At 38.5% G+C, this 60,948-nt stretch overlaps 1 protein-coding gene and 1 long non-coding RNA gene across 2 annotated transcripts; both read right to left on the bottom strand.

The window, feature by feature from the left end:
• Positions 1–1,637: 1,637 nt before the first annotated feature.
• Positions 1,638–47,557, bottom strand: TMX4 (thioredoxin related transmembrane protein 4). Its single transcript, XM_025931835.2, has 8 exons — positions 47,199–47,557; positions 34,865–34,980; positions 25,814–25,859; positions 24,102–24,230; positions 21,488–21,533; positions 12,318–12,419; positions 7,159–7,222; positions 1,638–5,765 (listed from the first exon to the last, which is right to left on the bottom strand). Exons 1-8 carry the CDS (start codon positions 47,369–47,371, stop codon positions 5,407–5,409), a joined length of 1,035 nt encoding a protein of 344 aa, XP_025787620.1. The 5' UTR covers positions 47,372–47,557; the 3' UTR covers positions 1,638–5,406.
• LOC147582643 (uncharacterized) lies at positions 37,518–43,970 on the bottom strand. The gene is made up of 2 exons (XR_015249376.1): positions 41,009–43,970; positions 37,518–40,750 (listed from the first exon to the last, which is right to left on the bottom strand). It is a non-coding gene; the product is annotated as an uncharacterized LOC147582643 (long non-coding RNA).
• Positions 47,558–60,948: the final 13,391 nt, after the last annotated feature.

The raw sequence follows: 60,948 nt of genomic DNA, 5'->3' as shown, positions 1-60,948 counted from the left end.
TAGCCTCCCTTTCGATTAGGCGTGACCCCGTGACTAAGTCTTCTCACAGGAATGAGAAAAGTAATGCGTATGTGCCTCCTGGCAGCCTGGCTTTAAGATCTCCCAGAAACACTCCTCTGTGCTCTTTCCCCTTTAGACTGGTTGGATGAAAATGACCATAACCACCTTAGAAGCCACATGTTAGACAGCAAAGCCTCTCCTGACCTCTCTTGGGTCCCAGAAAAACCTACATGAAGCGGAGCAACTATTATCTGGGTTGGCCAATCTAACCTAAGTGAAGCAGAAATAAAATTCTTGTTCTTAAAGCCTCTGAGATTTGGGAGTCTGTAAACACAGTCTAGACTGACCTAATACAGTCACCAATCTTGAGAAATTCACATGTTCTAAGATAGAATTCCAAATACTGTGGAATATGTTCCAGATTTGGTGTTTTTGCCTTCAGAAGCTGCAGGCTTTTCTCCCACCAAGGATGTATGACCAAGTTCATGTAGGCTGCGACACTGTATAATGGGTATTTTTCTCTACATAGACAAAAGAGCCTTCTGAGGCAGTTTCTCTGAAAGAATGACTTGGCAGTATGGAAGTTTAATCATTTTCTTCTAGCTGCACATCCGTTACCATCTTTCAAAAGTGAAAAATCCAGGGGAGCATGGGTGGCTCAGTCGGTAAGTCTCCAACTTCAGCTCAGGTCATTATCTCACGGTTTGTGGGTTCAAGCCCCACTTCGGTCTCTGTGCTGATGGCTTGGAGCCTGGAGCCTGCTTCAGATTCTGTGTCTCCCTCTGTCTCTGCCCCTCCCCTACTCGCTCTCTCTCTCAAAAATAAATAAACATTAAAAATTTTTTTCAAAAATGAAAAATCCAATATCCATAGTTCAGTCCCTAAGGGCATTTAAAAGTCACCTCATCTCCTTTGTGCTTTTCCAATGCTACCATGATAAGAAGGATTAGGTGTAGACCAGAGCTTTCTGAATGCCCCAGGAGACCAGGTCAGTCCACAGTGTCTTGAAGGACTAGCAGCATCCTTTGCCATATTCACCAGCCCTGGCCACCTCCACACCTCAGGGCTGGGCCAAGGGAGACCTGACAAATGAGTAAAATGAGTTTCTATAGGCAACACAATGGCTACAACAAAGAGGAAGTCTTGGATCTTTGCACTTGTCCTTGGTTTGTGCACTTTCCAAAGTAGCTAAAAGGCACATGGTTTGCATTTCACCAAGTCAAAAAGAGGACAGAAAGAAAGGGGCAGGGGGCGGAAACAGATTGGATGCAGAATGGACAGATGAAAATTATTTTTTAACAAAGCAGTATTTTTCACTCCCTAGGTGAATGACTTTTGTGAAAATAGTTCTATGAAAAGCCATACACTATTTTGATTTTACTTATCACTATCATTAGGTTTGGCTGCAAATAGAAGTTTACAATAAAATAAAAAGGAATATGATCAAAGATTCTATACAATTTTGTGATAAGGTGATTTGTAATTCAAGCAATATAATGCTTGAGGCTTATATCTTGATTTCCTATTACTGTTTCCAGTTACTGCAGATGCTATCTGAGGAAGCAAAGAACACATGGATGAAGAGAAAAATAATTAAATATCTCTGAGCTAAATAATTACAACTATTACAAAAAATATAAATAACAAATTTAGAATGTATTACAATACAAATAAATAGTATTTTTAGTGTAAAAACTGCATTTGCACAAAGAAACTAATTAGGAACAAATACAATCACACTACATCGGAAACATGTTAAAATGGTCTGAGGCACACAGAAACAATGGCACAGTTCACGTGAAACTTGACCGAGAAGAGGCCATCTGAAGGCCATGTCCTGGTCTGAAACTACCAAAGGCCTTTCAACCAAATCTCCTGGTTCAGAAAAGCTACTCAAAAAGCTGCCCCATCAAGGTTCATCAGACTTGATGACTCCGTGTTTGGTTTTTCAAGACAAACTAATCTGAAGAGGATCAAAATGTAGGACTGAGGTAAAGATACTGAACAAGGAGGAAGTTTTCTGTTGGCACAAAAGATTTACATGAATACTTTTCAAAATGTTGTTATATTTGATGGGATGGGTCAATTATACGTTTATAATACTGGCAGATAACACTTCAACACTGAGTTGGACAGAGATAAGTTGATACACATTAGCGAAAGCACCAATCTTTCCCTTCTTTCTCTCACTTCATGCCAATTTAACATTTTATACTGAAATCTTAGGTGTACCCTATTGTTTCTACTTTTTTTTTTTTTTTTTTTGGACTCTTTAATGCTTGCCATCCTGTAAAGCAGCATACAGGCTCCAGTCTTAAATACTTGGTCATAAAAAGTCGTATGCTAAGTGCTCACTTCAGAAGACATTTTTTATCATCCTTCCCCAAAGGTGTTATGCACTGTGGACTCTGCAGGCTTATATAAACTCAAATCATGTAGCAATGCCATAGCTATCAGCAAGGATTGGGGCCATAAAAAAGTCAAAATTTGGCATTCTCTAAAGCTTGTTTACTTTTTATTACAGTCATTATTTTGGATTTCTTTTTGTAGTTAAGGAGTCCTGTGGCTAACAGGGCTCATATGCATCAGTTCAGGTGGTAAGTATGCACCCATGCAGTGCAGGGACCTGTGAAGTAGAGGAGTCCTGCCTGTCACCCCATTCAGTGCTTACACTTCAAAGGGAAGGAAAGAAGTGGGATTGTCTACTCATTGCTTCAATGAGAGAGCTCTAAGCAAGTTGGGGTGCTTTAGCAGATCTAGCAAGAGATGAATGATAAAAGAAACTAAGAAAAAGGTAGAAGTTTCAAATTTTCCTTCTGATCAGCGAAAAGACACCCTGCTCCAACTGCTCCCATGTAAAGTATTTCACTTCTATTCCAAAATCTAGAGTCACTTTTATTTAATTTTCCTGATTTGAGTTACATAAAAAACTATTCTGTAAGTAACTGATATTGCAACATAAGGAAGCATGATTATTTTTTAATTTTTAAAATCAAAATTGTGTTTCCATGATTTGGCTCCTGGATTAAATATATTATCCACACGAAAAATCCACAAAATCCTATTGAGGTGTTAATCTAATCATAAATTATTTTAGGTTGACTTTTTCCCTTTAGTTTTATATCCAGTAAGTACTGAAAACAAACCTAAAGGCCTCAAGTGGGAAGAGATTAAATTAGATGTGTACTTATCAGTCCATTGAGTAAAAACCCCATCTTTTGCTGGGATGTTTAAAAAAAAAAAATGGTACCTGTAGCCACAGATGCTCCAACTTTTAATGGACCTTCTTCGCCAAACTGTTTTCTCCTCTTCCTCCAATTTTTTACAAGTATTGTTGAGAAAGAACATATATTTTTCTTATTATAATTAGATACTATTTGGGGTCCAATTGGAAATTGGCCTTACATTTATAAAAAGCCAAAGTGGATTTTATTTCTTCATTCCTTCCCTTCTGGTCAAACACTACACTTAAAAAAAAAAAGTTTTAATATAGGGGAATGGGCAAAGGGGGGAGGTTTAAACAAAAAAGTCAAATAATGAAACCTTTTTTATTCCACACCTCTGAACTTGAACTTAGTGATCTTTAAAAACTTTGTTTCAGAGAAAGAAATCCAGTGACAGAAGAGAAGAGAAGAGAATGATCTAGAAAAGCTTCCCAATATTAGGGAGACATAACTGCCACCATCAGAACCATGGTGCTTGGGGTGAGGATGTATCAGAGACTTACATGGCAGGAGGGGCAGGAAATGAGCCAAAGTCAAGGTTTCCCCAGTCCCTCAGTTCTGTGATGGCTTCAAACTCAAGATTCTGTAGCTGTCTGAAGCAAAAAACTATTGGCGACTGTTAATGAACCTCACCGTACTAGGGGATGAGCCTGTCAGGTAACTGAGTTGGAAAGATGAAAAATAACCATCTCTAAAAACTAGCTTCTGTCAGAATAAAAACTCCCTTTGTGTGAGGCTTGCAACAGACCCATTCATCCGCCCGAGGGTAGAGAGTTTCAGAACTCCCCCTCCTCCAATGAGCCCCTGTTCAAAGTTAATATGAGGTAAGGGTTATCTAAACAGCCAGACAGGAGTATACTGCATATTTCTTTATAAAGATGACAGAAACTTTTCGAATTTCATAAACCTGTACTACTTGTTTTTCTGTCTGGACCCAAGGGGTGTAGGATCAACTTTAGACATCTTTCATAAGCTTGGAATCTAATTTTACGAATTTATTCTAAGACATAAATCAGGTAAGACAGAAGTAGATGGATGGATTCTTTAAAAGAAATCAGGCCCCCTGGGTACTTTTAGTGGACTGAGTATTGAGAGATTTACAGGAATAAAATTCTCTACAAGATTAAGGAAGAAGGAAACGAAACCAAATCTTTCATTTCCAGATATTCACTTTCATTAATTCTTTCACCAAAAGCACATCACTGAACGAAAACCAGAAATGGTTTTGCAGTTAATAATAAAGTGGTTCAAGAGCCAAGGAACCCCTTGAGATGGAAACAAAACAACAAAGTATTCAAGTTCTCTTCACAAGACTACCTTGTACTGGCAACACTTAGGGCACTTCTGGCTTCAAAAGAATATTGCTAAAGGAACTTTTTGAAAAAAAGTAATTACTACATTTTGGCAAAAAACAAAAACAAAAATCACTCCTATAAAACCCCTACTTCCTTTTGAATCTCCAAAGGTTACAACATTTCATTCAAGATGCTTGGCAGTCACGGGCTTTGGTTCCGGATTATGTAAACCCTTAAGTCAAGAAGGAAAGCGGCTGATGTCAACCAGCCGCTGTCTGTGGCCTATCACTGAGGAAGTATTGTGAAGCATGTGGGGCGCCTGCAGGCCCGTGGTGGGAAGGTTGGAGATACTAAAGGTAAAAAATAAATCACAGCAAAAGAGATTCGGAGAGTTGGGATGATGTCCAAGCTCTTTTCTACCATAATAATCCAGGGCCCTCTCAATTTCTACCTCTAAAAAAGTGTCTCTCCACCGCGGTGGCTGATGTTTCTTACATTTGACAAAAATGAATACTTCACACAAAAGACTTCCACAAGACGTCTGCTGCTTATGAGGAGGCTCATGTTGCTTTGCTTTCATTTTATGGCGCCTGCGGGGTGCTTTCTCAGGTCAAAACTCTCTAGCCCCAAGCAAATGAATTTGTGCCCATACTAAGTGCTCAAACAGATCTAACACCGTGTTTGTCTTTCTGTTTCCTGATTGTCATGCCTGAAAGACTCTCATTAATATACATGAGGCTTAATGCCATAAGACTACATGACTAGAGATCATTTTTTAAGAGAAGCTTGCTCATTCAGGAAAAAGTATGGATTTGATTTACACTGCAGACCAGAGGGAAGCTGACACAGTCCTTTGGTCTGAATTCTTGGAAACACCGTCACTAGACCTATGGGCCCTTATCGGCATGCTGACTTTTGCGCTGCCTCAGTGTGTCTTCCACCACCTCTGTGTCGGCTGGGCTGGGCTGCACAGGCGTGTCTTCTTCAGGCTCAGGTTCTCCATCCTCCTGGACCTCTCTCAGGGGCCCCTGGTCCTGGGCATCGTTCCTCTCCTCATCCACGCGAGCGGCAGCACTGTCCTCCTCCTCGTCCTCCTCCGCTTCGTCCTCATCACCAAGGTCTTCTTTCTCTTCTTCATCATCTACAAGGCTGTCCTTGTTTTCTTCCTCATTTGAATCATCTTTTTCCTCCTCTGCATCCTGCAACTGTTCAGCTTTGTGAGCCTCCTCTGACCTCCGAGTCTGCTCTGTGGAGGGAAAAGAGGGGAACATCCTCTGAATAAACTGGTCATTCAGCAGTCAATTGAGTGTGTTTAGCTGTGAAATGAAAGGGTGGGGCCCGTGACCATTTTCTCCAATCTGAAGCTATGTTATCACACTGCACAGATCTCTGGCTGGCGGTGTCCTACCTCCATCCAGGGCTTCTCCATTCCTCTCTGGAAAGTTCACTAACTGTGTTGACTGATAGAGCACAGAGCCAGGGAGGGTAAAGGTTCCTTCTGGCTTACTCAGTGACCCACTCACTAGTCATGGTGATTAGTTAAGAAATGTGACTTAAGCCAAGCCAATCACAGGACTTCCCAGGAGTTTTTTGGCCAGAGTCAAGAAGAAAAGCCTTCTCTCTTTCTACAGGAATTGATAAACTGATAAAATGTGAGTTAGGGCTGTTGACAGCCACTGAATCAGCCACATAGAAACAGAAACCTAACATCCCTTGGGCTGAGCTTGCAACCAGAACATCCCTAGATTTTTCAGTTATGTGAGTTAATAAAATTTCCTTTTTTTCCTAAGTTACTTTAAACTGGGTTTATGGTATTTTTTTTTTTTTTTCAACGTTTATTTTTTTGGGACAGAGAGAGACAGAGCATGAGTGGGGGAGGGGCAGAGAGAGAGGGAGACACAGAATCAGAAACAGGCTCCAGGCTCTGAGCCATCAGCCCAGAGCCCGACGCGGGGCTCGAACCCACGGACCGCGAGATCGTGACCTGGCTGAAGTCGGACGCTTAACCGACTGCGCCACCCAGGCGCCCCGGTTTATGGTATTTTTAACAATTCTAAGGAACATAATATATTTTCTAATAATCTACGGAAATCTCCAAGTCTTGAGAACTTCAAGAACTGAAAAGAAATATAAGCTTATTTAGTTAAACTTCCACATAAAATTAAACAATTATAAAGTCTCAAAGAAGACTTCAAGCAAAGTCTCAAAACTAGGAATAAAAACGTGAAAACCCAGGGCTGTTTAGTCCCACAAACAGTGTGGAGCAGTGCAAGGATTTGGGAAGACTGTTTTTATAGGATTTAGAATAGTTACTGATACACGGTTGAGACTCAATAAATGTGAGTTCTCTTCCCTCATTCCAGTTTGAATGAAGGAAAAGGTGTCAACTAATTAATGAAGGGCATATACTCAAGGGGAAAAACAATGACCAAAATGAAGTATTACCTAATTTAAGGGAAGAAAAAAAAAATCATTTTTGTTCAAATCTGACCTAGAAAACTTATTTCAAAGAATTTGGTAGTAGTGATGGTTTGGTCACCTCGCGAGTCAGGGGGGAAAACTCCAGTATCTATCTGAGCACAAAAGGGCATGCCACAGAATTCCAAAACTACTCTATCACATGAGTTTATCATACTTACCAGTGCGCTCAGATAAATGCCTTGGAAGTGGTACATAGAAACATTCTGATATTATCACCAAGACCTGAAGGGAAAAAGTGATTTTACAGTGAATAGATATGACATTTATTACCAAAGAGCCTCAAATTTAGGTCTTGGATCTATAATCAGATATTTACAGACAAATAATTAGCGGTTGGTCAAAAGTCCTCAAAAAGGACAAGGGCATAATTAAGACTTTCCAATTTTTCAAATGTAACAATTTAGGAAAATATTGATTTATAACAGGGGTCACAAAGTCAAATGTCTATAGAGATCCCACCAAAAACTGGTAAATCAAACGGGTATAAGAAAATGGATACTATCAGTCAAGTCTAAAGCGGCCTTTTTAAAAACACCCCTCTGGACAAACAAAACTAGTCTGTATATGGCTGCCTCTCACCAATGCCTGAGTAAAAGGCTATTTATTTCAGGGTCTAGAATTCTTAAGAGTACCATAAGAAATTTCTACAGAAATAAATTGCAAGAAAAGTTATCAGTGATATGAACTAAACCCTATTTTAGACAGTGACTGACTTGGCTTCATCTCCGACCTTAATGAAATATGAATGAATCATTTTCTACTTGCTAGAAACATCCCTCTCCCTTGATAAACTACAAGCTCTTTAGGGGCAGGTTCATCCCAGTCCCTGTTCCATGCCTAGTCCGGCATGGGCCACGGTGATGAAGCTATGGGTGTGGGGTGCAGTTACCTGGACCCAGAATAAGCTGCAGCCATTCTTCACACCTTCCCATGCAGCATCACACAACATAAAGATACAACCAGGAAGAAGCTGCCCATTTAGAAGGACAGTGTCCTTCTTGTACCTAGCTGACTCCCAGACTTGGCCTTTAAGATAGTAATACTACTTCATACATTAGTGTTTTAAAGATGCTCTAAAATTTTAAAGAACCTGATATCATAGTTCTTTTGATTCAGTTTCATAAACATCAAATGAGTACTCTACTTTGTGTTCAGGAGTATCACCATCTGTATATTCATTTACCACTTTACTCAAAATTTGGTTCATTAGGTTCAAGGTATCGTGTTAACTTCTGTGGGGACAAGTTCAAAAAAGGAGAAAAAATGGCAGTTTAAACATAAAGCAATATGGAACATGAATTTCATAAGAAAAATGAATAAAACACTTTGACAGATATTTCAAAGATTCAGATATTACAACCAGTTATGGGTTTGGGAAGGATCAAGAATGACCACTTGAAGGAGGCATCACTTAAGGCCCTGGGCATAGTCCAGAGCGGATGGGTAGTACCAGCTGCCTGGTTCGTCTAAGCTACACCAAACTGGACCATGGGGGCTCCTATATCCAGAGGAAGCCCTGAATGCAAGGCTGGGGAGACCAGTGTGGTAGGACAGTGGGATGCATAAAGCTCTGTGGGTTGGTGAGGAACAAGCTCCCTGGGCCAGCTAGAGGGCTAGGTATAGAGGGCCTAGAAAAAGACTTAAGGCATACTAACCTCAACCTTGTCTCTCATTAACTGTGTGACCCTGAACAAGTCATTTAACTGCTTTCTCACTGGAACTCTCTCAAAAGGATGGATTTGGGTTAACCTATCATGAAAGTCTATTTTATATCTAATAGTACACAATTCCATCATATAGCCTTAATTCAGAAACTGGAAGGAAAACCCTCTTATTCTCCCAGATTCTCTCAGTTCAAGATCTATTTTCTCATCTAGAGAACTATTCCCTTGGAATGGTCCACTTCCTAAGCCACTAAGAATGGCACTGCTTAAAAGCAGGGTCTAGGGGCACCTGGGTGGCTCAGTCGGTTAAGTGTCCAACTTCAGCTCAGGTCACGATCTCACGGTCCGTGAGTTCAAGCCCCGCGTCGGGCTCTGGGCTGATGGCTCGGAGCCTGGAGCCTGTTTCCGATTCTGTGTCTCCCTCTCTCTCTGCCCCTCCCCCGTTCATGCTCTGTCTCTCTCTGCCTCAAAAATAAATAAACGTTAAAAAAAAAAATAAATCAAAAAAATAAATAAATAAAAGCAGGGTCTATAGGGGAGTAGTGCCCTTTTCTTCCTCTTCCCTTCCAGGGTTATATTTTCACGTTCCAGCTGTGACCCAGGTAGATACAGATAGCCATGCAACTAAATGAGGAGGCGAGACAGATTTGCCACCTTTCACAGAGAGTGAAATCTAGGCCTCTTGATATTAGAGACCCTCCTCTGAGGGAGGCTCTGTGCTAGACACTGGGGAGCAACACACAGAAAAATAATCTACCCAAGTACCAAAATTTAGACAGTGACCACATATACCAAGTGAAATGGAGACGGGAGAGTAGAGGCATATGATCGCTGCCTGTGTTTTCCACTGCTCTTCTGTTTGCCTAGAGCTTTGCTGTCTTTTATCCTTCAGAGCAGAGTCACTGATCAAAGAAAATGACACTGCCAGAGTGATTTCATATACAGATGATACACTTAAGGGTCTTTCCCATATTGATTTAAAATGCAAAATATATACTTGATTTCTAAAACTAGGCCCTTTGCTGACATGTGCAAAATAACATTTAGTATTAACATTTCAGCCATCGTGAGGCTCAATCACGAAAACAAACAAAAATCTAAACCAGCAGCCTTGTTTTGACTTCTCATCTTCTAAAATTAGGAAAAAGTAGAAAACATAATAGGCTTGTGGGAAACAATGACTTGATCAGGAAATGACTTCTCTATGGAAAACATCCTGCCCTCCTGGCCACTGTAGAAGTTAAACTCCATAAGAATTCATACAGGGAAGAAATTCCAGGGTCACCAGGACCAAGCCTCAGGTGACTGCATGCCTGGGCTCTGCTTTCAGCCCTCAGTTAATGGCAAAGGTAACATACAAGACAGAACTGCACACCTGCAGACCTCCCTGAAGGCAACAATTCTGGTTGTTGTGTGCTTCTTTTGGTATGTATTACAGTTGTAGAAGAGGAATCAGAGATATGTGTTTGGTATTTTATGGAAATGTATTACCGGAAAATTTCTGAGTTTATTACTGCTTTGAAATTATTACTATTTTGTTAAATAGTTACTCTCCCAATTTCTTATAAAGGAATGATATTCTGTATCATGTAATCACTTGAATAGTCTAGAATCAACTCTCTTGTTTCTTCAGGCCAAATCTTAATAACCCTCCTGTACTGATTATTTGAATCTAAGTTCCCAAATGAAGTTAGGGCATAGACAGGCCTGACTTGATTTCTTGAATTTAAAGTTGACCTCAAAGATAAATTTCAAAAAGCCTTTATGCTGAGAAGAGTTTCCAATGGTCTTCCAAAAGGCTCACGCTCAACCTACATTCTCCATAACTCCACTTGAGAACCACCCAGTATCTCATGGTGCTCCCCCTACAAAAGTCTCACACTCATGTGGCCCTAAAAGACACCACCAGAACAATCCAGAACTAGACCATAGATAGGAGAAGCATATTTATATCCAGTCAGCTTTATACAAAGTCAAATACTTTAAGGCCAGTCAGTCAGGGACATGTTAGTTAGCACTAGGATTAATGCAAGCTAATGAATGACACATCTGAGTTCCATCCCCACCTGTGAAGCTAACACCAGCAGTCACAAATCAAATATACCATAATTTGAAATAAGCATGTTTGTAGCAAAGCCAAATCGAATCAAATAAAAGCCTCCTTGGCTTCTTGGGAGTTTGACTTTGTCATCCCAAGTTATATATCAATATGGATAAAAGCAACTGCTAACACTTTAAGCTAATTTTTAAAAAAATTTTTTTTTTCAACGTTTTTTATTTATTTTTGGGACAGAGAGAAACAGAGCATGAACGGGGGAGGGGCAGAGAGAGAGGGAGACACAGTATCGGAAACAGGCTCCGAGCCATCAGCCCAGAGCCTGACGCGGGGCTCGAACTCACGGACCGCGAGATCGTGACCTGGCTGAAGTCGGACGCTTAACCGACTGCGCCACCCAGGCGCCCCTTTAAGCTAATTTTTTAAAAAGAACTTGCTAATTTAAAAAAGGTAAACAAATAAAATAAAAAGAACTTGCTAAAGAGCTGAAATGCATTATACAGTGTAAGGACAGACCTACCTAAATGTTTGTCCTTTTTACATAAATTCTTAATAATCATCAATTATTCCTATCATATAGTGTTTAGGAGCTGTGCGATAAATATATAGCACAATGGTTTTAAAGACTTATCTTGGGGCACCTGGGAGACTCAGTAAGCATCTGACTCTGGATTTTGGCTCAGGTCATGATCTCACAGTTCATGAGTTCAAGCCCTGTGTCAGGCTCTGTGCTGACACTGGGGATTGCTTGAGATTCTCTCTCCCTTCCCTGGCTTGCGCACATGTGCACTCTCTCCAAAATAAATACACTTAAAAAAAAAAAAAAAGAACTTATCTTAGAGCTTAAAGCTCAAATTGATCAAGTGTGGGTAAAAAGAAAGATTAAAAAATTATATAAAGAGTAAAACATGCCAAAACCCTTACAGTTGTCTATACAGCTAAATAAATAAATTTATTATTTCAATTCTTACCTAAAACATCTAGGAAGAAAATGCACAGATACCTATTAGATACCACTTTTTACACCGAAAGAAGACATAGTAATGTGCTTTGCATCTTATTTTTTCCCATAATAATGACTGTGTTTTTTGTCTACCTTATCTTACAAAATCCACCTTGGGATAACTGGAGTCTATGTATAAGTAGCTGGTCAGGATTAGAGATTCAATTGGAGGATATGAACAAGAAAAAAGTCATCTTGTTCACTCAAGGAACAAATTCACAGGTTTGGCCTTATCACCACAGTGTTCCAATCAAGTAGGCAATGTGTGAAATCACAGCTGACTTGGTTGTCTTGGAAACTGACTATGAATTCACATAAGGTCTCCAATTCTTTCATTACCGCCTATATTCTAGGCAGCACACATCTTCAGGATATTTCAGGATAGGATTAGGAGATAACAATTAAATGAATTTTCCATTATATCTCAAATTACCACTGACAGTAATATCAAACAAGTAAATGCTACTTAACTTCTTAGATTATACACAAAATGATATTTGTTTTTATGCATCTTTTCTTTCTTGGCTGCTTTCTAGTTTTGCATAAAATCCATGTGGCTTTACAGAAAGCGGGGGAAATGGCATTATTTCTTACCAGACCCATGAGAAGGCCAAAAATCAAGGTGGCCATGATGAAAAAGACATAAGAACACCAAGCAGGAATTCCAAGGGTCACTGTGAAATAGTTGTGAAGATGCTGTAATCAGAAGAAAAATATAAAATAAAATCTTTACTTATTACCAAATATGTTTGAATCTCCCTCCCTAGCTATAACTCAAGTCTGCAAATTATTTCTACATGTATGAGCTCCCACAAAGGTCATCCAGTCTGCATCTATATGATTCTTCAAGAACAAGTCAGATTTTACAACATTGAAAATCTGAGAGTAATAATCAAGGTCATATCTTGACCTTTGTTCTCAAGTTATACTTCTTTGAGTTCTATTTCTTTGTTCATGATCTGGTAGAACTCTGGCAGAATTGTTTTTCTAGCCCCTCCTTTCATCATTTCATAGATTCTTTTTGGTCATTCTCCCCTAATAATTCTGTATCTCAATTTTTACTCATCATATGGCATCCATAAAAAATTAAACTTCTTGGGCCTTTGTCAATTTTTAAGTGAAACTAAATTACTACTTACAGAGTATCAACCATTTAAAATGTCTCCATACTTCCTTTTTTCTAATCAGACCATTACTCTACCCCACCCATCCTCAACAACTTTCGTAATTCACCATAAAACTGAAAATATAATATTACACAGAAAAAAAATTTTCCAGTTAATTCATTATGAACAAATGAGATTCCATCAGTCTTTTGAGTAGAGCTCACATCCCTTCATTCTTACTGTTCCCTCAGACCCTATTTGATGTCAGATACTTTAAAAAATCAGTGAAGAGATACCATTTTTGCTAGAAATTATTTACATGCTAAGTCATACAAATATGAACCTACTAGTTTGGTGCCAAGGCCCTTTTAAATGTGGGCTTGTAGGAGCCATGCTTCACCATGATGGCTTAGTGATCACCTGTGTTAGGCCCTTCCAGCTCCAAAGCAGTCATTCACTACAATCCAAGCACTTACCGGACACAAGATGAAATGGCCCCGAGCTAAATGCCACAAGCAAGCAGAGGTAACAACTGAATGACTTGCCTAGAGCTGATGAGGTGGGTGACAATGAGTCCTAGTTTCTATTTTAATATTTCTCAAAATCCAAATTACTCAAGTATCTCCTGTTGGCTTTTCCATTTATAAATGCCAATACAATTAAATAATATATTTTATTCTGGCTTAATTCTGAATAAACCAACAAACAAAAAAGCTAGTTAATTGGTCTAGAATAATCTGAGATCTCCTCTCTCCCAATTTCTCATTCATTAGAAGAGATAGAGCTAAAGACCCAGCGAGTAATTTACATACTGATACGTGCAAAGTGTTCAATAAATACTTATTGAACAAAAAAAAGATACTAGCAAATCCTTCAATTATTCATAGGAAATGCAAACAACTTGTGATTTGTAAAACTATCATCTGTGCTCTGTTGATGGAACTGGTCACCATTTTATCTTCAGCCGAGGCAATTGTTTATTAAAAATAATCTGGGGTGTCTGGGTGGCTCAGTTGGTTAAGTGTCAGACTTTAGCTCAGGTCATGATTTCACGGTTCATGAGTTCAAGCCCCGCATCGGGCTCTGTGCTGACAGCTCAGAGCCTAGAGTTTGCTTCAGATTCTGTGTCTCCCTCTCTCTCTGCCCCTCCCCTGCTCACGCTCTGTCTCTCTCTCAAAAATAAATAAACAATTAAACAAATTAAAAAAAAAAAAAAGAATAATCGAACATTGCGCTGCCCAGTAGGCAAAAGAGGTATTTGGGATAGCAAAAGCTTGCTTTATTCAAATTCTGTTCAGTGTAAGTTCTAAAATGTATCATACAAATTCTGTGTTTTCATAGTTTATGCTTTTCTTGATGACTCAGTGCCACTATCAGGATTAAACTCTGAAATGTGCCGAAGAATTAAAAGATATGGAAAGTCAGTCTGGCTTTGTGCTGACCCATAGAAATACGCATTCTGGAGCTTGCTTTATAAATAATATCTGTCTATATGGCTGGAATGAATAATGTCCAGTTATTAGTCCTTCTAGACTTTAGGCCCTTAGGCCCTTTCTGCAAAATAAATGATTAAAGTAACCTTCAAGAAATTTTCTAAGTTATTTTCTAGAATTAAGTAAATTGTTTGCCTTTGAATTATTGCATTCCAAGTCAGACATTTCTTAGTGCATTCAAAATATCTTCTTATTGTAGCAAGCTCTGCTTCAATTTTCTTGTATCAACTTACCATTTAAAGGATTTATTTGAGCCTCACTTACTCTTTAAAGGATTTATTTGAGCCTCTTAGAGAAACCCTGCCATCTTGTGGTCTTTTAGTTGATTAATATTAAAGCCTCATTAACCAAGTTGTGTTTTCACAATTGCAGACATAAATCCTTATCTGTTTACTTTGTCTGAGTCCACAAATAGTTTTAGAACACCTTAAGAGTGTTGGGGTTTGTGGTATCGAGTACTTGAAATTTTGATATATATATATTTTCAAGTAATAACTGATTCAAACTGATCTCAGTTTTAGATTCCTATATTTCTGTTTCTTTAATTGCCAAAGTGACAGTTTTCATTTGTGGAAAATATTGATCCTTGTTCAATATTATATCTCATTTTAAGGAAGCATCTTACTGTTTCTTTAAAAAGCACAAAAATAGGGGCGCCTGGGTGGCTCAGTCGGTTAAGCAGCCGACTTCGGCTCAGGTCATGATCTCGCGGTCCGTGAGTTCGAGCCCCACGTCAGGCTCTGTGTTGACAGCTCAGAGCCTGGAGGCTGTTTCAGATTCTGTGTCTCCCTCTCTCTGACCCTCCCCTGTTCATGTGCTGTCTCTCCCTGTCTCAAAAATAAATAAAACGTTAAAAAAAAAAAAGCACAAAAATATCATCTAATGGGCCTGATGACTTATACTGCACTATTGTAATAAATAACTGAATTAGAGCTAATTTTTGGCTAGATACAGATTTGAGAGGACTGATGAAGACACCATTACAGTAGAATAAATGAGAAGAACATTCTACCCTCTGGTCAGATGGATTTAAGGAATGGAGTAAGGCCAAGGCATCCATGGATCAGAGCTAGAGTCTTCCCTCTATAGAGATCTGTAACTGATCTGGGATCAGAACCACTGCAAGTCAGATTAGATACTGCCCAAGGGCACCCATCCAGCCTAGTGTTGCACAGTCTCATTCAGAGCTGGGCTGGCCCTGAATTACATGAGAACCTTTTGGATTTTGATCCCATCAATGTGGATATACTCTGAGGACATCTGGGACAAACCCAATATCCCTTTCAAACACAGATCAGAATCCGCAAAACATCTGCCCTACATGGGAGCAGCTCAGAAAGACTTTCTCTAGTAATGGCCAAGGATTCACTTCACCTGCGATGTTTTACTCTCACACTTGCAACAAGACACAATCTTGCAGCCTCTTGTAGGCATTGAGAGAGGTATTTTGTGGGTGTACACCATCCCACTATAATATGGTTCTAGATAACTTCACAAGGAAAAAAAAAAACCTCAAAACAGTAAGAGATGAGATGCCACTATCTAAAACACAGAGAAATGTTTTGAGAGCTTTAAAATATACTCTTGTTAAGTGTTGGTGTGGATGTGGAGAAAAAGAACCCTCAGGCACTGCTGGTATGAATGCAAACTGGTGCAGCCAACATGGAAAACAGTATGGAGGTTCCTCAAAAAGTTAAAAATAGAACTATCATGTGATCCAGTAATTCCACTACTGGGTATTTACTCAAAGAATATGAAAACACCAACTGGAAAAGATACATGTACCCTATGTTTTTTGCAGCATTATTTATAAGAGCCAAATTATGGAAGCAACCTGAGTTTCATCAACAGATGAGTGGATAAAGATGTGGTACATATGTACAATGGAATATTACTTAGCTATAAAAAATGAAATCTTGCCATTTGCAACAACATGGATGGATCTAGAGTGTAAAATGCTAAGTGAAATAAGTTATCAAAGACAAATTCATATGATTTCACTCATGTGGAATTTAAGAAACAATACAAAGAAAAAAAGACACAAACCAAAAAACATGTTCTTAACCATAAAGAACAAATTGATGGTTACCAGATGGGAGGTGGGTGGGGGATGGGTGAAATAGGTGAAGGGGATTAAGAGTTCACTTATCATGATGAGCACTGAGTAATATATAGAATGGCTGAGTCACTATATTGTACACTTGAAACTAATATAGCACTATTTGTTAATTACACTAGAATTAAAATTTTGGAAAAAGTAGTCCCACTTTGAAAAAAAAAAACACTCTCATTATTTTCCAGTCTAAATACTCATGGCCTTTAATTCTCATTGCGAGGGATTCATAGAGTGTTAAATCTTCTCCATCATAGACTGTCCTCCCAAATACGCAGCATACCTTACTGCCTACATCCTTGCATAACAGCCATAACACTGAAGTAAGTTACATACTACATTAGCTCAGCAAGCAGCAAAAATTCACCAAATCAAATAATTACTGAAATGCATGCAAATGCTAAACCTAGTTCACAAACGTACACGTTGTACAACTGGCATACAATCCTATTTTAATCCTGTTATCAGCCTGGATTAAAACATAAATGAATAAAAAGATAAAGTATTCCTTATTGACTAGTCAGAGGTAAAAAGTAAAATCATGATGACAAATGATTAATGAATACAACTAACAAGAAACAGTTACCAAGTACTGACTACGTGCCAGGTTCTATGCTAAGCACTCAAAGTGTTCTAGTGACAACAGTTTATAGCAGGGGAAACTAATGGGTTCAGAGATACACACACAAGGTGGAGAACAATGAGTTGTTTCTCTGGAAGACAGAAAGCTAATACCTACCTGCACCACTGTCGCTAACTATGAAAAGAGATGAAAAGACAAAAGACTAGAAAGTCTCTTCATACATGTGTCACAGACAACAGCTCCGGGATTCCTAACCCTGACTGTGGCCCCAGACTCAGCGACAGTGCTTCCCAAGTTCAATCTCCTGTACATTGCTTTCATGACATTAGTCTCACCTTGTACTATCTTTTATATTTATTTGTTAATATTTTTCATTAAGTTGAGTGACTTTTTATAAGTTCAATAAAATTTCTTTGAAAATTTCAAAGAAATTTTATATTGCTACCAAAAATATATAATCAGTACCAATTCCATATCTAGAAAATGTCTATCCATTCTTTGAGAAATTCCTTGAGTTGTACATCTTCCAGGCTTCAGTGACTCTAATGAGGTAGGCAAATGTCAAGACTACATGTGAGGATAAGTGTTATAGTTAAAGTGGCGGTGACTTCTAGGAGTTTATATAAAAATTAAAATACATAGGTGGATACCATCATCACTGGATTGGAAAGACAATCTGAATTTTAGTGACTGGACAGAACATTTGAGATTATCAACCACCCCTCCCCCCACTTTTCCCACATTGTTGTACAAGTTACCTACCAAGCATCCCTCAGATTCCAGAGGACAGCAGGAAGCTCACAGGATCTGGCTTATAACACAATTCAAGGAACTTCTTCACTCAAGCGTTTATTCAAGCAAGAACATATGGGAGGTTGGTGTAGAGTTAAGAAAGCCAAATGTAGAGCACAAGAAAACCCTTGAGTTCATAGGAACTCAGCTGTGTGGGGGTCTCCTCACCAAGCAATTCTGACATGCTGAGGACAAGTTCTTATTTCCAAATTGCCAGACCCAGCAGGCTGGCTTCACTACTAAAGCAGAAACTCAAGGACTTTAAGGATTATTAAGTAGGCTCTGATCTTATAGATGCTGCTCTTTTTATTTTATCTTTTCATTACAGAAAAAAAGACAAATACAGAGCAAGATAAGAGATTTTTAAAAACTCAGCCATAATTTCAGTATCAAAGATAGCTACTGTTGATATTTGATTAATCTCCTTCCAAGCATTTTCCTATATACACATAAAAACTCCATATGAATTTAACCTTACACAAACTGTTTTGTTATCTTTTCCCCCACTTAATAACATAAAATCTTCCCTATAGAAGTATTTTTTTAATGCTTATTTAATTTATTTTGAGAGAGAGAGGGAAAGCATGAAAGAGAGTACTTGCACGTGAGTGTGAGCAGGGGAGGGGCACATACAGAGGGAGAGAGAAAATCCCAAGCAGGCTCCACGCTGTCAGCACAGAGACTGATGTGAGTCTCAAACACACTAACTGCGAGATTATGACCTGTGCTGATATCAAGAGTTGGAGCCTTAACCAACTGAGCCATCCAGGCGCTTTGCAACACCCCCATAAAAGTATTATACATAACCAGCCACTCATGCATGGTTAGACTGTTGCTGAAGAAACACTGACTTCTATCTGTCTATGTAGCCACAACATCTCAGTAGGATAAGAGATTGTGGGTGGGCATCAACAATCTTGTCTCACTGGTATTAGCCACTCTGTGTCTTTCCTTCTTCCCTGTTTTGATCTTCTTCCTTAAAGACTTTATACTCATTTAGTTCTTGCCATTCCCTCTCCCTCTCCCTCCCTCTCTCTCTACATGCTGTTTCTTTTGTTCACTGTTAATATGATTGCACTATAGTTTTATATTGTCTAGACATGAGTTATAAACAGATTATGTTCCCCACAATTATACATTCAACTGATGAAAGGTTCTTGGGCAAGGGAGATGTGCTGGCTAAATAAACTGAGTGGGCTGGGTAATCGGCTAGGAGGACTGGCTCAGTAAGTGGTTCTTTAGGTGTAAAAAGGCAAGACTACACCTGAAGGCTGAGGTGGGAACCAGGCTGAAAATCATACCCTCTTTGAATAAGAGGGCCAGGGCTCAATTCTGGAAACAGGTTGTGAGAGCCCTTCCCAGAGATTTCATGCAAGTCTGGAAACTTGTTTCTAAGAAAAGAAGAAACTACAAAAGTTGCCAAGAGACTTGAAAAACCTAGATGCTGATACAGAGGGTGATACATGATTTCTATCACAGATTTTTAAGGTAATGAATACACATACGAAGAAATCAAAATAATCTACAGACTTACCATTTATGTTCTTTTAGTCACGTTAACCCCCAACATGCACGCATGCGCACACACCGCACCCCCCCCCCACACACACACACAAAATCTTTAGTCAGGGCAAATACATTACTGATGCTAATAAAATAAATGGACTAAATTTATCATTTAAAAGAATTACTTGTTGCTGTATGCATTTTACAAAACTCATTCAAAACAGAAAAAGCAATTAAAAAGGTTGAAAGTGGAAAACATTCCAGGCAAATACTGACAAAAAAGAAAAAAAATATGGTATTAATATTAGATAAAAGTGATTCTGTAGAGTGTAAAATGTAACTGTGTGTCAAATTTAACAGTTTATTTTATCAAACTATCTTCTTTTGTCCCCTTTTAAATATTGGGAAATATATTCTAAATATACATGTATATATAAATATCATATATACTCTACATCTCAATCACTAAGAAGAACATCTCAATTGGTTATTCAGAGACAGATATATTCTATTCTCCAAAATGCCCCCCCTCTTTTTTTTTTTTTGCAGTCTGACACATCCACACAGAATCTTTCCATGCTTGCCCATGGCTGGAGCACTGTGTGTATGAAGATAAAATACCCACTCCTGGCCTTGACACAACAATGCCACATATTGTAATTATTTGCATGATAAAATGAAAAACTGTAACTCCTTACCTAAATTCTTGCTTATCAAAGCACAAATGCCAAGTTATATGAGGTCAAAGTAATTGTTTTTCTTCCCAGATACTGTATTTGACAATAAACTTATTTTACATTTTTCTTCCCAGATACTGTATTTGAAAATACATCTCTTTTACAATGTGTGAAATTGATGACCAACTTCCATCCAAGCTCTTCTTAAACAACTAAACAAATTCATCTCTTGACCTGCACTTATTATAGGTTCAATGCCAAGATCCTGCTCTCATGATTCCTGAAATCCATCTATTATGAGTATCCTGTTCAATTAGACATTATGAGGCTACAACGTTCTCAGATGGCTATCAGAATATATGACTCTGACAACCTTCAGTGTCAACATACTGCAAAAGGTAAAATCCTTACTCTCAATTCCCAGTTGGCAATTCATAATTCTCAAATCCTGAATAAACTTCTCACCAGTGTTAAGAAAATAGTAGAAGGAAACCATATAAAACTCATGCTATCTGGTGAGAGGGAAAATCCAAGTTATTATTTAATATCATACACAAATGCCAAAAAATAATTAACAAACATTAACTAAGAAATACTGAATCCAAGTGACAAACTTAATTTCTGTTTTAAAAAAATTCTGAAGTTACTATTCTACCTCACAAGGCAGAAAATAAAATATAACTGAAAAACTAGGATGCAAAAGGTTGTTCTTAAATTTCCTAAACATACACTGATGTGCATGAGAAACAGAAGAGTCTTATGAACTTCTTGAATGTTAAGTTCCAAATATGACATCATGACTTAGAATCATAGTTTGAAAAGACAAATATAAGTACACACTTCTAAAGATTTTTTTTGAAATACTTTAAGGATATATATTTAATTCCACAGCAAGTTTGTTAAATTTGGCAAAATTTAGCCCATCCTACACATAAATGGAAGTAAAAGATTACGTAACACATTCAAGATTATATAATTGTTCAAATTTTAACCTAAATAACAGTTCTAACTCACTGAAATGACTCAGGGAAATGATAAAATCACATATACAAGGGACACTCGAAGTTCTTCTTAAATTGTCACAGAGTAAATATCTTAGGCTTGTGGGACACATGGTCTCTGTCACAACTACTCAACTCTACCATCATAGCATGAAAGTAGTTCTAGACAACAGGCAATGAATGAAAACTAATGTGTTCTAATAAAAGTTATCAAAACAGGTGGCCAGTCCCCAAGTTATAGTTTGCTGATCCCTGACACACAGAATAGGACTTTGACACAGTAGTTACAGGTCCGTGTTCAATTTATGCCCTTCTACACAGAGACACGTTTCTACTGGGGACTCCACATGAGAGCAATTGTGTGCCGTAAGGAGAAAAGTGAATTACAAAAGTACTTATAAGTGTTTACTTTCCTATTGCTTAGAAGCTACATTCTTACTCCTTAAAAACCTCTCTGCCAAGATAGTCACAAAAGGTATATTTAATTACTCACCCATATCTTGCCAGAGATGCTAAATAGACCAGCCATTCCAGACATCCTAAAAAAAAAAATTAATAAATGAAGAGAAGGAGAACCACTGGTGATATATACTATGATGAAACAAACCAAAACAAAGCTTAGGTCATAAGGATCTGCCCCTCCACTTTTTGCAATATGTTGTCCTCTCTCCTGGATTAACTTCCATTCCCATAAAGCTTAGATTTCATAGCCTTCATTTCAATTCCTCTGCTATAAATACATTCAACCCCCCTGACCCTTTCTCCCACCATTATACATACCTGGCAAAAACTCCAACCCTGGGCAGCTGCGTATCTCTGGAGAAAACCACATGACTGACTGACTGCTCCCCCTTCCCAGTCACAAACCTCAGGAAGCACTCAATACTGCATTGTCTTAGGCTCCACTTGAGATGATAGCTCATGTCTTTTCCCTCTCTTCAGACCTTCCACACCCTCCCCTTTCCATGCATGCTTAGCTAACAAATACTCCTTGTATGTCCCTGTGAAATCAGAAGCCATTGTGTGACCTCTCTTATCTTCCCACCATCAAATCTGAGCCTGGTGTACACCTGATCTACCTCCTCCTGTTACAGCAGAGAAAGTTGATCTGCCCTACCACAGTCTAATTCCTCGATTTGCGTCTTGGATCTTTAGTCTTGGACACTTTAGTCTTGTTAATGACTTGGTTCTTTCTGCCACTCCTTTTCCTACATTAGTAATTTCTCCCTTTCTGCTGGATCATTTTCTTTTGCATGAAAACATGTTCTATCCCCTCTTTTCTTTTAAAAAGCACATTCTTAGACTTCACAAACGTCTCCAAAGAGTAGCTATGCTTACTGTTTCTTCTCCTCACCATACCTTTAACCATCACATCTGGCTTCCATCCTCACTACTACATTATCACTACTTGTCAAGACCATGATGACTTTGCACTGCTTTACCAAACATCCATGTCTCGGACTCGATCTTTTACCCTTGGTAACACAGGACACAAGTGACTACTCCCTCTTTTTTGAGCACTCTTTGCTTAGCTTCTAGGAAATCGTACACCCTTAACTGTCTGCTGGCCTCATTGGTACTCATTTGCAGTTTCCTTTTGCTGACTTCTTCTCTACTCATCTTAATTTTGGGGTGTCTCCTGGCTCAGTCCCAAGCACTTTTCTTTTTACCTCTCTCTAGGTGACCCCCTCCCTTCTAAGGTTTAAATACCACCCACACACTTTGTTCCTCAATTCTCTATGGAGACCCATCTCTACACATTCAACCTGAGAGCTCTAGAAGGAAGTCTGCATCTCAAACTTATTTTAAATCCATCCATTCTCTCAATTCCCACTGCTGACACGCTGATAGGCACTACAACCATCCCTTGGCTGGACACTGCAACAGCCTTTAACTGTCTCCCCTCATCCATTTGTGCCCTTTCCAACCTCTCCTCCTAAGAGCCATCTTCTAATTGTATGCACTGATAACATCCAAGGTCCAAAATGAGACCCAGACCCATATGATCTGGCTCCTGCCTCTGTTTCTCGGTGTATACCACTCCTAATCCTTTTCCCTGTGCTCAACCTTGTTTCTGCTCCTCAGCACGATGAGCTCTTTCCAAATTGGGGTCTTTGGCCATGCTATACCCATTGTTGAGAATATTCCTACCCCTGCTCTTTACCCAGCTAGGTCATTCTATCCTTCAGATCTGCCTGCTACTCCACCTCTCATCCAATGGACGCCCATGCCCCCATAGTTCATCCCTGTCTTAGTAAGGGTTTGTTTTTAATAGCTCTTATCCAGACTAAGATTCTTTATATCCCTAGTTGTTTTTCTTAATATGTCTTACTTTAAGTTTCATAAGGAGAGCAGAGGGACCAACTCTGTCTTGCTCCCTGTTAAATATCTAGCACCTAGAATAGCATCTGTCATAAAATCAGTACTCAAATATTTGTAGAATGAAATGCCAAAGATGAACCGCTTTTACAGTAAGCTATGTATTTCTTGGGTATTTTATAAAATACTATTTCATGATTTATTCCTGAAATATTGCATGATTTGATTCTATTTCACCAGGAATATTCCCTATACTTGTGTAAACTAACATAATATTAACTGCAATTATCACAATTCATTCAAATTTAAAACCAACTGTGGAAAAAAGTTAGTATGGTCTGGCATTATGTACTTCACCAAGAATTATACAGTTTGCCATCATGAACAAAAGTTACCCCAGCAGTGTTACGCTAGGCAGCCAAAGACACCATAGGTTTTATTTACACATAGATACGATAGCTTCAGAAGAAAGAATGGTAAATGATATTCAATATCATATTTTGTAAAGACAAAACAGTTGATATGGCTTAGTGCAAAAGCTAGAGGAAAGGCTTTTGTAATCCACCTGAATCTGAATACTTAATTCCTAGTATACTAACAACTGGCTGAAACATATGTGGGTCATAAAACCAGTAACACAACACAGGCCAAGCATGGTCAGTATGTAGTTTGGGTAATCAGAAGTGAATATGAAGAAAAATGTAGACCTTGAATGCCTATGGACTGTTAACTTGATACCTCTGTTTTATAAAAACACCCTGTCATAAAAAAAAATAATAACAAGTTACGTCAGAGAAGCCGGGGATTTCCAACCAGTCAGAGGCTCAACTGATTGCCATTTCTTCTCTAAGATATAATTCTGCAGGTCTTCATAGATTCCTGGGCCACGGTAACGGCGAAATATTCCATCCTTTGCACTATAAATTATAAAAACAAATAGAAAATAAATCTATTAAAGTGATAAGTGTTATAGGTAATAAAAACCAAAACAACAACTAATTTTACATGTGAACTCTACTTTGAATTTTAACTTGGCTCAAATGAAGAAAACAATTATAGGTAAGCATAAATCAGAAGGTGTGCATTATATTAATCTGTTACAGCTGAGAAATTCCAAAACAGCAAGCACAATATATTCTATGGGGAATTTTATCACTGCACAATTTGGGACCACAAGCAAAGTTCTTGGCAGTGTCTAATCTACCAAGTTTCTTATTATTTTTGCTACCAATGATTTCAATTTTTCTCTTAAAACAGCAAAACATTAATTGTTATCAAGCTTTAAAAAACTGCATCCACACTTACAAATTTATGTCTTTCAAATCCCTCCTGTCAAAATTAACAAAACACCTTGTATTCTCCAGGCCCCTCGGCCTTCCTCTCATTTTCTCGCCATAGTCAGCTTCCTTAAGGGAAGAGTCTACACTTGCCATTTTTTCCTCCTGTATTGCTTATTCACTACTCATGTAATTGGTGGTTCTGCTTCCATGACTCCAGAGAAACTGCTCTTATGCTCATTGGCACTGCCCACTTGTGAAAATCCCTTCCTTCCTGTTGGCTTTTATGACATGAGCTCTCTTGGCTTCTTCCTATTATTCTGACCACCCCTGTTCAGTTCCTCACTCCCTGTCTTCCTTTGCAAATGTTCTAATATTGGTCAACACCAGGTTCTATCCTTAACTTATTTCTCCTTCCACAGTATACGTTCTCTCTAGATACATTGCATTTTTATGTACCTCAATGTTGAGGAATCCCAAATACATGTCTTCAGTCTAGATCCTTCTTCTGAGCTTTAGATATGGAAATCAAACCAGCACCTAAACTTCTCCATTTGGAATTAACAGAGGAATTAACAGAGGCACTTCACACTATCTTCTCCATTCTGGCCTCTATCTTCCAAACTTCATCTTATTCTAATGGCTCCTCAATAGCTTTTACAAATTCTACATGGCTTATTGGTACCCATTACAGGATCTTCCTTTGTTATAGCTAATTAGTCACCATGTCCCAATGATCTCACATCCTAAGTATTTCCAGGATCTATCCCCCTTCCTTTCCCTTCCCTGTAACTCTACCTGAGCCTCTCTAACCTCATCACCCAGGATGATCCAAATGCACTCCATAGGCCAGAACCAATTACAGCCCGCAGAAGGTATCTCATTTTCTTCCAGGCTTTTCCATATCTCCTGTACCTGGAAAGGTTTTCTCCACTCTGTCTGCTTAGCCCAATTCCTAACTTATATATCATCAGAGAAATCATCTTTGACCACCCCTGTCCTACTCCCTGCCTGACACTAGGTGCCTTTCCCCTGCTGTACTCTGGGCATCCCTCTCTCCTTCCAGCTATCATTAAATACACACACCAGTATTTCTCTCTTCAAATTTTAAGCTGAATGAGCAATGGTTATGGAAGGCAACTTAGAATTCTTGATACACGTCTACTGCTCTTGAATCTTTTCTAAAGTTTCTAGTGTCTAACCAGAAAATTATTTAAACTTACTGAAAAAATGCTGGGAGAGTAGTGACAAAGAAGCGGCCACTTAAACCTACAAGGGGCACAAACAAAAAAAGTTACAAGTCAAACTCAGACTACCCCAAGCACCTAACTTACATTGTAAGAATAAGCAGCCTTGAGCTTGTTTTCATAGCCATGTAATTAAAATCATTTCAGTTATTTAATCACATTTACTAGTTTTTTTGTTTTTGTTTGTTTTTTGTTTTTTGGGTTTTTTTTTTACTTAAAGATATCTTATTTTTATCCATTTTTATTTACCTACCACTTTCTGATGACTGACAGACAATGTGCTTATCTTTGATGTGTTACACTAAAGTTTTCTGGCTTGTGCATTGCTTGGAACTGTATGGTGGCTGAAAGGATAGATTTTAGAGTCATGCAATCTGGGTTAAATACTAAATTCTCCAGTTACTAGCTTTGTGACCTTAGATAAATTACTTAACCTTTCTGTGAAATGGGTATATGAAAGCCTGACTGAATTGTTCTGAAGTTAAGGTAAGTATATTAAGTGCTTAGCACATATTAAATAGAATAGCACATAATTAAAAATAGTACATATTAAATATAAATTATAGATATCAAATCAATTATAGGTTTAAAAACAACAAAGAATATGAAATTATAAGGTCATTATAATTTTTGCACATTTATAAAATTTGTAATTCCTGTCAAGGAACTCTGTGTACTTTAATGGATTGTTTCAATTTGTCTTAGCAAACCCTTACAAAACGATAACCACATATCAAATGCTTTCCTAGGTACATGTGAAAATAAAGATAAATAAAACCCTTCGTCACTGATCCAATATTTACTAGGCATCTTCTTTGTTTCAGGGACTGTAATAATGGCTCAAGACACATAGATAAGGAAGAACAGAGTTTGACATAGACTGTTCTGCCACAGTCTAGTGGCAGAGGGATAGAATTTAATCAGGTAATCACGACCAGAAACAGAGATGCATGATATGAAGGAAAGGGGCATACAACAAAAACTTGCATGAGACTAGGAGTAAAGAACAGATAGATCCCTGCCCTTTAAATGTTCACCAATAAATAATGTTGATGTGGGCACCACAAGAGAGTAAGCCCAGTTCTGGCAAAGAGAAAGCTAAAGGACCCCGCTGGCCAGCATGGTAAGCTGGCAGAGACAGCATTTCCTCATTTCTCACCACTTCTGCCTTTCCCACTGAAGGACAGTCTGGACAAAATCAAATGCCTATTTAAATAATGTGGCTCAAATGTTACATCTCTGGGATAACTTGCAGTTTGAAACACAGAAGGTTTATTTTTAACAACAAGGGATATTTGTCGATACCTACTTTATAAACTAAATCTATACTCAGCAAAATAATTTATTCATTAATGATGAGTCTTCCCAAAGAAGGGTTCTCTGTTTTTTCTCATACCAAGCCAAGCAATTCTAAAACACTCCCTATGGCACTCAAAAGCAAACACAGTATTCTGAAGGCAGTAAAAGTCAATGTTACAAAAAGAAACATAAACTTCATACATTTATCCCTGTACCTTTTTTTTTTTAAAGGTTGTACTGGCAGTAACAGAACTCTAACAAGCGTCTGTGTCAACAGGGCATTCTCACCTGTAACAAGCTTGGAACTCCCTCTATCAAGGAGAAAAGGCTTTTTTTTAGTAGAGTTCCAAATCTAAATTGCCAAGGAAAAAGTACTGGTAATCCTAAAGACCTGAAGATTATTATATGTTTTGCTTATTACAAAGTTTCATATTTCAATTCTTCCCTAGCTACAGATTGTTTTGACTGCTCCAAACTTTGTACAAGCGGAGTCACAGTGTTAGGGAATTATGCTTTATTAACATGGCCTTTAAAATGGAATGCATAAACAAATTAGTATCCCATCACTACTTCAAGTTTCTATTTAGGTTTCTTTTTTTTTTTTTTTATCAGAAGAAATAGATAGGATTTCTAACAAATGTCAGGCATCACTGAAGGCAATATTTTTTACTTGTTCTTTAAAATCCTTCATACATTCTTGGTCATCATTGGCCATGGCGATAAATTAAAAGTAAACAAATATAAGAAATATTTCATAAAACACATTAACTTACACAGTATTTATAAACAGTATTTCCAGATTCACAGGCCAGCTTGCCTGAAGTCAAATCCCACTTCTGGTTCTTATTAGTTTTAATCTGGGGCAGTAAATTTAAACCATCAGTTTTCACATAAATGGATATCATTATTTCTATCTCAGTATTTTTTAGTATTAAATGATTTCTTATTTATAAAGCAAACAGAATGCAGTGTTTGACATAGAATAAGTACTAAATACATCCGAACTAATATGCTGTATATTTAAATCTCTGATTAAAAGCTAGGATAAAATAGGATGTAAGAAACTAACTTAATGTTAAGTGCTTTGGAAATCAGACACTATTTTGGCTAACGTGTCTTTACAAATAAATGTGCCCATGAAAAAACACAATAGAGAAAATAATGACAGATAGTCTCTGAGAATTTTCTGCATTTTTCTGGTTCAGGCTAGAAGGATGCTCATCCCCAAAATTCCTAGAATAAAGGGTATAAGAACTTTATGGCTCTTGATATGAATTGCTGTGCTGTTTTCCAGAACTACTGTACCAATTTATAAGACCATCAGTTAAGGCTTATTTAAAATAAAGATCCTTTTTGGGACGCCTGGGTGGCTTGGTTGGTTGAGCATCAGACTGCAGCTCAGGTCATGATCAGGTCATGATCTCATGGGCTTTGAGCCCTGTGTCAGGCTCTGTGCTGATATCTCAGAGCTTGAAGCCTGCTTCCAATTCTGGGTCTCCCTCTCTCTCTGCCCTTCCCCCTACGTGCATGTGCGTGCTCTCTCTGTCTCTCCCTCTCTTCCTCTCAAAATTAAATAAACACTTAAAAAATTAAAATAAAGATCATTATTAATAAATTGTCAACCTCAAAACTTTCATTTATGTTTCTCTGTCAGTATTCCTTTAAATTAAAACCCATGCAGGATACTAATAATAAAATCATAGCTCCTAACTGAGATATGAGTTCAGTCTGCTGTCTGGGATAATATACCGTCACTGAGGCTGTATTCAGGACAATCAACAACAAAATCAAGAACAATTAATGTAGCCCTGAGATTATGACACATCACTAACTCCTTGAAGATCTGACACCATAGGATAATCACTTCAAATAAATGACATTTCTGAGAGGTTAACAATGTCAGAAAGCTTTGGGTTTCATGTCAGTGCTCCAAAATGTCTTCTAACCTTTAGTATTGATACCATCAAGTATCAAGGGAACCTTTCATTACCTGAAAAGTTAAAACATGACCACCCTGGAACGGAGAAGTACCATCTGAGGTTGTGAACTTCAAGCTTTAACAACAAGTAAAGTGTGGATCTTAACAAAGGATTACAACAACAGATCAGCAGCTCATTTCAAAGTCTGCATAATGATTCACTGCAACAAACTTCAGAAAGTGTAAAAGAAACAAGTGTACTCTAAACCTTTAACTAAAGGAGATAAAGGTTGGTCACAAGGTCTGCCAACATTTCTGCATGTCTTTTTTACTTTAAGGGAAATTTCCCCTTTAAATGAAGATTTATTGCAACATAAAAGAGGCATTAATCCAAAATTCAGGAAAAATTTTAATTTCTTCTTAGCAAGCTTATCTTAAACGTGAAAGCTTATCTTAAAGAAAAAAAGAATTAAAAGATTATAGAAAGAAAAACTACATCAGGGAACTATATTTTGATATGCAAAAACACAATAGAAATTATTTAAGTTAAATATTTAAAAAATGGAGATAGCTACCAGCTTTTGTTCTACCATTATTAGCTGTGCTACTTTGGGCATGTTATTTAACCTCTCTGAGCCTCAGGTTTCTTAGTAATATAGAGATAAATAGTTCTCTCTAGAGTTGTTATGAACCTAAAATGTATATAAGTGCCTAACAATTATAGGTTGAAGTAAATGCTTAACTAAATGTTAGTTATTATCACCAAAAGAGTAGCAGAAGGAAAGCAATAAAAACAAAACAAACAAAAAAAAAGAACTAGCCTTACCTTTGAGACGGAAATAAAGTTGTCAATATAATAGAATACAAAAGACTAATTTTTATAATTATCAAATTAAAATATGAACATTAACTGAAACACAGTTAACTAACAGCTTTTGCTGTTAGTGACTTAAACATAATGTTTATTCTTGACCGTGGTGGGAGTCTGGTTTACCTCTAGTCTAGTGAAAAACCATCACCCATGGGTGCTCTATGAGCAGCTACTGTTTTCCTGTCCTTGACAACTAAGCTCATCTGCCTGGAACAGAAGTTTCAAGTACATACTCACTACACTGACTTTCCCAAAGAGCATGCAACTGAAATACCTATTGCCTGCCCTATGTAGTATTACACAGACAATGTAATCTGATCTAATCTAAGGCCTTTCCTTTCCTTGACTTCTACATCTCAGCTGTAAAATGCAATGTGTTTATAATCCCCAATCTTGATAATTCTGAAATCTTATTTTCTGTTCAAAATACCTACAAAAAAAATCTCTTGTGAGATATACCCCTGGAAGAGTTACAGGCATGACTAAACGCACGCATAAACACTTCAGAAATTCTTGCTTTCACTTCTTTTTAAATTTTATTTGCAAAGAAAAGAAATGAAATTATGCCTTACTAGCAGTGTTGGCAAGGCAGCCCTGATGAAAGTATATACCAGTGGAGATCTGTGACCAAACACCAATCTGTATACGGAAATATCCAGAGGTGCCTGGGTGGCTCAGCCAGTTAAGCATCTGACTTCAGCTCAAGTCATGATCTCACAGTGGTGAGTTCAAGCCCCACATCAGGTGAGCCTGAGCCCCACTTTTCTCTCTCTCATGGGATTCTCCTTCTCATGGGATTCTCTCTCTCTCCTTCTCTCGCTCTGCCCCTGGCTCACTTGTGCCCTCTCTGTCTCTGGAAAAAAAGAAATCTAGTAAAATGTTCAAATTGGGGAAATGTATTCAGGATGTTAGACTTTGTAAAAATGAAGTAAATAGCCAAAGAACTTTCAAGAATAGGGTCAAGCTGCCCTGGAGGTCTGCCAATGAGTCAGTACAACCTAAGCCATGTCTCTCTTCATTTGGCTTCCAGGACCCCCTACTCCTCCAGCTCCTTCCTACCTCACCTGCTTCTCTTTTTCCTCTGTTGGAACTAGCTCTTTCCTTCTACATGTTAGACTTCCCTGGTTCCCAATCCCCAAAACACTTCTCTGGCACACCCTCCCTAGGCGATCTCAATTCTTCCCCTTCTTTTAAATACCATATACAGTGATGATCCTGAAATGTATATCTCTAGCTCAGCTGTATTTGGTTTTCTATTGAACATCTTAAACTTCAACCCTTTGGTCTTCTCCATCTTCTTTCTTTCCATCAAATGCTACAGCCAATCTATAAAGAAATCCTTTTGGATATTCCAGCCAAATGTAGTATCTCAACTCCAATCACTCATCACTGCTGCTGCTTGTCCGAGCCACCATCATCTCCACTTGGGACTACTACATTAACCTCTTAACTTGTTTCCGCTTCTGACTTCCTACAGACAAGTTTTCATGTAGCAGCCAAAGCAATTCTTTCAAAACATAAACCATATCATGTCACTCCCCTACACAAAACCTTCCAGTAGCTTCCTTCCTATCATACTAATATCTAAATTCCTTGTCATGGCCAAGAACACCCTGCATGGTCTGGTCCCTAGCTACCCCTCCAGTTCTGTTTATCTTGAGTATCTCACTGGCTATCATATGGTTCCTCAAATAAGCCAAATACACCCCTGCCTGCACATGCCATTTGCTCTGCCTGGAATGCTCCTCCTCTATGGCTTGTTGAAATTCACTTTCTCAATTTGTCAAGACATCTAGTCAAACAGTCCTTCCCTGCACATCCTATATAAAAGAGTGGCTCTCACAATTTTTTACATTTTTATCCTGCTTTCTTTTTCTTCAAGTCCTTACTGCCACCAGACATTAGTTTCCATTTTACTCTCATTACTATTTATCTCCTTCACTAAAATGTAAATTCCATGGGCAGCCAGGTCTTTATATTCCTTATTTACTTGTATCATTTATCTATATCACTGTCATCTAATTTTTATAATGTTTATTTATTGTTGAGAGAGAAAGAGAGTGAGCACACAAGTGGTGGAAGGGCAGGGAGAAAGAAGGAGACACAGAATGTGAAGAGCTCTGAGCTGTCAGCACAGAGCCCAATATGGGGCTCAAACTCATGAACCGTGAGATCATGACCAAAGTCAGATGCTTAACTGACTGAGCCATCTAGGCACCCCTGTATCACTGCCATCTAGAACAAGACCTGGTACATGGTAGAAACTCAAATATTTCTTGAATAAGTACATTATTCTGAAACCCTTTTAAAAGATTAATTGATAGCATTAGATTAAAAAAAAATTTAGAGAGAGAGTGTGCACACAAGCAGGGGAGGGGGTGGAGGGACAGAGAGAGGGAGAGAGGGAAAGAGAGAGAGAGAATCTTAAGCAGGCTCCATGCTCATTGCAGAGACTGAAGCGAGGCTCAATTCCACGACGCTGGGGTCATGACCTGAGCCGAAATCAAGAGCTGGCCACTCAACCAACTGAGCCACCCAGGGGCCCTAACAGCATTAGATTTAATAAAGTATAAAATAAAATAGTATAATCTGAAGTGAAATATTCTTTAGGCCACTCAATCATGTGTGTGGAATTTTGTCTCATAATTTTTATTTATGAGTTACAGTTTTTAAATTTTTACTATTTAAAATAATTCTAGAACTTATACTTTAAAACTTGTTTTAATACATAAAACAATCATTTTTTCCTTTTTTTTGGACTTTGTTTCTTCGCTATTCCTAAAGAATACTGGACCAAAGACTTTTTTCCTTCTTCTTTGATAAATATTTCAAATATATATAATTTACATTTACATAAATAGTATGAGTCAATGATAAATTTGTTTTTAAAATATTTCATTATAATAGATTTCTCTCTACCTTATCAAAAAAGCACTCAATCCATTCACACTGGAAATAGTAGCTGTAAATCTACATTTTAGATGGAAAGACTATATTCAGTTAACCTTTAGATTTGTGAATCCATCACAAAGTTAATTGTTTAATTCTTTTAACTCAAATCATGCTGTGAATTCACGGCAGGTACACCAAACGACTGAAATGTGAATAGGCCAGCTGCATTTCCAAGAAACACATCATCAAATGTATCTCCTGCCCACTAATTAGCAAGGCTTACACCTGATTTCACTGGACTCAAACTACTAAAAGACAAAAACAAGTTTACAGCAAAAATGTAATTGTAATGACATGACTTCCAAATGGAATAACTCATTCTAATAGCCCAAACCATGAACAGTAAGTATAATTGTCCAGCTCTAAATAGCAGATGGGCAGAAATGGATTTGATTCAAATGATTAAAAAGGTGGAGGCTTGAGAAGTAATGACTTTAACAGAAATCTCTCTCCAGGGGTTTGTCAACACATTCATCTTAACAGACACCATCAGTTTTCCTGTCCAAGTAATTGGTAATTCATTACTTTGTGTTTTTGCACTCACAGTTGTTTCAGAAAAGTAATTGCTACACCTCCATGCCTACCTTCTTTTTTCCCTTGTAAAGGGAAGAGAGAGACAGAGTATGCACAAGCATTGGGGGAGGGGCAGAGACAGAGAGAGAGAATCTCAAGCAGGCTCTGTTCACAGTGCAGAGTCCGACTTGGGGCTCGATCTCATGACGCTGGAATGATGACCTGAGCCAAAATCAAGAATCGGCAGCTCAACCGACTGAGCCACTCAGGAAACCCTTACACAGTTATTTTTAAACTACAAATACTACTTGTGTGTATCTTTTCAGAATTTAAAAGTTTCCTCTATTTCTCTCTTTCTTTTGAAAAATTATATCATTAACAGCTAATAAATGTAGATGAAACAACAGAATTAGAAATTCACCATTCTGGAACACACTGAAATATTTGGTTAGGGTAAGATCATCATTTGGTTCAGGTAAGATCATCAACGCCATGTATCACCCCATAGATTATATGCTAATCACAAAATGGGGTCTTTTCTTTACAATGGAGATGTTTAATGTCATCACCTTAAACAAGTGCTCAAACTCAACATCACTAACGTGTCTTAATATGTGTGATATTTGTCACACATATTTGTCTTTTGGTAGAATACAATTTAAGTCACAGGATCACCTATGAAGTACTCTTGGCCATAAATGTCTAACCTGAATCATGTCTCTAGACCAAAATTCAAGTTGCAGAAAATATAAGAATAAATTAAATGTTCCTACAGAGAAACACCTAGGCAAATCCCCAGCCTGTTCTCTTCAGAGTATCAATGTCATGAAAAAAAATGGGGGACTATTTTCTAGAATGAGGGAGACTAAAAAGTATAGCTACCAAATTCAATTGGTGAACCTTGATTATACCCTGGTTCAAAATGGGAAATAATGAAAAAGATTTTAATATACTTAAGTACTGAAGGGTAAAGTATCATGATGTCTACAACTGATTTTCAAATGACTCAGCAAATTAATAACAATATAAAATATATATATGTCAACACCAGCATACATAGACAGACCCAGATATGTTAACATGTTATCTGTTGATTCTAGATGGTCAGTTCATGGGTACTCAATATCCTAGCCTTTCATCTTTTCTATATGTTTGAAAAAATTCAAAATAAAGGGGCGGCACCTTGGTGGCTCAGTTGGTTAAGCGTCCGACTTCAGTTCAGGTCATGATTTTGTGGCTCCTGAGTTTGAGCCCTGCGTCGGGCTCTGTGCTGACAGCTCCAAGCCCAGAATCTGCTTCAGATTCTGTGTCTCCCTCTCTCTCTGCCCTTCCCCGGCTCATGCTCTGTCTCTCTGTTTCTCTCTCTCTCTCTCTCTCTCAAAACTACATTTTAAAATAAATAAATACATTTAAATAAAAAATTCAAAATTAAAAGTAATAAGCTTTTGCATTTCATGTCCCACATGTACAGCACCTGGCTCTTGAATGACGTCCACTTTGCCCACACTGATTTGAAGTGTTTCACCGTTCCTTGCAAATGTCTCCCATTCTGAGTCAGTCTGCTGGCAGGACGGACACCAAGGGGCATAACTATAAAAGAAGAATAGCTCATCAATATCATCAACATATGAAAAAAATCTGTAAAACAAAATAGAGAAATAAGTTTTTAACTAAAGGGAAGCACAAGAGCAAGCTTTTCCAAAGACACTTGACATAGATAAACAGAAGCATATTTCCCTGCTAGAATCTAATGTATGAATATCAATTCCCCAGGAAAAACTTAGCCAAAGTTTAAGAATATTTTCACAAATTACTACAATACATAAGATATTTTATTTCAAAGTTATTCTTACAACGAACCCAAATTATACTACTTTCCAGATAGCTTATGATTTTTCAGGGTCAAACTATTTTGAGTGCCCCACTAATGGCAGACAATTTTCACAAGGGCCTCTTTAAACTAGGCAAACCAGTTGCAGACCCATCAATGTGAGATCCGATGGACAGAAGATGTATTGCCAGTGGGTGCCCCCAAATGCAAATCATTTCCAAAGATATGTGGCAGTCAGAAGCATTCTCAGAAAGTAGAAGCTATAGGCTAAGTTGGCTAAATGACACTTTCTTAAATAGAAGAGGAATTAGAAATAAACACTTGGGACTTCAACCAGAACTCTGTTTTTTTACATTATTTTTTTCATTCAACAAACATGATCTAAGCACCATTCTAGAAACTGAGGCCACAACCGTGAACAAGACAAACGTGGTACCTCCTTCCTCCTTGTGGACTGCATCACCCACAGATGAAAAGAGGTAAACATAGGGGTAATGACATTCCAAGTGGCAAATGCCATGACTCAATGTGGATGCTATGGGACACTCAGGAGCTGGGTGATCTCAGTGGACCCACAGAGAAAGGAGCATCCATGCTAAGATCTAAAGTAAGAGTAACGGGCAGAGAGGGCTCAGGGAATGTTCTAATCTAAGCAGAGAGAACAGTTAAGTGTGAAGGATCAGAGTACTGACAGGACAGGACAAAGGCATCATTCACAGCCTTTTAAAATGTTGTATGAGGAGTTAGGACTTTATTCAAAGCTCCATTACCTATACTCTAAAAAAGTGAGAATCATAACCAGATTTACATTTTTGGAAAAGTCACCTGGCAGCTCTTTGGATAATGGATCAGGGAAGGATAAGATGGAAGGAAGCAAACTGGAAGGTTAGGCTGTCATCCTGGCAATATGTTAAGGGCCTCGCTTTGTTCCTATGATCCTAGAAAACATCATAAATAGGTCATAAAGCTGTAACACAGCCAAGATTTTATATGCAGATGTTAAAATAGGAATCCAGAAAAGGTTCCTGTTTAGAAATATAGTGGATTTAACAGTGTCTCTTAAAAAGATATATCCAACTCCTAAGCCCCCATACCTATGCATATGATCTTATTTGGAATAAGGGTCATTATACATATAATTAAATTAAGGATCTTGGGGTGTGACTATCCTGGATTTAGGATAGGTTCTCACAAGAGAAAGAAGAAGGAAGTGTGACACAGAGAAGAAGGAAGGCCCTGTGAAAACATAGTCAGAGATGGGTGTTATGCAGCTACAGGCCAAGGGAAGCCACGCTGGCTACAAGAAGCTAGGAGAGGCATGGAACAGACAGTCTCACAGCGCCTCCAGAGGAAGCCACCTTGCCAACATTTTGATTTTGGAATTTGGGTCTCCAGAATTGTGAGAGAGTAAATTTCCATTGTTTTAAGCCACTAAGTTTGTAGTAATTTACAGTTGTCCAAGGAAACTAATACGGAAAGGAAGATAAAATTTGAAATAAGAAGAGATTGAGATCAAATATGCCTTATGAAGATTTTAAGAGTTGGTCAAGCTATGCTTATTATAAACTATTGGTAACAAACAGTAACATGTGCTGGAAATCCATTTTAAAGTACTAACATAGAACACAAGTAAAAGGAAAATATTTACAGAATAATATCACAAAAATACATTAGTACAAATGGAGAGATATTTTGTTTTGCTGAATAATACCCAGACGGAAAAAGCAGCAAATAAAATTAATCAACGCTCACAATGCTCACAATGCTCACAAAAAAATCACTGGACACTGAATATTTTGGGATGCCACCAACTAGGCATATTTTAAAAATCTGCTTAAATGGGGTGCCTGGGTGGCTCAGTTGGTTAAGCATCCAACTTTGGCTCAGGTCATGATCTCACAGTTTGTGACATTGAGCCCCATGTCAGGCTCTGTGCTGTCAGCTTGAAGCCTGGAGCCCACTTCAAATTCTATGTCTCTCTCTCTCTCTGCCCCTTCCCTGCTCGTTCTCTGTCTCTGTCTCTCTCTCAAAAATAAATAAACATTAAAATTTTTTTAAAAATCTGCTTAGGGGCGCCTGGGTGGCGCAGTTGGTTAAGCGTCCGACTTCAGCCAGGTCACGATCTCGCGCTCCGTGAGTTCGAGCCCCGCGTCGGGCTCTGGGCTGATGGCTCGGAGCCTGGAGCCTGTTTCCGATTCTGTGTCTCCCTCTCTCTCTGCCCCTCCCCCATTCATGCTCTGTCTCTCTCTGTCCCAAAAATAAATAAAAAACGTTGAAAAAAAAATTTAAAAAAAAAAAAAATCTGCTTAAATCTGTTTAAATTATACTTTAAAAATCCTCAACTCAAGTCAAAATACTGAGTGGATAAATGCAATAGGTATTTTTAAAAGACTTGATATCACTGATTGTTTACATACAATGGGTGAATATTAGAGTAGGTAAATTATTCCACCAAGGGGTAGAGGGCAGGAGATATAGACGAACCAAGATTGGCTGTATGTTGATACAACTGATAAATCTGGATGATGGATGATGAGGGTTCATTGTACTACCCCTATTTTTGTGTATTTTTTAAATTTTCCTAATAGTTTTTGTCGTCTTATTGAAGTATAACTGACATATAACATTACATCAGTTTCAGGTACAACATAATGATTAAATATATTTTTTAAAAGACTTGATTAAATGGAAAGATATGCCAAGTTCTGGATGGGCAGGCTCAGTATTGTGAAAATGTTGATTCTTACCCCCGATTTATTTTCCATTTTATTCCATTCCCGAACTATTTTTACAAAACAAGTATTATTTTTATGTTAGGAGAAGAAAGTGGTGGGGGAGAAAGAGAGGTAGGAAAGAATGTCTCCCAAAGAATGAGACAGGAACACCTGGGTGGCTCAGTCGGTTAAGCGTCTGACTTTGGCTCAGGTCATGATCTCACAGATCGTGAGTTCGAGGCCCGCGTCAGGCTCTGTGCTGATAGCTCAAAGCCTGGAGCCTGCTTGGGATTCTGTGTCTCCCTGTCTCTCTGCCCCTGTCTACCCACCTCTGTCTCTCTCTCTCAAAAATAAATAAACATTAAAAAAAAAAAAAAGAATAAGACAAACACACATGCACACACAGGGAAAAAATGTCTTAGGAAAGGAAATAAAGGGGAAAAAGTGTTAAATGATCAAATTCTGTAATAAGATTTGGCACAAAGGTGCTGTTAGGTCATCATTTACAAACCCTTTTATCTCAATCTGGGCGGAAGCATGCCTGTAAATGCCATGCAATACTCAATGCAATGATGCATACAAACCAACTTTCCTGAAAAACAGTAACAAACTGAAAGTGGGCACTATTTTGATCTTTCACATTATGAGGAGGTTACAGGGGGTTAAAAGTCAACATGATGGGTTGCATTTACTTCAAGACAAGTATTGAGATTAGGCCCAGCCCAGCAAGAGAAAGGGCTGTCCAAAGCAAGGCATGCATTTCTCTGTCCAGCCAGGCCCCTAGATGCAACCAGACTTAAGCACAATTTTTCACCCTCTCTAAGGATTGTTCATACTTCTCTAGAGGAGTAGAATAGCCAATTCCAAGATGATTCTAAAAGGTCATTAATCTTCTCATTACACCTCACTGTCTAGTCCCTGAGATCCCAGAGATACATGTGGACCAGAAGACATGATCCAAGAACAATCCACTGACATCTTTGAACATAGCTGATTTTAAACATGTGAATCTCTACATTTCCAGGGCATTGTATATACCTGGTGCAGTAAGTGCTCAATAAATATTTGCTGAATAAATAAATGAAAAAATTAAAAAACATATATAGTCTTTATTTGAGAAAAGTCATTTTCTACATATTTGAAAAACATTCAGGGGTGCCTGGGTGGCTTAGGTAAGTGTCCAACTTCAGCTCAGATCTTGTAGTTCTTGAGTTCTAGCCCCACGTCGGGCTCTGTACTAACAGCTTGGAGCCTGGAGCCTGCTTCAGATTCTGTGTTTCCTGCTCCCTCTGCTCCTCCCCTGCTTTTGTGCACAAGCTCTCTCTCTTTCCCTCTCTCTCTCTCTCTCAAAAATAAATAAATTTAGAAAAAACCCGTCATATGGCAGATGTTACTGGGACAAGCAGTTGGTAAACTTTAGGAAAAAAGAGGACATTTTATTATTAAGTATACTTTGACAGGCATTTCTGTGTATTAGATAAGAGTACTGCCAGAGGATTCAGCAAGACCAACCACAAATTAACCATGTGACTTTGGGCAGGCAGCTTAATACTCACTCCATGCCTCAGCTTCCTCAACTGCAAAATGGGATAATAACACCAGCTACCTTAGAAGGTTGTTGGGAGATTAGATGACTTATATAAAACAGGTACATGTTAAGAACAATTATTAATACCAATTACATTTCTAATACACTGTTTGGTTTCCAAGACACTTTTATGATACATTAGCTCATCTGAACCTTACAACCTCACTGTCAAACAGACAATGCAGATTTAAAGGACCTAGCTTAAGGTCACCTAAGACCACACAGAGTAAGAACCCAGATGGAGCATTTAGTTTTTGTTTTGTTTTTTGAGGGGGGGGGGGTGCTTCAGGGGAAGAGGGAGAAAGAATCTCAAGGAGCCTCCATGCCTAGCACAAAGCCTGACTGGGGCTTGTTCTCATATCCATGAGATCATGACCTGAGCCAAAATCAAGAGTCAGATGCTCAACCAACTGAGCCACCCAGGCTCCCCCACATCTTTTTTTTTTTTTTTTTTTTTTTTTTACATACCAGTCCCTAGTCTCTAGACAGGCTATTATATAAAGTGGGATTTGGGTAACATTGATCCCTAGATATAAAAATGCCACTGAGGTTATTTTAGATATTCCATTTTTTATGTAGCTGCTACCCACTGGAGACTGAGGGACTATGAATGCCACTATTTCTGAGATTTAATCAGAGCTATTTGTGTTGGAGTGCACCAACATCATTCATTAACTTAGTGCATTCTTTGGTGGTAGAAATAAGGCAGCTCTGAGTCTCTGGTGTGGGAATTGGCCCACTGTTGTTTCAGCTTTTCAAATTATTAGTATTCTTTTGTATCTGAAGGACAATGATTTAGATGGTAATTTAGAACCCACTGCAAGAAGGTTCTTCAGGGACCAAACGAATACAAAGAAGAAAAGTCATGACTTTCATGTGCTAATGCACTCTCTGTGTCTGTGTAAGTACGCGTATGTAAATGTAATCTTTCTGTACATACGCATGATGAAAATCATCAGAAAGGACTGATCACGATCTTTATTTATATTATTTAAAACTAGTTCATAATGTCAATCTTCTAAGAACTGTAAAAGGGTTGACCTGCCATAACTGTCTTTTACATTCAAATTAATCCTTCTTTAAGAGCCTCCAAAAGGAATTAGAACCTTTACAGTCATGAAAACTATATGACAGTATCTTATCTATTTAAGCTTTTCCCAGGTGCCAGGGGTATATAAAATTAGCAAGCTTCATAAACACATTTAAAATGCCATACGGCTGGGGCGCCTGGGTGGCGCAGTCGGTTAAGCGTCCGACTTCAGCCAGGTCACGATCTCGCGGTCCGTGAGTTCGAGCCCCGCATCAGGCTCTGGGCTGATGGCTCGGAGCCTGGAGCCTGTTTCCGATTCTGTGTCTCCCTCTCTCTCTGCCCCTCCCCCGTTCATGCTCTGTCTCTCTCTGTCCCAAAAATAAATAAAAAACGTTGAAAAAAAATTTTTTTTAAATAAAAAAAAATAAAAATAAAATGCCGCACGGCTAAAACACAGACTTGAATATTAATCCAAGGTTTTTAACCACTTTGGGAAACAAAATTCTAAAGCATGTTTTCGTCATTCATGTTATGCAATTCATGCATAAATTATACTTAGTTTCTGTTATATGTAAGGTAGTTGAAGGCCTTTGATTACTTTGATTTCATGAACCAACTGAATTTGGTGTGAGATTTCATTAAGTACATGAAACACATCAGAGAAAGGAGTTAACTTAAATACATTTCCTAGAAATAAAATTTTACTAACACTACATTTTTATTCTCCCAATAATGTGCAAATTTTCTTCTTCTGTTTTGGCCCAAATTTCACCAGTGTGTCCCCGTACATTCTCTTTTCTCATCCATGCAGAGATGAGATAGACAATGACTGATACAGTCGATTTTCACTTAGAACTTATTTTGCCCAAAATGCTCAAAAGAATATGTGACAATGAAGATGAAAGAGGTAAACTAGGGTCATTTTTCTATGCCTTAATACATGAAACTAAATCAAAATGTCTTAGCTGATGACTTAACTACATCAAGTATCATTCTTATATCTGGAAAACATGGGAAAACTCATAATAATCCAAGAGTTGGAAGGCTTATATTTAATTCGATTTCTTTAGAAGATCATTTCTAGGGCATTTTATCATAAAATGTAGAGAAAAAATAAAAATGGATAACTCCACAAAAATCATGTTATGTGCTAGAGAAAACAGAATTCACTCCATGGGGGCTCCTGGGTGGCTCAGTGAGTTAAGCATTGGACTTCATCTCAGGTCATGATCTCAAGGTTCTTTAGTTCAAGCCCCGTGTCAGGCTCTGTGCTGACGGTTCAGAGCCTGGAGCTTGCTTCAGATTCTGTGTCTCCCTCTCTCTCTCTCCCCACTCACGCTCTGTCTCTCAAAAATGAATAAATGTTAAAAAAAAAAATTAAGAAGAAAAAAAAAGACAAACACTCAATGAAAGCAGGGACTGGTATATTGCTTATACTGAGCCAGAACAGAGCCTGGCAGGTCCTGGACCACAGTAAATATTTAATACATTAATGAACAAATGGGAGATGATAGTGACTCTCCTTAGTATCTAAGACAATATATACAGGTGTTACCTCAGTGATACACTTGAGGAAGCTCTTGATTAAAGGAACAACTAGTCTATTATTCGTTTACTTAAAGTATTTATTGAATGTGATAGTTATTAAGGCTCTGGAGATAAACAGGAAAAAGAAAAAATTTCTTTCTCTACTGAAAAGTTTATTGTCTAGAGGAAGAGTCAGAGAAGCATTTAAATTAATATATAATTATGAGTTGTGATAAGGGCCAGGCTAGGTACAAACAAGGCAAAGTGAGAATTTTCCTGGGTGGTTGGGGTGCAGAAAAGGCAGAGCACCTGTTTGGGTGGTGAAGAGTGTCAGGAATGAGCATATAGCAATAATGCTCCTCATCTGGAGAATCTAGAGACGATAAAACCATGGGCGGGTCGTTGAATCCCACAGGGAAAAGGCCTCCCTTAATAGTGCACCCTTCATGGTGCTGGCCAGCTGACAGCCTAAGCATGAACCGGCCAGGCTTTGTACCTTCCTCCCCTAGTTCCCCGCTATTCTCCTAGGTTTGCAGCAGGAACTGCAAAGCTCAGGCCTGCGTTCTAGTTCTGGCCTTGCCAATCACTTCCTAAGGATCTGGCCTTGGCCAAAGCTTTAACCTTTTCAAGTTTCATCTCCCCTAGTTAATGAGAATGCTAACTCTGCACCAGATTGCTGGGATGATTAAATAAGACAGCATTCAGGACATGAAATGGAAGCAATGTAACTGTTTACTGTGACTGAGATGATGATGATCATAGAGGTGATAATGTGGATAACCCTTTGTGGAAACAATCTGAAATTAAATACTTCTATGTTCACTTATGAGCTATTCTTTTTCGTGTTTTTAAATACCCATAACAGTACCCAGGGCAGTGGTTTTCAATCAGAGACATTTGGGAATGTGCATAGGGAATGGAGATGATTAAAATGTTTTTGATGTCACATGAACACTAGAATGTGATGGGTAGAGGCAGTGATGCTAACGGTTCTGCAACAGGCAGGCCATCCCCACATATCAAAAGAACTGTCCAACCCAAGATGCCAACAGTGCCCTGATGAGAACCACTGCTGAATGCCTGACAGAGAAGAAGCATTCAGGAAACATTTGCTAAATAAATGAATGCTGTATCTGCTATTTATTTCCTTCAGAGCACAGTAGATTGGCAGTCCCTTGAAATCAAAGAATGTCGTTCATTCATTTTCATCTTCCAAGACCCCCAAGTCTAAACCTGAAACATAACAAGCATTTAATGACTATCTCTTAAACATTCAATCCACACATCACTATACTCTATTAAACTTCAAAAAATTATGACTATCTGACAAGCTAAGGTGATGCTGCTTGAAGGCATTCTCTTCAGGAATAAGAAGGATTTTGGAAAAAAAGTACTAAAACCTAGAGGTTCTAAGGATATAAATGAGGCTTCCCTCCATCACAGTGACTAATTTAAATTAGAATCAAGTCAGAAAAGGTAGTATTTTATAAAGATCTATAAGCTTTACAGAGGTAAATTAACCCAAAGATATACTTTTCTTCTGAATATCAGTTTAAAAGTAGGCAGGTCAGGGCCCCTTGGGTGCCTCAGTTGGTTGAGTGTCTGACTTGATTTCAGCTCAGGTCATGCATGATCCCAGGGTCATGGAATCGAGCCCCGAGTTGGGCTCCATGCTGAGTGTGGAGCCCAGTTAAGATTCTCTCTTTCTTGGGGCGCCTGGGTGGCTCAGTTGGTTAAGTGTCCCAACTTCCGCTCAGGTCATGATCTCATGGATAGTGAGTTCAAGCCCCACACTGGGCTCTGTGCTGACAGCTCAGAGCCTGGAGCCTGCTTTGGATTCTGTATCTCGCTCTCTCTCTGTCCCTCTCCTGCTCACACTCTTGTCTCTCTCCCAAAAATAAGTAAACATTAAAAAAAAAAAAAAAAAAGATTCTCTCTTTCTCTCCCTATGCCCCTCTTCCCTGCTTGTGCTCTCACTATGTATATAATAAAATAAAATAAATATTTTTTTAAAGAAAGCAGATCAAAATTAAGCTACTTGGATATCTACTTATTTCTTTGGGGTGGGGGGGGAAACACCAGAAAAATATATAGAATGTACATTTTTGTGTGTCAAAAGAACAAAAGCGGTATTCTCAAGAACTGATACAATGGGAACCAAAAAAGTTTAAAATAGTAAAAGGTTGCAAAGTAACTGAATAAAGGATAGTATGAAACAATGGAAATAGAAAAAAAAGAAAACTTCAGAAGGTATTCTAAGGATTATATATACTCTTTCCTAATCCTGAGAAAGGGCAAACTTTTCATCAGAGGTTAGGATTAGAAAAGTACAACAAGCCAATCATAGAGACATGGCAGAAATAGGGATTAAAATTATAAAACAATATATGAAAGCAAACAAGAAGAGAAAAACTGAATATACAACAAGCATTAAAGAAAATGCAAATAATAATGGGATAATTTTTCAGATTTTTTTAAAAAAAGGTTTCAGAATTGAAATGGTGAATTACTACAAATATATATTTTAACTGATATTTCCCCTTAACAGAGAAGTGCTTTTTAAACACTGAAAATTCAATTGCAAGTTTCCAAAAAAATTGACTGTTTTTAAAACAAATAAAATATAACAAATTAAATTTCATAACAGGAGCAGAAAACACTGCTAGGTCCTTAAAAACAACTAAAATTATCAATACCAATATAACCAAAAATTGTATTATAGGAGCTTTGTATGAAGTGGGATATGAGAGAAAAAAATCCCAGAAGAGAAGTAGGATATAAGCAAATGAACAAATAAATGTCATTCACAGTAATGTCAAATTTTTCATACTATCAGAAAGTCTCCTAATTGCTTCTTTAGAAAAGTTAAATGCATCATCTGTAGACCCCTCACAATCTCCATTTATTATGATCTGTTTACTTGAAAAAAGTGTTGAAACGGTAGCTAGTATTAACACATTTGGCTTTTCTCTGTTCTATACATCAGCAAAAAGATTCTGATAAGGCTATTTGAGTGAATTCTTAGAAATTTATGGTAGGCCTGTAGTGGTTGAGAATATAATGAATTTTATATTTTTTTAAGTGTTCAATTTTGTGAAAGGGAGGAAAGGGGGTATCACAAACAGATAAGAGCAACAATATTTCTTCAGGACTTAGGTTCTGTTATGTAGAAAAAAGTTGGATACAATGGTTTAAATCTTTCCTTTAGAGCCTCCCTTCATAGTGACTTATTCTGAAGTGTACCCAATGAAAAGGGAACTTCTAAAATGATCTCAGGCACAATACAGCTTACTTCTGGGTTCTAAGTCCCATCTTTCATCACAGCCCAACATATTCCATGTGATGGACACATGGCAATTTTAGAGCAATTGGTTACTATGTCTGGGCTTGAACATTTATGAAAAGTTTAATTTGACAGTCGACGTAGCCAAACATACGAGTTGTTGGCTGTTGCACGTTTACAAGCTTCACATGGCTTACACTCACCTGAGCTTTAGCTTGTTTAGTTCTTTTACTAAGAAAAAAAAAATAGAGAGATGGTTATTCCAAAAAGGAGCTATAAAGGAGTTGAGGCCTTTCTGTTTTGACCTTCATCATGTACATACACAAACTCAGTTTTAATCAGAAAACTGGCATCTAGAAAGCTCCACCGTAAAAGCACCTACTTTCAAAAAGAACTCTTTGTAGTACTAGCTGACAAAATGCAGTCTAAAATCTTACAATTATTACAAACATGACAGTCTTGAATAAAGCTCCACTTACGTGAAAAGCTTCTCTTAAATGGAAAATGACCTCTTCATCTTCATCCTCCTCATACTAAACTCATTAAGTAGTTTAATAAGTGCTTCATGACTACATATTTCCTTAATCATTTCACTGGTTCATTATGACACCAAAGGTATTTTACTTTCAGGTCTATCACCTTCTTTGTGGACAAAAGGTAAATGCATGTTTGAAGGGGTAATGTGTACTATGTTCTCTGAACAGCGTAATCTGCTAAGAGACTTGTAACTTTGGGCCCTAATCTCACGCTGAGGTTTTCTCTCCATACGCATCTATTTGCAACCGAAATTGAGAAAACCAAAATGTGGTCTTGGACAAATAAAGGAAAGATCCAATTCTGTGTGTCTGGGTCCTCAAGGTAAGATTAATGGCCAAACAGTAGTGATCAAGTATGTACATGATCTGAAACTACAGTCTAAGGAGATAAGGTATCATTTCTCCAGATGTTCTTCATATTCCCCACAAGCTCACCGTGATGGTCTCTGAAGCCTGTTCAAACATCCTCCCATGGTCTCCTTCAAGGCTTTTTCCAAAGGATCACTTTCTTCCTAGAAGTTAATTTTAAGCCATGTGCCTGTTCCTAACTCAAAACTGTATTTTCCCATCTCCTTCAAGCAAAGACACTATCCACAGTTTACCTTCTATTGTTCAAAAGAGGCGATGTACTAATGTCCCTTTCTTTATTACAGTAGCACAATTATCTACCCAGAAATCTCTACCTCTAAAAATGATAAGGAATATCAATATTTATTTGAAATCTTGTTCTAAAACTTCAAAAACACCCCATCTTCCTGTTTTATTTTTCACAATGACATCTCGGAGAATTCAAAATGAAAACCAAAATACTTTGCACTAGCTCGTGTGCCCTTCACGGTCTGTAATTATCCATTCAACAAATACCCTGCGTAGCCCGTGCTACGTATTTGTACTGCGCGTTAATTTCACTGAATGGCAGCCCTTTTCTCTTCGTACACACCCGTACCAAAAGCACGCGATTTTCTCACAGATTTCCTCCATTTCCCCCGACTCCCCTTGGCACGCTGCCCACCCCATCCCTCAACTCTTGCCCCCGCCCCCACCACCAAAGGCAGGGGGCTTAGCAGGCGAGGGGGGCGGCGGGTGCGGAGAGAGGCGCGATGCTCCGCACCCGCAGCTGTCACCGCGGAGGGCCTGGCGCGCATGCGCAGCGTGAGCAGCCGGCCCCCGCGCGGCGGGCCGCGGGGCGAGCAGTGGCGGAGCCCAGCGGGCGGTGCGGTCTCCACAGCGGCCCGCGCGGCTCTGGGAGGGCGGGGCCCAGGGGGCAGTGTGGCGTGCGGGACGTGCGGGCACACTCACAATTTCAGCATCCACTCGCCCTCCATCACCAGCGTCCAGTTGGAGGCGGTCATGGGCCGCACCCAGCTCCGCTCCTCCGGCAGCGCGGCCTGCGCGGGGCCGGCCTCCTCCGCCACCGCGACCCGGGCGGCCAGGAGCGCCGTCAGCAGCGGGCCCCAGCGCCCGCCCGCCATGTTGGCGCGTGGAGCGAGCCTCCTCGGCAGGGGACGTGGCGAGAGGAAGCGATGGGCCCGGAGCCTCGCTAGCTCGCAAGCCCGGGCCTTTCCAGGTAGTCGGAGGTGGTGCCGGGCCGCCCCGCCTCCGCCCCGCCGCAAGAACAGTCCCAGCTTAGAAGGCGGGCAGTCAGCGCCGCCTCTTATCCGCCTGGTCCCGCCGAGGCCACGCCCCCTCCCGCCTCCCCTTGCCGTTGCCCGGGGTGTCGGTTGCCTGGGCAACGGCCGCCCTTTCTTTCTGACACCACTCCCCCCTTCCCCCCCGAAAATAAACAGATGACCCAATGTTGCCTAAGTTAGAACAGGCGCCTCATGCACCCAGGCTCCAGTACTGAGGTTGGCGCGCGTGGGGTTTTCTAAAGAGAATCGCGGCCAGTAATTAAAAAATTCACCCCCTATTCAGTGGCAGCGAGAATAACAAGAATGGACTGCAAAGTAAACCTATTTATAATGAGAAGATGGGAGGGTGTTTGGCCATGGCCTCTTGCTGGAAGGGAGAGGAAAATTTAAGTACTCTCTGCATGTGTATATTGAAGTATCACTACCTTATTGGAGGTAATAGTGAAACCGGACTCTGCAATTGTATCTTTTATTAATTTAAATTTTAAAAGAAACTTTTAAAACATGAGTACTAACATAAAATGAGTCAGTGAATAAAAGACTATTGGCAGTTGGAATTACATGGGTCTCGCACGGCTCTTGGCTACAGTTCATCAGATCTAAAATGAAAGTAGCCTAAATGATTTCCAAATTTCTTTGCAGATACACATTACATGCATCTATACCTTGAGATCACCACACCCTGAGTATGTATGACTGAGTTACAATTAGAAGGTGACTGAGCTTTTTGAAAGTGTGCTTTATAAAAATTTGCTAGCTGTGCAAAGCATAAAACTGAGTAATGTGGTCAATACATGGTGAAAAAGTGTGATTTCTATCCTGGGCTTACAACAAAGACCGCTATAAAACTAACAGTACTGCAGGGCATATGAGATCAATCTCCAATCAGTACTTATAGGAGAGATAGGTTTAATTTTGCCTTCAGAGAAGATCTTACTTTAATAAGGTGTTAATTGGTAGTATCTCAATTCTATGTGGAGCTAGCCCTTATAAAAATATAAGACATTTACAATCTATTGTAAATTTGGAAAATGTTCTTGCAAAAATGTTACTAAGAATCACTGTTATTGCCTACAGATCAATCCTATAAACTCATTAGAAAATATTTTGCTTATAAAAAGAAATTTCATACACAGGAATTCTATCATTCTTTTCAGTGAAACTTTTGTATATGATATGTGATTGGTAGAAAAAAGACTTAAAAATAGAATCTGCTATTAAGGAGTAACAATTTTGGGGCCAGCTGGGTGGCTCAGTTGGTTAAGCATCTGACTCTTGATTTCAGCTCAGGTCATGATCTCACGGTTCATGAATTCGAGCCCTGGGTCAGGCTCTGTGCTAACAGCTCAGAGCCTGGAGTCTGCTCAGATTCTGTTTCCTCCTCTCTCTGTCTCTCCCCTGCTTGCGCTCTGTTTCTCTCAAAAAATAAGTAAACATTTAAAAAAATTAAAAAAAATAGAAATAACAATTTTGTTAATTTTGTTGGGTGTGATAACGGTGTTATAACTATATTTTTAGAAGTCTTTATTGCTTACAGATAGTAAAATACTTATGTGTGAAACAATCTGGTGTCTAGAATTCACTTAAAAATACTCCAGAAATAAAATTTGGGGGATGGAAATAGGATGGATAAACATAAGTGATACAACATCCAATCTGTGCTGAAGCTAAGTTCATTTTTGCTTTTCTCTACTTTTGTGTATGCTGGAAAACTTGCAAAATTTAAAGTTAAAGAGAGTATCTGGAGGCACAAAGGAAACTCATTGCTGAAGCTCTTTCTCTTTCTAACATAAGACATGTATTCAAGGATTGCAATTCCTGGCTTTCAGAGTAAGTCAGTAGGAAGAAATATAGCAAGAATGTATGGGAGCAAAGGAGCAAAAGGGTTGCACAGAACAGGGTAAAGGCAACTGCTGTCCAGTGATTGGTATCTGAGCCTTGACACTTCTTACCTATGTGACTTGGGGCTAAAACTAGTTACCACAGGGTTTCTGTTTAAATGCAGGTAATAATAGAACCTCCGCATAAGGTGGCTGTGAAGTTTACATGGGGTAAATATAATGCCTAGAACATGGTATGATTAATAAAGTTTATGTCTTGTTATCTGGAGGCAACAACATACTATAACACTTCTAAGTCTGTCTTTCCTAGATTAATGTCAAATTTGCCTTTCATGGTACACAAAAGCCTTCGCAATCCAGCTTCAGTCTTGTCCACTTTGCATGCTGCCATTCCCACAATCCTCTGCCCCATAGCTCTATTCCCCATTCCCCAGGCACATCAGGAATCTGCTGAAGTCTTTGGGAGTGTGACTTGAGGTCACGTTGACAACCTGCTTCCCTTTTCTCTCTAGGGTTGAAGAGGGAGTTAAAATCCAAGTGTCCTTGTCTCCTTCCCCAGATCTGCACGTTTCTCACCCATGCATCACATTTCTGTCACAGGATATTGGCCATTCCTGAATTTACTGTGTAATCAACATCACATTAATCTAGTTATAGTCATTGTGTCCATAGAAAACCTTGGTATGCTGGCATTTTTTGGGCAAAGAGTTAGCTCCCTGCCTGCCCCTTTTTGTAACTTCACTCCAGTTATCTCCTCTTTCAATACCCTTCCTCACCTACCCATTCTGGATGACAAAGTCTTTCGACAGAATCATGTGTGGATCTTTCTGAGTCCATGGCCCAGCAGCGAGAACCTGCCAAAGAACTAGTTTGCATGACTAGCACCTCCCAGAAGAGCAGGGAGGGGTACCCAGCAGTAATGATGCCACAGCCACTGTCTCATTATATCCATGACCTCTAATAATAATAATAATAATAATAATAATAATAATAATAATAATAATGTACTTGTATGCCCTGTTGCTTTTCATTCTGCTCAGAACCCTCTTCTCTAGTAGCCTAGTGAATCATTATTCAGCCTCTATCATGTAGCTCACATTTTACCTCCATAGCCATAGGGAATTAGCTGCTCTTTCTTCTCAGATCCAATAGCTTTTCTTCCATATAACTTGGCCACACCCCTCTTTTGTATTATAATTACATGCACTTATGACCCTCTTTCCCCACTACTCCAAAGTTTAGTGCTTTGCCTTATTTATCTTTGTGTGTCCCACATAGCAGAATACCCATCTCCTAGGGGTGAAGGAGTAGGCAGCCTCCCACATGGCCCCAGTATCTCTACCTCCTGGTGTTTAGACCCTTGTGTAATTATCTTCCCTTGAGTGTGGGCTGGGCCTAGTGACTCACTTCTAATAAACAGAAAAATGACAAAAATAATGGGATATCATTTCTGGGACAAGTTTACAAAAACTGGAACTTCCATCTCTTTATCTCTGGCTTGCTCACTCTGAGACTCTGTATGGAGAGCTCCATGTGACTAAAGGAGGCCTTCAGCCAACATCTCATGAGGAACTGAGTCCTCGATTCAGTAAGCTTGGAAGAACTTAATCTTGCAAATGAATAACCACGTAAGTGACCTAGAAGCAGATCCTTCCTCTCCTCTTGAGATGACTGAACCTCATGAGTGACCCAAAGCCAGAGGGACAAGCTTAACTAGGTCCTCTAACCCACAGAGAGTGTGAAGAAATGTTTTTCTCTTTGTTTGTTTTTGTTTTGTTTTCTTTAGTTGGCTCTATGCCCAACATGGGGCTTGAACTCACACCCCCTAGATCATGAGTTGCATGCTTTCCTGACTGAGCCAGCCAGGTGCCCCATAAATGTTGTTTTAAGCCACCAAGATTTGGTTGGGGTAATTTGTTACACAGCAATAGGGAACTAGATCAGTGCTCAATCCTTTTTATGTGTAAAGTACCTACTGACAATTTTAAGAAGTTTGGTCCCTGGTACTGGGAGAAAGAGCTTTTACCACTAGAGCAGTTCGAATGGTGATACTGTGGGGCAGCTATAGTCACATGAAGTATACGTTCCTACCCAGAAAAGGAATTTTTTGGACTGTGATGAGGGGACACTATAGCAGGAGAGAGAGAGAGAGAGGAAGAATGTGATAGATGCCTATCCAATTCCCTTCTCTTTCTCAGCCTGCAGAGGAGTATGCTTCTACACCCCCTATGCAGTGTAAAAGTTCTGGCTAATGGGCTGCAAGCCAAAAGGTTATGTATATACCACTTGAAGACTGAATCATTTAATCTCTAATGTGAGACCCTCCAGTGGAAGCAGGAAGCTCCTACTGTCAAACTTTTAGAGAAAAGACACAGTCTAGGAATCTACAAGACCAGAGAAGCCTAGGTTGCTAAAATGCCCCGCGGAGAACTGTTGCCCCTGCAGGTCCCCTGGATTTTCAATGGATTTTACATTGGCAAGAAATACACTGTCATTGTAAGAAAATTATGAGAAACCTATTCAGGTTAGCTATTACTCCATAACTACCTCAATATCAAGTCTCATGGTTTTGAGGGCTGATGGGCATGGTTGGGTTGTTTTTGCTTGGGTCTCTGCATATGGTGAAAGACATTTGGAAGCTAAGGCTAGAGTTATTTGAAATCTTTTGCACTCTCATATCTGGTACCTGGTACAGAATGGCTGGAACAGCTGGGGACAGATGAGACATCTCTCCCATCCATACATCCTCTCCTTGTGGCTACTTAGGCTTTCCTTCATCATGACAGTCTCAGCGCTGTCATACTTTCTCTAGAGTGAGTTTCCAGAGACCTAACTGGAAGCTGCACTGCTTTTTAAGACGTCACTTCAGAAGTCTGAGAATGTCAGTCCACTACATTATATTGGTTAAACAAACCACTTAACTCCAGCCCAGATTAAAGGGAAGAGGACGTTACCCCATAACAAGAAGCAGGAAAATAAAGTGTGGCCATCTTTCATCTATCAAAAAGTCACCCTGAAAACTTGGAGTTATCACTGAAGGATCATGTAACCCAGTTCTGACTAACCCAGTATCTTCCTTTTAGGACTTGGTCAAGAATAGCTGAGGGGGTGTTTTGGGGTGATATTTCCAGAACGCAGCATAGGAACTACCTCTCCCCTTTTAACTTTTGTTAAAGTTGTATTAGGTATTTATTTGCTGTATTAGGTATTTATTTGCAAAAAAAAAATTAGGTATTTATTTGCAAAAAAAAATGTATTGGAAAAAATGGCTTTAAGCCATTGGGAAGCTATACTCTTTCATGCCGTTTTATTTAAGAACTCATGGGACTTCGCAGGATTTTTGTTGGGCTTATTCCAAAAAGATTCAAAAGAATGTAGTAAGATTTATATAAACATACTCATAAAGGTGAGCTATCTTTCATACTCTGAACTCTTTTTACACATTGAATAATGAATTTAAGAAAACAATTTACCAAGTGAGATAAAAGTATATATTCCAATCCATATCTGCACATATATTTAGAAACTTTTAATGCATAATAACAAGCAAAGACCTTCCTAAAATTGGCAACTCAGGACTTGATATCAAGAAGATAATGCAATGAGAGATAAAGAGAATATATTCAGATTACGAACTCTATAATAATAGGGTAAGTAAGTAATATACAACAGTTTCCTATTGAGGATGGTTAAACCAATATAGAAATATTAAATAAGCTATGTAGTGCTGTAAAATTAGCCCATGAGGTAATAATAGTACAGGAATTTAATTACACAAACAGATTTGCTAAATGCCTTACAGGAACAAGAGGTGGAGGGGAAATTTAAATAGGACACTTCCTAGAACAGATGGTAGGAGAAACCATGAAGAATGGAAATACATTGAATTATCCCAGGTTAGTGACTAGAAATGAATTCAGAAAAAGGATAAATCTCTACAAAATAGCAATCCCAGGACCACCGCTTGGGGAAAGAGAATCAACCAATTCTCTTGGAGCTAAGGAAGGCTACATACAAGAGATATATATATATATAAACCAATTCTCTTCCTATACACCAGTAAGAATTAATTTTAAAACGTAATCTGGACAAGGGGAGCCTGGGTGGCTCAGTTGGTTAAGCATCTGACTTTGGTTCAGGTCATGATCTCATGGTTTGTGAGTTTGAGCCCCACATCAGGCTGTCTGCTGTCCATGCAGAGCCTCCTTCGGATCCTCTGTCCCCCTCTCTCTCTGTACTTTCCCTGCTTGTACTCTGTCTTTCTCAAAAATAAACATTAAAAAATAAATAAATTGGGACGCCTGGGTGGCTCAGTCAGTTAAGCCTCCAACTTTTGCTCAGGTCATGATCTTACAGTTTGTGGATTTGAGTCCCACATCAGGCTCTGTGCTGACAGCTCAGAGCCCGGAGCCTGCTTTGAATTTTGTCTCAGTCTCTCTCTGCCCCTCCCCCATGCTCACACGCACACTCTCTCTCTCAAAAATAAATATTTAAAAATAAATAAATAAATAAATAAATAAATAAATAAATAAATAAAATATAATATGGACAATAAAAAGATAATATGGACAAAGATCTTATTGAAGAACAATAAAAATTACCAGAAAAAAAGAAGCTAAAGAAACATGCAAGACATATGAAAAAAAACAGGACGACTTTATATGATGGAAATGCCAATTTTCCCAAATTAGTTTGTAAATCTAATGCAGAATGATTCAAACAACAGCCTTTTATACAGATCTTTTATACAGAATTCTAAAAATTTGTCTTAAAAAGTTAATCCTGGGCACAGGATTTTGAAAAAGATCAATGATGTAAATATTGCCCCTTCAGGTATTAAAGTATGCTATCAAGTTACAGTAAAATGGAGGTAAATAGGTAATAGCAAATAGGCAAATGAATCAGAGTAAAGATTCAAGAAACAACTGTATATAGACGAATATATATGTATAAGGTGATATATTAGTTAGGAAAAGGTATACTTTGGCTGCAGTAACAAACAGTCCCCCAAATCTCAAAGGCTTAACTCAGAAAGCTCATGTCTCTGCCACACAAATTCCATCTTGGATCTAAGAGATTCTTTAGAGAAGCTGAACCCTGGGCAGGGTTGACACAATACAAGCTGCTTCGATCTTATGGCTCTTGCATCTCAACATGAGTCCTCCTCTATGATCATAGTAGAAAAAGAGAAAAGTAAAAGGCTTCAAGAAGCTTTTTTGGCTTTCTCAGTCCAAAAGCTGCACATAACAGTTTGACTCATAGTCCATTGGCCAGGACTAATCATAAGACAGCCTAATTTCTAGGATTGGTGGTTGTCCTTAGAAACTGAAGATTAATGTTACGCTAATAATGTCCACAAATGGCACTTCAAATCAGTGAGAAACATTAGACTAGTTCACAGTAGTGCTAGGAAAACTTCCTCTTCATCTCTCTCTCTCTCTCTACATATATATATATATATATATATATATATATATATATATACACATCTCTATCATAATCTAAACACGAAAATAGATTTCAGATTCACAAATGAAGAAAGCACAAAATAACAAATGCTCTTTAAAAAGTTTTGGGAGGATACTTCTAGAATCATTGGTGGGCAAAGTCTTTTTAAGTAACACATGAAACACTGAGGCCATAAAATGATTCTGATAAGTTTGCCACACAGTAAATATAAAATTAAGCCAAATTGGGCAAAATGATCTGAAATATACACAAAGGTTTCATATCCCTAAAATTCAAGAAGTTCTACTAATAATTAAGAAAAAGAAATACAACCCAAGAGGAAAATAGAAAAGATTATATAAATAGCCAGAGAAGAAGAAATGAAAATGGCAGATGAATATGAAGAGTTGCTTGAGCAAAATGCTCATCAGGAAAGTATATTTTATAGTTACTAATATAGTTTATTTGGTGATTCCCAATGATTCCTCTTTGGATTCAATCAAGTGTGATTAGAATAAACCACGCCAGTTTCATAATCTCCCCATGAACTCTACTTTCCTTTTGTAACTACTCGCCTTCCTCACTTAAAAAAGAAATGTTTATTTTTTTATTTTTGAGAGAGAGAGAGCTAGAGATTCAGCGGGGAGGGGGGGTGGGGAACGGGAAGGGAGAGAGAGAGGGAGAGAGAGAGGGGGAGAAAGAGAGAGAATCCCAAGCAGGCTCTGAGCCATCATTGGCACATCATTGATGCGGGGCTCAAACTCAGAAACTGTGATCATGGCCTGAGCCAAAACCAAGAGTCTGACGCTTAATGGACTGAGCCACACAGGCGCCCCTCACCCTCCTCACTTTTCAGTTATATTCTTTGATTACAGGATATTCAGGAACCTGGCATGTTTGTGTCAATTTTAAAGTAGGATTAAATGAAAACTGGGAAAGAGGTATGCATCATGTTTATTCTATAGCAGTCATGTGCCACAAATCTAGCAAACTGTACACAAAAGGGAAAATAACATTAATGAATCCAAGTATAACACTTGCCTATAATGCTTGGTGATCTCTAATAATCACTGGGCCTAGAGATTTCATTCAACAAATTTCATGGAGCATATATTGTGTATAGGTCTTATGCTAGATTCTGTGAGAGCAAGAGAGGCATGAGTCTCTGTTCTTAATGTGCAAGGCATTGACTGATAACACATTAAACAATAAAATTTAAGTAATGTTCAGAAAATACTAAGTTTTAGATGGTGTAGAGCATTTCAGAATAGGAAGGCTGAGAACACGCCAGTGAAGATTATGAACTTGAGTGCTACTCTGAAAAGGACATAGGAATAAAGAGGGGCAGATGGAGAAAATGATACAACGGCATGAAAGTATAAGAACATCAAAGTTCAACTCTCAACCTTAAAAAAAAATCCAAACCACGTTTATTATGAGCAAGTATCTGTTATCTTTTGGCATTTGAAGGTTGGGAAATTAGAAACTATATTTGTGTGCTTAACACATTAAGTCAGTATTTATTTTTATTGTAGAGAAGAAACTGGAAGGAACAAAGATGTCCTTTGAGTTTATTGCTCTGCTCCAAGGCAACAAAACATTTTAATTAAACTGTCAGCTCTTGTGTGTCTATACAAGAATTCACTGTACATATCTCATTTTGGTAAATATTTCTTGATATATGAAGCAAATATTTCCCCAGATACTTAAATTATGATTTTTAAAAAAATTTATTTGTTTTGTTTACATTTTGGTGAAGGTAGGAAACAACTGTTCACCACTGAATAAACTTAATTTTATACTCCTAATGTTTAGTCTCTGTCCCTATTTTAAGCTCCTCTTCCTTTGTCATTATATAAAATTCTGAAATCCAATATTAGACAAAGGTAATCATTAAAATATTAGATAATGCAGGTCTAGAGTTCAATATCTTGCATTTTACCTAAGAAAATGCTTTGGGATAACTGCTAGGGAATAATTTATACGTTCCTGATAAAAATTGGAAAAATAGTCAAAGTCTGTGCTATCAGAGAAAATGTAACTAAAATGTAACTTAAAACAGGAGTCTGTATTTCACCTAAATCACTAGAACAATTTATTACTGAGGAATAAACAGAATACTTTAAAATTATAAATGTAGTAGGATAGATTCTATATAACGTCCTTTTATGTTAAGCCGGGAGGTATGATGGTAGATGTTTAACAGCCCACATCTCTGAGGCTGGGAAGCCTTGATTTGTTGAGTTTGACAGTTTCTGAGTTCTAAGTTCTGCCACCATGGCTGATTTCAGACCGCCAGCTTAATGTCCTCCAGCTGATAAAATTTCTTAAAACATATTATTTGTTCTGTAAAATCTGATACAAGATAACTCCAGCACCCTACGGCAAACACTGATAAATGATACTATACTACCACTTAACAAAATGCATCTCCTTAAGTTAATATTCTAAATACTAAAAGTATGGATTTAAAAACTCTAATAAAATACTTAAAAAAATATATGATTAGAGGCGCCTATGTGGCTCAGCTGGTTGAGTGTCCGACTTCGGCTCAGGTCATGATCTCACTGTTCATGGATTTGAGCCCCATGTCGGACTTTGTGCTGACAGCTCAGAGCCTGGAGCCTGCTTCAGAGTCTGAGTCTCCCTGTCTCTCTGCCCCTCCCCGCTTGTTCTCTCTCTTTCTCTCTCTCTCTTTGTCTCTCTCTCAAAAATAAATAAACATTAAAAAAAAGACAACATGTACTTGAAAACATCTGTAATATTAAACGTGCATTATGTTGTCAAGTTTTCAGCTTCTACCTTTCCTTACCAATAACAACGGAAACAAATCTAAGTAACACTTACAAATACTTGATTTTCCCATACTAATGGACCAGAAATAGTAAACTAATTTTATTTTCAGATGTTTAGTTTGAAAGTATAAGACTTCCTTGATTGATCTTATTCTAAGCCGTACAAAAGACAGAATTTTCATCACATCATTAAAGGTGATTAAAAAGTCCTCTTCAGAATGCAAACTGGTGCAGGCACTGTGGAAAACAGAGTAGAGGGTCCTCAAAAGTTAAAAATAGAACTACTCTATGATCCAGTAATTGCAGTACTGAGTATTTACTCAAAAAACAAAAAAACAAAAAAACAAAACAAAACAGGGGTGGTTCAGTCAGGTAAGCATCCAACTCTCCATCTGAGCTCAGGTCATGATCTCACAGTTTGTGAGATCAAGCCCTGAGTGGGGCTCTGGTCAGACAGTGCAGAGCCTGCTTGGTATTCTCTCTCTGCCCCTCTCTCTGCCCCTCCCCCACTCACGCCCTCTCTCCTTCTCTCTTAAAATAAATAAACTTTTTAAAAATATACAAGAAATGGTAATTCAGGGGCGCCTGGGTGGCTCCGTCGGTTAAACGGCCGACTTCGGCTCAGGTCACGATCTCACACTCCGTGAGTTTGAGCCCCGCGTCGGGCTCTGTGCTGACCGCTCAGAGCCTGGAGCCTGTTTCCGATTCTGTGTCTCCCTCTCTCTCTGACCCTCCCCCGTTCATGCTCTGTCTCTCTCTGTCTCAAAAATAAATAAACGTATAAAAAAAATTAAAAAAAAAAAAAAGAAATGGTAATTCAAAGGGATACATGCACCCCTCTATTTATGGCAGCATTATTTACAATAGCCAAACTATGGAAGCAGCAGCCCAAGTGTCCATTGATAGATGAATGGACAAAGAAGATGTGGTATATATACAATGGAATATTATCCAGCTAGAAAAAAAGAATGCAATCTTGCCACTTGCAGCGACATGGATGAGAGTATAATGCTAAGCTAAATAAATCAGTCAGAGAAAGACAACTTCTGTATGAGTTCACTCATATGTGGAATTAAGAAACAAAACAAATGAGCAAAGGGGAAAGAGAGAGAGAGAAAGAGAGATGAACCAAGAAACAGACTCTTAATTATAGAGAACAAACTGATGATTACCAGAGGGGAGGTGAGTGGTGAGATGGGTGAGATAGGTAATGGGGATTAAGAAGTGCACTTGTCGTCGAAAAAAAAGGAAAAAAAAAAGAAAAAAAAAATTAAAAAAAAAAGAAGTGCACTTGTCGTGATGAGCACTGGGTGATGTACGGAAGTGTTGAATCACAATATTGTAACCCTGAAACTAACATACCACTGTGTGTTAAGTGTACTGGAATAAAATAAAATAAAATAAAATAAAATAAAATAAAATAAAATAGAATAGAATACTTCTCCTGTATGAACCACTGGATAAAAGAACTAAGAAGTAGAAGCAAACTCAAACCCAGGATTTGGAAAAGTGACAGAAAACATCCTTCCTAGGAGAAGGTGAAACAAACACCACACCACTTTTCACTTAGGTTGCAAGGAGGCAGGTCCAAGTAAAAATCATGTTGGCTATTGTGAAGGAGTAGACAAGCATTCTCCTGTTAGTGGAGATTTTCATTAGAAAATTACTGTAATAGTGGTTCTCAATGGAGGATGGAGGTGACTTTGTCCCCTAGCGAGCATTTGGCAGTGTTTGGACACATTCTGGTTGTTATTTAGGAGGGGAAGATGTTACAGGTACATAGCTGTCAAAGGCCAGTGGTGCTACTAAATATTCTCCAATGCACACAACAGCCTCCCACTAAAGACCCAAAATGTCAAAGAAACCTTTCATTATACCAAACATTTCCACATATATAAATGCACCCCAGTGAAGAAATGTAATGTCATCAGCACCTGCTTCAATCTTATTTGTGAAATAGAGTACGTTTTGTAAATTTAGACCCTTCAGTCAAGATCCAAGAGAAAGAATTCATATAGTATAGTGTTTCACATACACTATATCTTCAATGATGTGACAAATATATGCTGAATTTAGATATTAAATTGGCAAAGATTTGTTAGTTAATGCTACATTTACAATAAAGCTCAGCTTTTGCATTCATGATTCATGTAGATGGCTAAGCCACGTGGTTCAGGTATGGAGCAAGAGCACAATGCCACACCCAAAAGTAATGTCAAAATAATCCTGTTTGTATTTCTCAAGTCTTATGAAAGGGAAACTTAAGCCACATAGTGTTTCTTTAAAAAATTAAAAATAGGGGTGCCTGGGTGGCTCAGTGGGTTAAGTGTTCGACTTCAGCTCAGGTCACAGTCTCACGGTTCGTGAGTTTGAGACCCACATTGGGCTCTGTGCTGACAGTTCAGAGGCTGGAGCCTGTTTCAGATTCTGTGTCTCCCTCTCTTCACCCTTCCTCTTCTCTCTCTCTCTCTCTCTCTCTCTCTCTCTCTCTCTCTCAAAAATAAACATTGAAACAATTTTAAAAAGTAAAAGTGAAAATAAGATTTGGTCTCTTCCCCCTCAATTCCTCATATGTCAAAGTTGCTCTCAAGTGTTTCTCTGATACACACATACCTGAAAACATATCCTTCTTTCTTAGATTTGGTCCCTTCCTCCTCTCTTCCTTCGCAAGAGTCCATAACATTACAGACTCACTCAAGGATGGGAAAGAAAACAAGACTGGAGGAGACAAGACCGACTTCACATCAGGAGGTCCAGAGAGGCCATGGGCACCATGGGCTTTCTCATACATACTGTCAGGCCACACCAGTCATAAATGACAATTACAACATGCTAACAAGAGCACTCATATATATGAACTTGGTAATTATTATTTACCAGTTGTGAATAAAATTATTACTTCTAGGAAAAAAGTTTCCTATGTTTCACTTTTTTCTTCCAATAATACACTTATGTATTTTCTATAAAATAGTACATTTTCTTTTTTTAAAGATTTTTTAAATGTTTATTTATTTTAGACAGAGAGAGGAAGAGATAGAGTGTAAGTGGGGGAGGGGGAGAGAGAGGGGGACAGAGGATCTATGTGGGGATCGAACTCACAAACTCTGAGATCATGACCTGAGCTGAAGTCAGACGATGCTTAACCAACTGAGCCACCCAAGTGCCCCTAGAATACTACATTTTCAAGAAATAAAATCGTCAGAAAATTTACTGGTTTTTAAAGCATCATTTAGTATTTAAATGTCTTCTATAATAATTTACCACCTTTACAGTGATTTACATATGTCCTTATTGAAAGCATATTTAATAACAAAGTTGGTAGGTAATAGGTTGG

This window comes from Puma concolor, chromosome A3 (genome assembly GCF_028749965.1).
Source record: "Puma concolor isolate L17-30 chromosome A3, mPumCon1.1.hap2, whole genome shotgun sequence".
Taxonomy (NCBI): Eukaryota; Metazoa; Chordata; class Mammalia; order Carnivora; family Felidae; genus Puma; species Puma concolor.
This window is presented reverse-complemented; position numbering and strand designations above follow the sequence as displayed.

Bases quoted from the DNA above. Each gene is read 5' to 3' on its own strand.
- TMX4 (XM_025931835.2), bottom strand. From the start codon at position 47,371: ATGGCGGGCGGGCGCTGGGGCCCGCTGCTGACGGCGCTCCTGGCCGCC. The intron at 24,231-25,813 runs GTAAGTTTAAAT...TATAATTTATAG, and splicing joins ACTCTCCCAGCATTTTTTCA to TGCAAAGGATGGAATATTTC. The intron at 5,766-7,158 runs GTAAGTATGATA...TTCCCTCCACAG, and splicing joins GCATTTATCTGAGCGCACTG to AGCAGACTCGGAGGTCAGAG.